Consider the following 59118-nt stretch of genomic DNA (forward strand, 5'->3'; position numbering starts at 1 on the left):
ATGTCTCTGGCGGGATTCGAACCTGCAACCTCTCGCTTACAGGGCGAGTATCATACTACTAGACCACAGAGCCATGTATGGTATTATCACAGATTTCCACCCACCAGATACATTCTCTCATACAACTTTCGCCAATGAGCTATGCTCGACGCGATTATGAGATCATGTTCCGAATATGAGCACTGTTTCTATAATTTACAGTATGATTTATATATAATTTACACAGTGCTACGCAACATCATTGATTTACATATACACAATATTATTTAAAAAACCGTTGCGATTTAAAGTTGGAATTTATTCTGACTTGTTAAGCCTCCACTGATTGTGAGGGCGTTTGTTGTATGAGAGAATGTATCTGGTGGGAACTTTCGACAATGAGCTATGCTCGACGCGATTATGAGATCATGTTCCGAATATGAGCACTGTTTCTATAATTTACAGTATGATTTATATATATATATATATATATATATATATATATATATATCACAACCAAACGATATTATTTATGTCTATGTTTTATTGCCTTTAATGTCACTTAATTATTGGTTATGTGTCTGTTTATAATAATGCAATGAAATCAGGACAAAATCTACCAATAACTAGACTTCTTATAGACAAATATTTGCTTAATATATTTGCAACGAGAACGCCATTTGCCGTAGTATTTATGTCAGCATTGAAAAACAGCGTAAATATTAATTTTCTTTCGAAACCGGCAAGTTTCTTATTATAATAACATTTTTTCTATAATACCGGTAGTAACACAATGATCTAACAGCGGAAACATTTAAACCACACGTTCTTATATAAACAAAGGGATAACAAAAAATATAACAAAAATTTCGTCATAGCATGGATAAAATAAATAGAAGGATATGTATCAGCGGTAACATCAACATATTATCCAACGTGCTAGCATTTTTTTCCTGTAGTATTGTTTTGTAAGCATTGTTAGTAAAAATGTAAATGGAACAAGAATTTTTTTTTCAACTATTAAAATGTTTCAGTAAAATTTGTCTATAAATGTTAAAAAGTAAGAACTACAAGAAAAAAGTCAGGCATATGAGATCGAAGAGAAAGCAAGAATGATTAGGATTAAAGTAACTCATCATTAAGATCATTTGTTAAATTATCGTGTTTAAGTGGGCAAGAGTATGAGAAAAGTATAGGAACAAGACCATCTATATGGCTGCAGTCACATGCGCAAATTTGAGTTAGTGTCTACCGACTGACCAACCGACCGACGGTTGAAGATATCAGGATGTCTTGATTTGATTGAGATGTGTTTCTCGATAACAGAACAGTCATAAGATCCATATAGACATTTGCACACAAATGAGATCAAAAGGAAGTTTCCTCTCGACTCAAAAGTCATGAGCTAATCTTCATCTTTAATCATAAACTGATAAAAAAAAAATGTGCATCTAAATTACGTGGCTTTTTGTTACCAGTTCAGCAATTTGCTGTGTGTTTTCAATAAAAATATTAGAAATATTTAGCCGTTTTTCAACAAATGCCTTGATTTTATGGATAGATTCTTCTCTTTTAACGCCTTCAAATCGTACATTGAATAGCGTTTCATTTTAAGGACCTGGCAATCCAGGATCTCAATGCTAGTTTTTGCTTAGTCGATACGCCTTTAAGTTTGTTTTCATACTCAGCGACCTTCTGCTCAAGCTTTGATAGTTTCAATTTCATTCAATCCGACCCAATATAGTTGATTTTTACTAGGCTATCGATCTTAGCTTTTTTTATTTCAAAGTTCTCGCCATAATGCTTCCACATTCATCTCAGCGGGCGTTTTCAATGTCTGTTAGCAATTTTCTCCCTTTTTTCTAAACATAGTGAAAGTTTTTTTTTCTGTTTTCGGAAATCATTGTTAAAAATCAAAATTCAAGATTCAATTTTATTTGCCAATTTAAAATGGAAATAATATGAGTACATTTTCAAAAATTCTAAAATGTAGGTCTATATTAATAAAATTATTACTATAAAAATATTAAAGCGTACTTGAGATATATTATTTAAAACAATGAAATACCACATGGATACAATATTTTAAAAGCAACATATAAGAACATCAAAAATACTATAAACATTACTTTAGACTGGTTCCAATAATTAGTTAAAATGTGCAATAAAAACTGGCGAAAAAAATAAAAGTGCTGACTTTACTAAGCTTAATCTATATATAAATTTACGTAAGGGCAAAATTCGGTAAATCGCGCCTTACTTCTAGAATTTTCACTCGATGGTATGTAAAGTTGGTTCGTACTTTCGGTACTGATTTTAACCGCCTGATGTAACCCTGTTTACTAATTAAATTGAGTTAGATAATTAGTTATTGACGATTAAAACGAATTTAGGTTCAACGATTTGCCCCAAATAGGGGTGTTTTCCGATCGTGGTATACACTGTCTAATGGATGTCCATCTTGAAAAATACCCGCCAAAAAAATGCGAGGATCGGAGGCTTCGCATTTTTCTATCTCCTCCTACGATAATTGTTTTTAATAGCTGAAAACCGGTTGAACAGCTAGAGTACACCATCATAATGTTGAAGACAGGCCGATTTTCTTTAAAAAATACTATTTTGATAGATTTAATATACGATTATACAAATGTATTGATTTGCGATGAATGGAACATCCCAATCTCTCAGTCTGCCAGAGTTTGGTTTAACACAAGTACTGTAGGTAAATTTATGAGCCCTTGGTTTAACACATACGGTAGGTAAATATATGGGCCCTTTGAGAATAAACTTGCAATACTTTGACAATACTGTAAATACCTATTAACTATTTTTCATTTGAATCGAACATTTCTTACTGTGAATGTTCGTACTGTTAGATGTAATATAAAAAAATATATACAAATAAACTTTATTACTGAGACTGTGGATAGGCTCTACTGTTAGATATACAAATAAACTTTATACTGACAGTTCCTTCTCAACGTTTGTATTAATTAATAATTACCAAAAATATAAACGTCGTAGTGGTGTATCGTGACATGTACTTTAATATTTCAATCGATTATGACAGTGACAGTTTTAACAGTATTATACTGAGTATAATACTGTATACGTTTTCATAAGTAAGCGCATATACATTTTCGTGTTTTCATTGACGAGATTGTAATAGTAACTTCAGTAACTATTACAGTACTTATTTATTATACGACACAAGACAATTGTATCTGACAGGTACGTACATTATTCTAAAAAATAAGTCTAGATAGATCCCTTAGGCGTCATAAATCACAGGCCAACAAATCAGTACTCATGACAGAAATTCGACCCAGTTTGGTTCACACAAATGTTTACAGGAATTTCAACACCACAACCGATGATTTGCCCTAAATATTTAGGTAGACTACAGTTTAATTAGTATTTAGAGGTATATTATTTATAGGCCTATAAAACATGAACAAAATATTTCGTTACTCAGTGGATAAAGAATATATTTAAAAATTGTTCCTCTTTGTACCTATCCGCTTTCCCATCCCTCAACCCTAATGTTACATAGCGAGGAGGCTTCGCATTTTCCTATCTCCTCCTACGATAATTGTTTTTAATAGCTGAAAACCGGTTGAACAGCTAGAGTACACCATCATAATGTTGAAGACAGGCCGATTTTCTTTAAAAAATACTATTTTGATAGATTGCTAGAGTACACCATCATAATGTTGAAGACAGGCCGATTTTCTTTAAAAAATACTATTTTGATAGATTTAATATACGATTATACAAATGTATTGATTTGCGATGAATGGAACATCCCAATCTCTCAGTCTGCCAGAGTTTGGTTTAACACAAGTACTGTAGGTAAATTTATGAGCCCTTGGTTTAACACATACGGTAGGTAAATATATGGGCCCTTTGAGAATAAACTTGCAATAGGTTCGGAAAATGTTAAAAACCAATTTCTATTATTTGAATCGGTAAACAGTTTCCATTTATTATACATTGATAATGAAACATGAAATATTCCTATTTATGTCCCTCGAGGTTCATTAAAATTTATATTTAGTAGTCCCACGGACTTCATCTTAGCCACTCCCCCGAGTGCTAAGGCCAAATTTATGATACCCTACTTTCTATGTAAGTTTATGTGCTTATAAATTAAGACTCACGTAAACAGCTTGATTACATCATTTTACAGACAAACGAAACTTTTTTAAACCTACTGTTTCAATAACTGAGTATAATACTGTATACGTTTTCATAAGTAAGCGCATATACATTTTCGTGTTTTCATTGACGAGATTGTAATAGTAACTTCAGTAACTATTACAGTACTTATTTATTATACGACACAAGACAATTGTATCTGACAGGTACGTACATTATTCTAAAAAATAAGTCTAGATAGATCCCTTAGGCGTCATAAATCACAGGCCAACAAATCAGTACTCATGACAGAAATTCGACCCAGTTTGGTTCACACAAATGTTTACAGGAATTTCAACACCACAACCGATGATTTGCCCTAAATATTTAGGTAGACTACAGTTTAATTTTTCACTGAATAGGAGCTTGCATTTCCGATTTCCATTTCGCAGAATGTCTAGGTCTATTTATTTAGTTTGGTTCTTATAATATATAAATACAATCAACTTTATTACTGCGGTTCCATCACCACCACCACGTGCCGCCCAATTCCCGTACATACATTTCCATTTCTCCCTAATTTCTTTAATCCACATAAATTAATTGTCCTTTATGGAATCCAGTATTGGTTTTGTTGTCTCTATTTCTGAATACCCCAATTAGGGGGACACTTCCGTTTTTGTTTAGTGTCCCAAAAAAGTCCCCGTCCGTGGATTCTACTGTATTCGAGAACCATCTGTGAGCACCCCTAGATGGTACGCGAGCGAAGCGAGCGTGCCATCTAGTTGTTTCAATTGACATTATTCAGCGTTATACAACCTGGTCGAGTAAGGATCTTTTATATCTCTCGGTTCTACATCTGATATATCTATATAGACCGGCTTCAGAATGAGCTAGGTTTTCAAAATTTATTTTCTATGAAATATTTTTCAGGCAAGTACGTTTCAGGCAATTTTAAGCGTTTACAAAATTGCCATGAGTGCGCATACTTTTGCGCGCGCACTGCGCGTTAAATGTTGTTGCGCACTCTTTTTGCCCGATTTCTGTTTTCTTGACTTACTTTTCAACTCGAAATTACGTTATACGAGCACGTCAAAAGTGACAGGCTACGCACGTGTAAATTAAAAAAATATAAATGTTTTTAAACATTTCAACATTTTTAAACATGTTCAGTAATTTCGGTCAGTATAGTTCACTATGTCGGTCGGTCGGTCTGTCGGTCTGTCGGTCTGTCTGTCGGTCCGGTATCACTATGCATTGTAGCACGCGACTTAATGGCTGTTGGCCTTGTTTTAGTAAAATGGGGCTATTTTGGCGGCCATTTTGATTTATCATCCCAACCCACCCCAAGATGCGCGTTTACCTGAACTTTTCTGTTCATACACATGATAAAGGCCCAAGAAAACATTGTGTCATTAATGTCCTCTCCGGGTGGCACCTAGCTCATTCTGAAGCCGGTCTAATACAGATCATTTATTTCGGAACGCATTTTAATAATTACTATAATAGACTATTCCAGATTTGAGAAAAATGAAATGCTGTAGGCCTAGGTATTTCGTGTTAAAAGCGTGTTTTAGGGTAATTTTGGGGTGCTGAATTCAAATATGCTGTTTAAGTCAGTATTCAAATCAATTTTCTGTCAAGGAAGAAAGTTTATAATACTGTCTTTTGTATTATTCAAATACTGAATTAGTCTTTATATCCGTCCTAAATCCCCAAGGCTTAAATTACAGCCTATGATGGCGTGTTACTGTTGTATACGGTACTGTGTTTTTGCTAGTGCAGAGATTAGGACCTAGTTGAGACGGGGTCATTTGGTTATGTTGTTTGAATAATAATACTGTATTGCTATACTTAGTGTATACTGTATTGATAAAGGACTTAGAATCAGTTGATGTTGCTAAAAGCACGGGTGCTGCCCAAATTTTCAATGATTGATGTTAAATTATCGTTTTCTCATATTTAGATATTTAGTGAATCTCTATCCGACGTGACAGCGACATTGTATGCAAGATAATCAGGATTAAAGGTTTATTTTGTTTTTCTCAACCAAGTTTGTCCTGTTTGTTTGTATCATACTTGCGATCGATTTCGTTAGTGGCGCTCTATAGTTTTTAGAAATTACGAACTCTACAAACAGATTTTTGGCTTATAATAACAACAATCCTTTTTTTTTTCAAATCTTAGGAAAATGAAAGAAGAACTTTATTACAAAAAAACTACAGTTAAACATGTCAATGATTTCTTTTTGATCATCCAATAAACAATGTTTGCATAAACGTTAAACTTACGTTTATTATTTTTGAGCTTTCGAGCATTTTGCTTCGTCCCTGGTATGATCATCGTCGGTACACAACAGATACAGTATGGCTGTTACGGTTGAGTAATTCTTAACGGTAAATCAAATTACTGTAGACCTACTGCAGCTTAGTATAAAATACATACAATATTAATCTGACCAAAACGCTAATTAATTATACAAATATCATGCATTAAAAATATATTATATATTTCTAAAGAATGATCAAATCTATAAAGAAAGAATGTGTTTTAAATATTTTTATGACATTTTTTGGGGAACTTTCTAAACTGGTTTTAGCAAAATGTCCTATGTTTTAACATTAGCGCAAAATCAAAAAGTGCCCTTCCAGTTTTACAGTTTTATAACACGCGACACTAATGCATTCGAGTCACAAATGGATACGTTTTATCAATTTGTTGGTATTTTGTTATTTTTATTCACGGGCCGATTTGATTGTTCGGCCCGGTGTATCTTTCCATTCGACATCATTATACCTTTGTTTGGCATGTTTAAAAATTGTATTGGCAAAATGCCCCAGCAAGAATTAGTAACACTGATTACAAATGGAATTCAGTAAACATTTGTTAAAGATAACATTATTTGAAATTGTTGTTGCCTTGGCGATATGCTTAAAAACTACAACACTATGAAATGATTAGCTCGCAACAGCTTCTATTTGTTAGCTAAATTTTATTACATATGCTTAATATGGCTAATGTTGCTAAACTAAGCTATGGCAACCTTTTGGAATTTGATAGCCGTGAGACAGCCAGGTATAAATGTAGTCGAAAATCGGTTTTTGACGTTCAAAGTGAATTTGTTCCCACATCCAGGCAGTTAAAATCTATCAACTCAAGCCCACCAATGCAAACATCAAGGCGATGGAGGAGTGCCTCTGATGCATTTTTTCCGCAAGCCAGGTCTGGTAATGTCAGCCTACGAAAACTCTCTCTTTACTTTGGAAAAGATGTGCCGACATCAATGTGGTGGCGTTTTAAATTGGAAACCAAAAGTGAGAAAAAAGAAAAAGACATTACTATTGAGGAGGTACAGACATATCAAATTGAACCAACAATAACATTTAATTGCTCTGCCGTTGAGAGAATAATTGAGGAATCGTTACATGTTCATCTGGATGGTGAAGAATACAACCCTAAAACAGCTGGTGGATTGGTGAAAACACTGACGAACATAATTCAGTATCGTGTTAAATGTGAAAAGTTCGATAGGTATCGATTGATTGTACAAGTCTACCTAGGTCATCCACGTGAACACAATCTTGTCATTTCTAGTTCTTTTCTTATTGATAGTGAAAGAGACAGGTTTAGTAGGGCTGTTTTCTCCTCGCCAAGAATATTTGCTGTAGGTGTCGTATTTGGAGTGTACTTGGATTAAACATTTAACAGGTGTGTGGCAGAATAGACAAACTTTTAAAAACGCTTGTGCTTGTGCTTGTGGTGCTGCAACCTTCCCGGACCCCGAAAAAAGAAACGATATAAGTGTTGTACCGATTGAATACGTTACTGTCTTTCGCCAGAAAATACGACAACTCATTTCCGACTGAGAAGATGTGGCGGGGGGAAGCTTTAAATATGCCTTCTTAGTAAATCTGTATAAATGTTGTATCCAAGATAATACGACGTGGTCTTAGGTTATCCAATGGTATGTAGAGACCGTACAAGTTTCTAAAAATGTAAATAAAGCTAACTTTTAAATTTAAAGGCAACTACAATTAATTGTCAAATTTCAAAATTTACTTTTTCATCTTACAAAGGTTCTGAATTTAAACAATTAACGTTTAATCATAAAGACGTGCCTCATTTGTTTATATTATCATTATGCCAAACTTACTATCTCAAAAAATAGCCATAATTGGCAAAAAGTAATTGAGTATTGTATTATAGTATTGTCACGTGATTAGTCACGTTAGTTGGTAGAGTATACATTAATCATCATTTTAACAGTTAGGTGACAGACGTAAGCTTTAAAATAGGTCGGTGGTATTTGTTTTGCGCAAACTATAATCCAAATAAGACGTTTATTTGATAATTTGAAGTTAATTCTCAACAAGAATTGTTTCTATCATCAGTTTAATTGGGAATTTTTATTTATACGCACATACATTTCTAGAACTAATTATCGTGTAGGCCTACTTTGATTGATCGAGTTTTAATCATATTTAGCCATCAATTTATATTTTCTCATTTTCTCATTGTTAGGGGATACATTTATATTACTATTATATTATTATCACTTTACCATAGTATTGTACTGTATATATTATATTGGTTGTAGACTAGACCAAAGTTCAGTAACCAGGTTGTTAGTAATTGTACCTATGAGACTGCTCATAACTCAAGTTGTCAGAGACACTTGTTTGATATTCCATATAAGGAAATTGTTACAACAACTTCATACTAAGATGATGATGTCATTTGAATTTCATCTTAAAACCAATTTCATCATCTTTAAGTTATTTGATGAGATCATTATGATCACCCCACATATCCTGCATAAGAATATAAATAGTGGTACATTAACCATATTTAATCAGTCCTAATACGAATACTGACATAGCTAAACTAAATGCTGCTAAAGTCTATTGTTGAAGTATCTAGAAGTCTGTTTGACTGTTTTGAACAACTGAAGTAAAGCTTTATATCAGCCTTGGGCTCAGCTATATTTGTAAGTCTTGAATTTCTTTATGTATTTTGATTGTGTGTTACCACCATCTTATACTTTGATAATTATTTTATATTGTTAATTAATCTTTATGTTTATAATCCTTTTAATTGATTTTGTTATCTTTTGCTTTTCTGTTTGAAGAATAAAACGTGGATTAGAGTATAAAACTTATCCATTGTATTGCCTATCTTCTGTTTGTGCCTTGCATGTAACATCATTTATAATAAAATACTATGTTATTTTTGCATTGCCTGTAACGGGGTCATCCATAGATATTAGCCTACAAATTCATAATTGTAATGTATACTGATCATATTATATTAGAAATAATAAACAATAAAGAACCAATGATTGGACTTTGAGACCAGTTACTCTGTAGTCGAAAACGGTTTACTTTAAACAAGCATGCTGATATGGTTTGATATCTATTCATTGCAAAATGTAAAACATAATATAGCCAAAGAATACGGCAACTTTCACGGTCAACAACAAATATAATTTTGTCTCTGTAATCCAAATTACATGAATAATCAAGGGAAAATGATAGCTTGGCATTACATAACTTCGCTAAATAAGTTAATATCGAAATGTATGTTAACGTGATTATAATCTAGTGGCCTACTACTCACTAAGCATGATTTTTAAAAATCATACGAAGGGCGCTAACGTCGTGAGAAAAGGATATCGGGGTTAGTTGTTATACACAGTGTTCTATTGTTTTTGTTACTAAATGAGCTAAATACATTGTTTTATTGCAAATTCAAGAATAATCTATTGGTTATACAAAAATCGATTATATTAATCGCTATAGACTGTATGACACAACAATGATAACTTTAACAACTTAGACCACGTGCTATCATTTGTATATTTACTTTTATAGAATAATGACCTCTGTAAGTGTTGGTAATGACCATCATCAAGTGTTTTATAGGTTACAGTTATTCGCACAGCGGCTTTAGCCAGCTAAAACCCCAGAGGACATAATCAATAAAAAGCTTTATCATCGCGAAGTTATATAATTATCTAAGGCTTACATTTTCAGACTTTTATTAACTCGACTAATTTTATAGGTCCAAGCTGGTCCAAAAACACGTCAGGGAAAAGAAAGTCTATGAGGGCTCATGGTTGAACAATTTTGTATTCTCGCCCTTTGATTTGGTTAACGCGAATCAACAGACTGCGGAAGAATTTTCTCACGTGTGCCATTGTCTCTCCTGAAGACGGCATGTCCTGGCATATCCAAAACAACACTTTTTTTATTTAATAGACTTGTAATATCATATTTGATTGAATGTTAAAATGTTGATATACAAAATATATTACTAAAACTATATAAAATATATAGGTTCATACAATTGCCTACTGAGAGCGCAATTTATTTACTTCGTTCGTGCCTAAAAACGATTATTTTCGGCGATGTTTTGGACCCTATATTTCGAAAACTATAAATCAGATTTTCATTATTCTTTTAATATTGATACAAAATATTAACATACAATGTATGCTATTAACTTTTAATGTTGCATCGTAATGCCTAGGTAGTAGGCCTATTATACTAGTATAGTGTGTGGGCCGGGCCATTAGGGAGTTAATGCTTCTACCCTGGAATATGTACATATACTCATGATATACTGCAGTTTAGTTTATAATTATATTTTTGTTCTGTACAGTAGGCCAGACTATATATTTACGTTACACAAAATGTTTACTACTGATTGTTAAATAAAAGTAATTTATATAATAAATCATTATATCTGATGAAGAAAGAACACTGATTAAACATTTTAGTTAAAGAGTCGAGCGGTGTTTTTGTAAGAAATATTTCTTGTTTAACTTCAGATCATCTCTTGGTTTTCTTTCTTTTTATTTTTTGTCTTCATACTCATCCAACGGCGAGCAAAAACTAGCCAAGTACAGGATGAGATAAACTATTAAAGTTATAGTTCGTCGTGCTTATAAACTAAGTCTCATTTGAGTCTTAGGAAGTGGAGTTGAACAGGATTGAACCCTGGACCTTTGGATTGGAAGGCAAGCATGTTAACCACCAAGCTACAGCTTCACTTCACTTTATTTATTTACTTCACATAAAAAAAAACAATAATTCAAAGATAACAGAACAAAATTTGAAAAGAAAGGATTTAAAATCTATATATAAATTTACGTAAGGGCAAAATTCGGTAAATCGCGCGTAATTTCTAGAATGTTTACTCGATGGTATATAAAGTTGGTTCGTACTTTCGGTACTGATTTTAACCACCTGATGTTACCCTGTTTACTAATTAAATTGAGTTCGGTAATTAGTTATTGACGATTAAAACGAATTTAGGTTCAACGATTTGCCCCAAATAGGGGTGTTTTCCGATCGTGGTATACACTGTCTAATGTATATCCATCTTGAAAAATACCCGCAGACAATAATACGAGGATGCTTCGCATTTTCCTATCTCCTCCTACGATAATTGTTTTTAATGGCTGAAAACCGGTTGAACAGCTCGAGTACAGCATCATAATGTTGAAGACAGGCCGATTTTCTTTAAAAAATACTATTTTGATATATTTAATATACGTTTATACAAATGTATTGATTTGAAATGAATGGAACATTCCAATCTCTGTTCCACAAGTGTCTATTCCTTCAGGTGTCGTAAAGGCAAGTACTGTATACTCATAACAGAAATTCGATCCATTTTTTTTTTCAATCTGTGCTGCGGATAATGAGCTAGCGTTTTCAGTCGCCGTATATTATGTACAAATCTTTATGTTGCAGTTAAACCACCCACGTGACATCATCACCCTTCCCTCACTACACTGGCATGAGTAGCGTTGTAAAGCCAGTAGAGGAGGATAGGCCTACGATGCATCACATGTCCTAAACGCAGAACAACTTTGGTGGGTAGGGTAGGAACAAACTTAAATATGAATTGGCTCTAAGAAACAATTGAAAACCATTAGGCCTACTAATTAAGTTGAGTTAGATAATTTAATATTTATTGACGATTAAATCGAATTTATGATTTGCCACGAATAGAGGTGGTTTTCACAAATTGTTTTACATTATAAAAACATATACACGTCGTAGTGATGTATCGTTACATGTACTATTTCAATTGACTAGGACGGTGATAGTTTCAACAAAGTATTACATCGCAATGTTTTACTGTGTTTAGTGGCATATTATTTGTAAAACATGAAAACAATTAATATTTTGTTACTACATGGATAAAGACTATATTTAAAAATTGTTCCTCTTGGCACCCATCCTCTTTCCTATCCCTCAACCCTAATGTTACATACAAAACCTTGGTCTCATTTTGTGACAAGTTTCTCTTTCGGAAGTAATTCCCAGGGTGCTAATTTTAGTTCACTACATAAATCACAGTGTCTATTTATTCGTTCCTGTAAAACGACATGTATTATTGTCTTGCGGTACGTACATTTGAAATCGCCAGTTTTTTAACGCTGAAATTATTATGTATTCGAGAACCATCTGTGGGCACGACCTAGATGGTACGCGAGCGAAGCGAGCGTACCATCTAGTAATATAAAATATCGCATAAAAAATATCGGTAATCCCTTTTTCTAGGATATAAAAATTACTGATTTGAATTGATGATTGTTGATTGTTGAAAGATGATTGATAAAGCAATCTCATCGTGGGACACCTATGTTCGTGTTGATTGTATATCCTGTTTCTTTTCACTTTTCTTTCTTTTCACACTTTCACATTATCTACAGGATGCTTTATTATGTGAAGTTAATCTGGTTAGAAAGTCTTTCAGCATTCCCATTGGTATAATTTCTTTCTAATTTACCTGTATCAAATGGACTTGAAAATAAAATGGCAATGCTTTATAATTATATATACTTTATTTATCCATCACACAAGCGAAAGCTGCAAACGGTTTTGTCATAATCTTACAGTGCTATTTCACGGTTTAAATGTCTCCTATTTCTGTTTGTGAAAAAGACCACTGTCACAATTGGTCCCTTCCTACTGAGCCAGTTATGTAGGCCATTATTTCAAGGACAGTTATAATGCTTGAGCTGCACTGCACAACAATATTTTGTTCCTTTGTGTGAAGTGACGGGCCGTATTACTCTACCGAATGTTAGTCCTAATTATTTTAATTTATATATAGATAACAAATTACAATAAATTGGTAAATCTATGTTTTGTACAGCATCATTTTGAAAATGTTTAATATGTTCTTTGTATTATATAAAGTTGAAAATAATTCACTAAGACCGAATGAACTTGCCACGACTAAGGGGTTAGCATGGTTGATCCATGATTCTCTCACTGACAGTGTCCGAAAGCTCGCCCCGACGGGGCCCACGTTGCTTCTACACCAGAAGCATGAAGAAAACTAATAAAAACAAACATTCAGTGAAACAGAACAGTTGCAAATTAAATTTCTTCCCGATAAGCTTATCAAGCAGGCTCTTGGAAATTGGCTTCTACTAGCGCTATTGGAGAGACCGATATTGGGATATTATTTTTGACCACATCATGCCTATCAGGTCGAATTCATAATTTTTAGAAATAAAAGAATGAAGAGTGTGACTAATGGTAGTCTAATTACTATGTAACGTTTATGTAAACTGCACCTTAGATTCATTAGACTATACACGCCAATCTAATGACAATTTATTGTAATAATTTAAGGGCATCACTGAATAATAGTTACAATTAAAAAAATAAGGGAAAGTCGGTTGCATCTTTATTGTGATTATTATTAATAATTATTCTTCTTTTATTCTAATATCGCAAATACATATATTTCTTTTTAAGATATTCACTAAAGCAGGTAAAGTGACATGTTAATTTTGTTTTCTTATTTTCTCTGCATAATCCCATCATTAAAAGCGGAAATAATTATATATGCAATATTGTTCATTGATGTTTATATGTCTCCTCGAGGGATGCATTCACCATCATAATCCACCTCGATTTCCACCTCATTTTCACAGTTATATTTTAAGAGATTACATCTTGAAGGGTAACTGTTATTGTCTGTACCACAAACTGGTTCCAACTCCAAAGGAGGACATGTGATCGTACATTTGGTAGGCTTGACGCATGCACCCTCATGCAATATACTTAATTTTAGATTATCGCATCGATTGATATTTTCCAGGACACAAACTGACGGATACGTTTTTCCATCATTTGCGCAAACTGGTTCAAAAAGGAGCTTACATGTGGGGTTAGCACATGAATCTTCTGTTGTCATCTGAGACTTTTTAGGAGTAGGAAGTGGTTCCGTACCATTTGGTTCTGGGGTGACTGTAATGTTGACAGTTGTACATGGACCCTCATATTCAATATCTAGGGTAGAATTGTCGGAAGTACACGCAACTTTTAGAAGCTTGCACTTGTTTTCATACGTATTTTCGTCTGTCCCACAGACGTAACTAATATCTTCTTCGCATTCATCTTCTGGACAGTACCTAAAACCTTCAAGATTGTCTGTTGGGGGCTCAGGACTTTCACATAAGCCATAATAACTAATCTCAACTGATTGTTCAGTATTTCCTGTGCATTTACTAGCTTCAAAGACGCACGGACTTGGATAGCCTTTTCCATCAGTGGCACATATGGGTTCATACGTCAACGGACATACCTCTGCACAGCTTTCTTTTGTTGTTTGCAACTGAACTGGCGGGATTGGTTCAGTTACTACGTTAACTCGGTTGTCAATGCGACCATTTTCCCCCTCCGCCTGGATACGTGTTTTGGACCTAAATCTTTTGGTAGTTCTGGGTTGATTGGTTACGATTGCTGGGACTCTAGGTGGAGAATAGAAAAACGTCTTGGCATGACCTGTGAAGATAAGATAGTAATGGTAATAGTAGTTTGTCTTACACTCGACAAAATTCGAATAAACATATACCATATTAAGTGGAGTTGCCTAATGGTCACCACAAATGGTCGTATATGCCTATACTTGGGTTTTAGTTGCGATGTTTTGTCTGGGAGATTATGTAATTGAGTATGTTGTTTGAATTGATTTTGACAATCCATCTAGTATATACATGTTCAGGTATATCATATCTTTTCCAATTATGTCTTTAGTTATATTGTACAGCTAGTTAGTTTATTGTGAATAATCTAATATCGATGAATTCAAGTTAACATTAAAAATTGTTTCGGTTTGTACACCTAATCATTGGGGATCATGAAGAAAAAACTTAAGTAATCATATTCAATAGAGGCCTACTAAAAAAATTTTCCCGATAAAATCATTACTTTTCCCAAATTGAACTTCCTAGAGTGTAAGCGAAAGTGATTGGCGATCGTAAGTTTATATATTTTATTTATACTGAAATCCAATAAGCGTGTGGGTTTATTGTGATTCATATTTGTTTCCCATTAGGCTTTAAAGATTGTACAAATGAAAAAGACCATTTGGGATTTCTCCTCCATGACGCATATCACTAATAAAACGAACATTTCCATTGTTATTCTTATTTATGGAATTGATATTGTATTTACATTATGCTATTCGTTTTATATAATATACAGTAGATAGATAGATAGAGATGTAATTTATATTTCACAACGCCTGATTCAAATACAACAAGAATGATTTTTGTTTTTTTTAATTATCAAAATATATCTAAAATGAAGTTTGATTATAAAATGATTCATTTCAATGATATAATTGGATCGAGACATAGATGCCTTTTATGCTCTGTATTTTCAAGGTTTGAACAATTCGACAACCTATAGCCAAATTATGTATGTCGTCAAACCTTTTTAATATAAATAAGAATAATTTGAATTGAATACTGGCCAATTCCTGATAATGTCAATTCCTTAGAGTAAAGGTTCACAGACATGAGTCAAACATATGGATATGATAATTCACCACGCATGCACTTTTCATTATCATTATTTTTTTCATTATTTTTCCCGGGATTAAAACGAAAGATTGATGAATTAGTCAATTCTGCATTACACGGTTTTATTGAGAATTATGTGTAAACAATAAATAAACGCATATACATATGTATATCTACTTTTAAGAGGATTGTCCCCCTGAAAAAATAATTCTCAACACAATTTTTGTTGAATATTTTAATTTAACATAATATTAATCCACTTCTAACAAAAATTGGGTAAAAAAATATATTTACCTGAAAAACTGTAATTTAAAACAAACTGGCTGCTGCCAGCCAATGGGTTATTTGTTGATTTAAAACAATTTTTTTTTGTGATTTTATAGGCCTAAAGTGAAAACTTTGATTTTATTAATCTTAATTGTTTAAGTTTCTTCCAAGGTTTGAAGTATCACCCACTACTCATATTTAAATTAAACCGAATCTAGTTTATACTGATTGATTGATCGCTATGCTCGGTAAACTCTGGTAGTGGTTAGTGTTTTTCAAAGACTGTTATTATAAATATTATCTCTTTGGAGAATATACTGTAAGCTCTGTCTAACTTTATGTGACAACAAAATGTGATATGGAGACGATGACATCATATCACTACCATATTTGGGTATATCACTACCATATTTGGGTATATCACTACCATATTTGGGCACATCACACTTTGTTGTCAAATTAGTTTGACAGTGTAGACAGAGCTTTAGATGAGAGCGTATCTATTTGATTTGATCTGCGCGTGCGCGTGCATACATTGCAAACAGTGTTGTTCCGTCGGACAACACCGACCATGTAATTCTTTGTTACTCTCTGTAGACGTTTGCATGTCGATCTAAAGGTACGGGTTCTTATCTCCGTCGGGTGGCTTAGAAATGTATTTATTTATTTATAAAGAACATATGGATAACATTATCTTTATATATAATGTTCTAAAAACTAGTCTGTGGTAAGATAATAATTAATAAATACTGTATAACAATACATTAAAGTTTAAACATTTTAAAATATGTTTTGACTTAAAGAATAACTAATAGCATGCAATAAAAATGTGCTTAATTAAATAATTTCAATATAAAATAAAGTCATAATATTGCTATACTTTATTTTTAGAAGATATGTATTTCTAGCATACAGTTATGTTTAAATATACTGTACGTGGCATTAAACAAATTTTAATTAGGCATATATAGCCTACGTTATGTTTCTAATTGTTTTTTGTCTCAGGTTTTCTAATTTTATTTCATATTTACGTTATTACAGTAATTATATCAGTGTTATTGATGGTTCACAGTGTTTATCTTATTGATATAATAATTATATATATTTATTAATTAATTAATTAATTAATTTAATTATAATTGTGTGTATATTTTTTCTGCATCGTATATTGTCTTACCTTCGGTGCAAGTGACTCTACTAATATCTTCAAACGATCTTGCTGCTTTAAATTCACAATAATCTTCATATATTATACCATTACTTGCGCACACGTTTCTAATCCTTGTACAGTGGCGTTGCCTTTTAAAGTAGTATACAGTCTGGATATCTTCGTTGCTTATGCTGTTTTTTCGGAAAGCTCTCATATTTGCAGGTTTTCCGTCTTTATCATAAACAATAATGAGATACGTATTTTATCGTAAAGTATAGAAAAAAAAGATCGTGTATTTTCAATAATTCTGAATTAACACATTGAATTATTTATGATCTATTCATTCCAAGCCTAAATTTGAGAGACGTAACAAGCGCCTTCCTTGAGTGCATGTTGATCGTTCGATTGTTACAAAAGGATAGTACATCGAGAATCAAACCTTATTTAACTACAAAGTTATCAATAGACTAAGGTAGCTTACCTCTATACATTGCAACCATCTCTTCAGAACTGTCTGCAGTGACAGAAATACAATATATTGTCATGGAAACGAATAAATATAAACACTCCATTTTCATGTTTCAGCCGGCAAACTTTATTTACATTAAGTTTATGATACTATTAAGTATGAATGGCAAGATGAGTACTCTTTTGCTTATAAGAAATTCTGTATTGTGTTTGTTGTGTTGACACTACCCCAGAAACGTCGATGAGTCTGTGGCATGCTGAGTCAGAGTCTAGGCACACAGCCATGTGGTTTCCTGTAGGCGATAAACGTATCAACACAATTAATATTTTTCAGATCTAAACACCAAGTATGACCGACTTGCTTGCTAACGTTTTATTATGATTATTCCCAAAGTGTGCATAAACACTATGTCGGTCGGTCGGTCGGTATGTCGGTCTGTCGGTCTGTCGGTCTGTCGGTCTGTCTGTCGGTCCGGTATCACTATGCGTTTTATCGCTTTCTGACCTTATCTTGATATCAGTTTAATTCACAGTATATTCCTTATGGCCAGGAATCGATGTGGTTATGTTTTCACGGTGCGCACTAAAAAATTACGCGGTCTACGCACGATTTAACGAAATCACGTTTGTAATCATATCTTCAAAACCATGAATCACAATTAAATAAAATTTGGTACTCATCAATTTCAGGGCATAAATCATCATATGGCAATACAATTACATGCGTAGCGCATGTAACGCATGCGTACGCGCACTTACAATTTTCAAAATTTATTTTCGATGAAATAAGAGTACGTTTCAGGCAATTTTAAGTGTTTACAAAATTGCCATGAGTGCGCAGATTTTTTTGAAAACTAGGACTAGTGTCTCTAAGCATCAGAAATGTCAAATACCTTGAAGATTGACTGTCGGGATTCTGGTATCATGGAGAAAACAGACTGACAACCATTAAAAGGTTCGTTTATCAAAAACCTTGGTTATTACCAAACCAATATTATTTTTAATATGCATTTTCGGTGTGGTTTTAATGGCTTGAAAGCCTTGTTTTATGTTTATAAAATTAAAGATGATCTTTCACCAAATTACATTAGGCCTACTTTTCCTTATTGGCAGATGCATTTGGCTTCACTTTCTTTTTTTTTACGAACATGTAAAGCGATAGGCAATGACAAAGCAGATTGGTAAGAAGGTTTTGGACAACATTATGGCCAACTCATTGTTAAACTTATTTTAGTACGTTTTAATAAAGCATGAAGAGATGGTTATGTAAGCTATATCAACACATTTTTGTAATTGTCGAAATAATTGTGTTTTTTTTTAATTCCAAGACCTTGATTCTCTGTATAAGAAATACTCTCTGGTATTCCCATTTCTTTTAGCAAAATCCCTAATTCCCTAAACTACTTACATAAAAACAATGGCATTCTATTTCTACAATTTTTATGCTGATCCTTTGCCAATAACAAGCAATTTCTTGAGATTATCATTATTGAACTCATTATTATCAGGCCTATACGTGACTATCTATAATGCGTGCGTTTATAATGATTTTATATAATTCTTCACGTTCGTGTGTCTTGTTCAATTTATATGGACGATTATTTCAATGTTCACAGATATACTGTAAAATATTTCCATTGTCATTTTAAAGATGTTGCTTTTTAGCCTAAATATAAAAGTGGGTAAAAGTTACTATCTCAAGAAAGAAACAACAAAGTGGACAGTTTACAAAACAGAGATTAAAAAGTGATATAATCCAAAACAATAATAGTACATTTGCGATTGTTTACAATAATGGTAAATGTACGAGAAAGAATAAACAGAGAGAATAAAACAGCTAAGCCAAGGATTATTTGTACCGATTCAAATTTGAGATTGTCTTTAATAGGATGGGTAATCAAATATAGGCCTACTTCCAATAACGAATTTGAATTATTATCAAATATTTAAAATTCATGACACATTGCAACAACAAATTCACACACACACCCACTTATTAGCTCGTTATCTTTTCATAGGTAAATTATGAAAAATATAATGAATGGGTCAACGTGGGTTATGAACTAACTAATGCTACGTACACTTCTATCAGCTCTACCTCCAATAGGATATATGTCCGGTACACATGAAATAATGTGTTTTAGAGCTTGATATTTAAAAAATGGAATTTAAAATAAAAAACATATCGCCTTTGTTGTTTTGGCTAAAGAGCTAGCATTCATAATGTATTATTACATGCATTTAAAGAAAATTTTCCCCTGAATTTTGTGTTTCTGTTTTATGACATTTTAATGTCACATAAAAGTTATTCACCTTAACCTAAAATTTGATCAAAACTATTTACCTAAACAAGGCCAACAGCCATTAAGTCGCGTGCTACAATGCCTAACGATACCGGACCGACAGACAGACCGACAGACAGACCGACCGACATAGTGAACTATAGTCGCGTCCACGCGACTAAAAAGGCATAATTTTGACGAATTTTTTAACCTCTTCATCAAAAACGTGCGCAAATTATCCAATTCGACGTGCTCGTATGACGTAATTTTAAGTCGAAATTGTTTATAATTATTAGAAAAGGCTACAAAAACATAAATCACGCGAAAAAAGCATGTATTTAACGCTACGTGCGCACCACGCGCGTAAAAATTTGCGCGCGTATGGGAATTTTTGACATGCTCAAAATGACAAGAAACGCGTAGAAAGTTGATTAAAAATGAATTTTGCGCATTTTAAAATTTTAAATGCGCGTGCGCGCGTAACTTTGTGGTTTTGTGACTCATGGCAATTTTGTAAACGCTTAAAATTGCCTGAAACGTACTCTTATTTCATCGAAAATAAATTTTGAAAATTTTAAGCGCGCGTACGCATGCGTTACATGCGCTACGCACGTAATTGTATTGCCATATGATGATTTATGCCCTGAAATTTATGAGTACCAAATTTTATTTAATTGTGATTCATGGTTGTGAAGATATGATTACAAACGTGATTTCGTTAAATCGTGCGTAGACCGCGTAATTTCTTATTGCGCACCGTGAAAACATAACCACATCGATTCCTTGCCATAAGGAATATACTGTGAAAAATTGACTTAGCTAGATTAAACTGATATCAAGATAAGGTCAGAAAGCGATAAAACGCATAGTGATACCGGACCGACAGACCGACAGACCGACAGACCGACCGACCGACATAGTGAACTATAGAGTCGCTTCCACGCGACTAAAAACTATAGATTAAAACCAAAAATTGTCAAATTGGCTGGAAGTCAATGGGTTTTGGGTTGAATTTAATCATTTATTTTGTCTTTTTATAAGTGGAATATTATTTTTATTTTTCTACCTAAGTGATTAACTTAACTTGATTAAAACTGCAAAATGACCTATTTAAAATCTTCATGTTTTTGGGAGAGAATGTTTTTTTAGAACAAATACCTATTAATTATTGTTCAATGACATCTTTGAAATTCTGTTATGACTGGCAACAATATCGATTGTACCAAAGAGAAGCCATATGACGTGCTTATGCACATCCTTTCTTGAAATGTTGAAATGTCACTCTAAAACTGCTTGTTTATATTCTCTCTTCTGATGGCTGGGTTATAGTGCTATGACATATTAAGCTTCAACTGGCAAGTACGTGTAAGATACAGTAATACTAATACACAACACAAATGTGAATAACCGTATTTAATCAGTAAATACTAATAAAATCACCTTTGTATTCTTTTTCAACGTATGTATGGACATGTTTGAACCTGTGTTGTGGTATATAAACACAACTATCTAATTTGTCATGATTTTAATACAGATTAAATTATTTCCTTTATTCTACATTCTACAGACAGTTTTCAGATGTCATCTTAGAACCTGATATTTCCAAATTTAATTCGTCAATTCAACCTTATTTTTGGTTGGTCGGTAACAGGTCGTCAGAGTCACATTTGATGCCGGTCAATAGTCATTTATATTCAGTCAAGTAATTCATCGTAAGAAAGTCAGTATGCTGACAGAGTCAAACAGTTAAACAACCAATTCATTGTCAGTTAGTCAATTCATATTATCAGTTTACCGTCAGTTGAATATCCGTTGTAAGTTTTCAGTTTATCAGTTTATAGGTCAGTCCTTTCACAGTGAGTCAAGCTATTTAGTCTTGCGGTCAGTTATGACAGTCATAGAAAACTTAATATTCAAAACAAACAACAATCAATTTACCTATATGTTTTTGTACAGTTTTATAACAAGGCTAAAACATTGTTTTAACTAAAAAGTATATGATTGTTTTATCAATTTCTAAAATTCAAATTATTGAAGATAATTGATTGTAAAAACACCAAGCTGATGTATGCGTAATATCTAAACCAAAATATGCATAATTTAGTATTTATTCTATATATTTAAATAAATTTAATGCGTAATTGGTAAAATACTGTTTAGATAACTTATTTCTTATTTATAAATGAATTGTGTATCTTTAACATTAGCAAATTATTCAAAATATTGTAGATATGTTATGGATTTGATGATTTGAGTTTTTTATTTTGAGTTAATGCATTTAATGTATAAGATAATACAATCGCCCATTACCAACTATCAATGCCGCTTCCTTTGTAGCGTTTACTGATATGAAAATATTACAAATTTGGTTAAATGGAAGCACAATAAAATCATTCGTCTAATCGGACTGTGTATTTGCGGTTGACAATGTAAAGTTTAACCTTTGGTACACATTGTTTAACTTCAACGTCAACCAGTGTATTATCTCGTAAACTACACGCCTTCTTATCTAGTGCACACAAACTATCGTATATCTTCTTATCGGAGCCGCAAACTGGTTTGTATCCGTCTTCTGCGCAACGCATATCCTCACAGGGGTCGTCTTTAACTCTCAGTCGACCAACCATTGTGTCACCCGTCGGTTCAATCTTACACTCTCCTTCGTAGTCAATTTGCAAAAAGGGATTTTTATACAGACACGCCATCGATTCGATGATACAAGGGGATGGATAAGTCACACCATCAATACCACACACAGGGCTGTATTCAATTGGACAACCTTCCACGCACTGTACATCGCTGTTCGGATCATGCCGTGGACCTGGGCCGGGTAGAGGTGTAGTGTATATAGGTGGTACTGGGGTTGTCGAGACGATACAACTTCCACCATACCATACTGTTAAATCGATGTCTTTCTGACATGCTACTGCGCGTAACACGCACGCACTCGGGTATGTGACGTCATCAGTGCCACAGACGGGATCGTATTCTAATGAGCATGTCTCGTCACATGGCGAAACCGTCAGTGGTGCTGTTGGTTGAGGATTTACTCTCGGTGCGCTTGTTGGTGGTCTTACTACAGTTGGTCTTTCTATTACTGGTCTTTCTATCGACGGACGTCTTGTAACTCGTGTAATTCTTCCTCTTGTTGATCGTACTAAAATAAAGAAAGAAACTTTACATTATTTTGCTTTGTTACAAAACATAAGCCCATGTTGTACATTTGTAGCAAATTCAAAATCAAATAATAAAGTAAGGAATTAAGTTAAACTTTTACTCAGATGGAATGTTTGTATATCTAAGTTTCGTTGTTCTGGCCAATTTTTTAAACATGTTTTACCTGTCAACATAGGTATATATGGACGCTGTGTTGGCTGAGGAATTGGTCGTGGTTGAGGTCGTGGTTGAGGCTGGGGCCGTGGTTGAGGCTCTGGTCGTGGTTGAGGCTGGGGTCGTGGTTGGGGTCGCGGTTTAGGTTTAGTCCTCCGCCGAATACCTCCGATAACTTCGGTTGCTGGTGGTACATATATTCTTGTGACGCGCGGAATATTTGTTACACGTGGTCGTACAAGGTCGAGATCTGTATTGATCACAGCTATGTTTCCCTGAACCACTCCGTCTTCTTCATCAGACTCATCAGAGTTCATGATTGGTCTTGGCTGGGAGTTGATATAACCTCTTTGACGACCGTTACTGCGTAAATTTTGAGTCGTCCCACATGGTCCTTTTGATGCGACTGTTACTCCAGAGTTGCACTTAGTGGTTGTCAATTGGCACACAGACGAGTATGTTACTCCGTCTGTACCACACACTTGTCTCCCCGCCTCGCAATAATGTGTCAGATGACATTCTATAATATTAAAGTGAATGTTTACGTTATTTTGGATAAATGTTGGATAAATCATTACAAGCCCGCCCTATGAAACATAACCGTAATCATATCAGTATGCATCCGGTGTATCAAAAAACAACTACTGTACATACTTGTAAAATGACATAATAATAAATGATTTATTACTTAATATTGTTATTTAAGGTAATGTTGACAGGTAATTATTTATGAAGTTTATAATACTATCCACACACATACACACACGAAGATCCATTTATGCAATCTAGATTAGTTTTGTAATAATTCATTCATCTCTGTTAATGTATTATATGTATTTTATTTTTGTGGTAATGAAAGGGTAACGATGATAATGATCAAAAATAAGAAGCATATCTATGTTAACTTACGTGTAATGTACGGAGGACAACTTTCCTTAAGATAAATGAACTTAGATTCATTGTTGATACATTTACTTCGTTTAAATTCACACCCATTTCTGTATGTTCGTAAGTCGGAACCACAAACTGGTTTGTACTTGTTTCTACACTGAGTTGGACATCTATATTGTACGTTTGTATATGTCGCGACTACTTCTTCACCGTCATTATCATTGTACCTTCGTGGACTAAAGTACCTTGTATACCCTGTGCAAAAAAAGGAAAACATTTTTTTTTAAATAGCGTAAAAATAAAAAATAAAAATTAGAAATAAAAATAGATTGTTTTCACCATTGTATTGAGAAACTTGAAAGTATGTGATGATGTAATTAATTTTCTTGCAAATCAAATACATTAAGTAATATATTACATAATATCATATATACATCATTTTAATTATCCACACCATATCATCATCATCATCGTCATTAAGTTATGTATAAATTGTTTATCATCACCACAATGTTCTCGAACTAAAATTATGGTCTATATAATATCATCCCTTTTTTCGTAACAACACTGCCATCATTCCACAAACGTGTTTCCACGAATAATGATGAACAGTCTCCTCACGATTGACCTTTTTATAAACGCTTAAGTTTAACCAACTTTAGAAGTTGTGTTATGGGTATACCGTTACTTCGAAGATTATGTAGTGACGTTTAAGCAGAAGGAAGCGGATAATTTCCACCTTGTTAACTTATTTAGTGAATAAATTCACAAACTGCTATGCCGTATGGTTTCAAAATCGTAACAACATTTCAAACGTAACTCTGACTTGCTCAATTGAATTAGCTAGGACTTTACTAAAATAATAAATAGAAGACTATTAAATATATACAGATTATCTTTAGATATTGAAGGATTTAAGCTAAAGAGAAAGCCCATCAATCATATTCTATAAAACTGTACAATTTGTCTTTAAATAGTCAACTAGATGTTGTTCTCATATTTGACAGACAACAATATAATTATTTTAATTCTTATGCAAGGTATTTTGTTTAAATATGTATGTAATCATATTTTAAATCAAGTTAGAACGTGTCAAAATGTATCTTATAGCAATACTTTATAGCAATAATGTTTGTCAACTAAATTCTATTTATAGTGTAGACCAACAACCATGGGAAGTACAGGTTAATCTTAATCTATGCAATAAAATTGAAAAACAAAAAAACCCATTTGGAAAAACTACAATCATCTTTAGACACATTTCAAACAATCTGAGTTAATTCAAACTGGACTGTTATGGAAGAAACTAATCGTTCGGGGTTCAAGAATCTTCTTTATGGAAATATATCTTCTTTTTTTTTTACCATACGACAAATTTCACAGAAAACTCTATCAAACACATAGCTACTTGAAATGATAACTATTCCTTGTAATGATTTTAATCATTACAAGGAATACTTAAAAGTATTCATAATACAAAACTAACAATAATACAATTATAATGCTTTTTTACCAATGATAATATTAATAGAAATAATAATTATAATTATGCATAAGAGTGTTGTATTTTAATGATCTATATTATTATTTTATAATAAAATCAGATTGCAATTCAATATGTTTTAGGCCTACTATTAGTTTTATTTTAAATAATACATATGAATACATTTTAATTTGTGTCGCAAAGTAAGCATCATATTCATACGTACGCAACAAGTTTCCTCTTATTAAAATGAAAAATGAACAAGCAATACAATACAATAATACAGTATGTTGTTTGCAATAGTTGTCAAAATAAAACATTTGTTCTAGGTGTATACGATGATCACTAATTTTTTACTTGTAAAAATAATTGTCTGGAATAATAGCGTATACAGTAAGTGGCCGTGTTAAAATGAAAGAAAAAACGATTAATATAGCATATCAGTTAATAGTTAATGTACATACCATTATATTGGGCCTCGATGGTCTTTAGACTAAGAAGGCAACAAACAAGAAACAATAGGCTGGAGCAAACTTTGTACTGCATCACTTCCAAGGTGATTCGTTGTAAATATGGCAAAAAGTCAATAACCAGTTAATCGATTGATGTTTATTATTGTCAAAAAATATTATCAGGCTAACTTCCTTCGTACATGATGTATATAATATTCTAGAAGAAACTCTGTTTAGCTACTAAACGCATTTGATAAATTACAACTTATATAGCGGAGACTCGTAGTCGAACTTCTTGTTTAGTTGGCACAATAAAAACTTATGATAAACATAATGTCCCTTGTTACCCCCATACGTGTGTGTACATTTTCAGATGCATAGAAACACGCTTATTTTGTAAACGAACACTTCTCGCGGGAATTCTTCTCACATAAGAAAAATAATGACGTCTGATGTATGACACAAACCTAATGTGATAGATTCCCATGTAAATAAATCAGATTATTTAAATTACTCACTTACAAAATGTGATGAGATGAAGGAAAGGGAGGGGGTTCTGTCTATTTTGACTTAATTGATGTTCAAAAATAAATGCCAAAGGTCATCAAAGACAAAGGGAATAATATATATTTGTTTAATATCACATTAAACGATGATGTCACATTTATATACGCTATCATCAGTAAACGAATATTCGTTAAAATAATAATAATACTACTGAATTTATTGAATTTTGTATTATTTTTTGGTGATAGTGGTCCTATGATCAGGTGACTAACATGTGACGTGTACAGATGAACGATAATTACCGAAAGCGTTTACTACCAAATTGTTCTAAAAGTAGCCTATACTTAAGGTTAAATAGAGAGTGCAAATGTGTGAAAAGGATAGCCTACAAAATCTTCGGCACTATCGACTATTCTATGCCTGTTTATAAATATATAATATACAAGTTATTGTTTTATTGTATAACATTTGTTCATTTGTATTATGTAACTATAGCCTGAATAGTAACACCTTTGGGTATGAGGAGGTGTACATCTAGAAATTCAGTTATTTAAATTAAAATATTGTTAGTTGATAATTAGTTTTGTTAGTACCAGTGTGTGTCCTTCCTTATTTCATTCTGTACATAGGTATATACTTACAGAACATGCCTATTGATTTTCAGGTAAATTGATATAGTGTTTGTCACAAAAGCTTATCTTCCGTACGATATATATTAAATAGCACGCATTCTGTCTTCTTTTAACATGGACATGTTCTTTGATATGGACCAAAACATTAGTCGACTGGTCAAGCGGTTAAGCTTACTACATGGGTTAAGGCAGAGGTGCGGCAAATCGGTACAGCTTCAAGACACTCCTCGATCATTATTCTGGTCAATCTTAATTTTAGAAAGGTCATTGTTGCAATGCCGGAGTTGTTTGTATGAAAACATTATTTAAACATAATTGTTAACCCCAGCAAGATTTTAACAATGTAAAGCTAATACCTAAAGCAAAACAATTTATCTTTCAACATGCTCCGAGTCAGTGGATATATTTTGCCAAGTACTTCACTCAGTTTCTGAGTGCTTTCATTTGTTTGTTTGTTTGTTAGCAGGATTACTCAAAAAATAATTACAAGATCTTTATAAAAATTAATATGCTACATTTTGAAATGAAACCAAGCAATCTGCTTGCTTTAAAACATATAAAATTAACTTGTGTATGACACGACAACAAACTATTTACATATACACCTAGAAATTTAAATTCTGTAACTTCAGGAATATTGTCTTATTCTATGGTATAATCCCAGTTAACTATCTCTTTACATCTTGTAACATGCATTACTGCGCATTTGACAGGATTTAAGGGAAGTTTGTTTACATTTGCCCATTTAGCAATTAAATCTAAATCCTTTTGAAGCAATTTACAATCATTATTGTTATAAATAGGACGTGATAATGTGTGATCATCAGCAAATTGAAAAAGTGAAGAAGAAATATTATTTACAATATCACTTACGTAAATAAAAAATAAAAGAGGGCCCAAAACTGAGCCTTGTTGTACCCTGAAGTAACATTTACCCACTCTGACTTTTCTCCTCTGTAAATAACCCTTTGGCGTCTATTTGAAAGAAAATCTGTAATCCATGCATTAGTGTTTCCACCAATGCCACAGTTATTAAGTTTCTTAATTAATCTTTTATGAGACACCTTATCAAATGCAGACGAAAAATCAAGAAAAATAATATCAATATGTTTACAGCCTTTAAGTTCTAAGCTCTGTGCCCATGAATGAAAAACCTTTGAAAGTAAAAGTTCAGTACTATACATTTGTCTAAACCCAAACTGATTTTCTGAAAGGATATTATTATATTCTAGATATTCCCTTAAGCGATAACAAAGCAATTTCTCAATAATCTTACAAATTATGGGAGTTAAAGACACTGGGCGATAGCTTTTCATTTCGTCTTTGAGTTTTACATTTCTTTTGAAAATAGGTACAACATTTGCATCCTTCCATTGTCTTGGTAAAATACCTTTTTGTACAGTTAAATTAAAGAATGTACATAAAACATTAGCCAATTGTGCCTTACATGACTTTAGGAATCTTGGAAGCAAGCAATCAGGTCCTGGTGATTTGGATAGGTACAATTAACTGTGAGAGGGCATAAAATACCTCAGGCATCACAAATGGTTCACATTCAAAGTTGGTAAGACAATCTATTGTATCCAAATCACAATGCTGATCATTATCTATGCAAAAGTTGTTTACAAATTGTGTGTTGAAAAGATTAGCCAACACCTTAGCATCACCATTGTGTTATTTATCTTAAAGCTAATAACATCTGAGTCATTTTTTATAGACCTTATATACGCCCAGAATTGTTTTATATCAGTTGTAGCTTTGTTTGAAATATTTACAACATAATCCCGATGGCTACAATATATTGACTTTTTGAATTCCCTGCTACAAGATTTGAATTTAGTTATGCTTTCTTCAATTCCTACTTGTTTAGCCATTTTGTACAACTTTCTTTTCTTTGTACAAAGCTTTTTGATATCTGGAGTTATCCAGGGAAAAGATTTCGATTTTTTACATTTCTTAGTTGGTACAGATTTTTATATTGCAAAATTGATATTACTGGAAATACTTTCCCATATTTCACTAATATCATTAAATTGAAAACAATTCTCCCAATTAAAATTATCTAATATAGTGTGCATTTTTGAAAAATCAGCTTTTTTAAGAGCATATACCGTTTTAGTTATGTCCTTAGCACGTTTATACGACACTTTAACAGAGATCTCAACTGCTTCATGATCACATGATTCAAAATTATAAATTTTACGACATTTTTCAATCAGTAGTGGATTAGAAACAAATACTAAATCTAAGAAATGTCCTTTACTATCACGTGTAATATACGATGGTTGTTTTAAGACTTGAACTAACCCAGCAGAATCTGTTGCATCTAAAAAAACATTCGCTAGGCTAGTTAAACCACTACTTTTATCTACCTGTATATCATTCCATTCAATATGTATATTAAAATCATCAATAAGCGAAACCCATTTGTACTGAGTCATTTTTCTTTGTACTTTTTCTAAATTGGTATATAAAGCATTTGTGTATTGAATATTGGAAAAACTATCTGCTTGATAAACGCTAACTTTATTTTAATTGTATAGGTGTATTTTAAATTGTGTTACACAGAAATACTAAATAATTAAATTTTTTATATAATCTGTATATTTTATATTAATTTTAACTTGTATTAAGTTGTATGTTACAGGGGTTGCGGACACAAATGTGTTATGGCGCTCTGTTGCTGTCGCAACCCCTGGACCGCTTGTTGTCGAATAAAGAAATGAAATGAAAATGAAAAAAATGGTGGTCTGTAATATACACCTAATAAGAATTTTCCCAATACCAGTGTAACACTCTAACCACAATAACTCAAGTATATTATCATTTAGTTCATGACACTCAGATGGTTGTAATGATGTTTTTACAGCAATAAGTACTCCCCCACCATGTGAGTTTCTATCCTTTCTAAAAACTATATAATCGTTATTAAATATTTGACTATCATAAATGGAATTGTCAAGCCATGTTTCTGTCATAGATATAATATCATAAAATGAAGAATTAAATCGAGAATTTATATCATGCAACTTATATTTAACACTTCTTACATTGCAATAGAATATGTTTAGCTTGTTTTTACTATCAGAACCTAATTTTGAATCTATCTTAAAATCACTTTGGTTTACATTATTACTTAAACTATTATCATAAGTACATTCAGCATTAATAATTGGTTGTCAAGCATTAACATTGAATATATTTACATTTCTTTCTTGATCATTTAACACCATTAAGTTTGTGTCGGCTATATCTTCTTTGCCAATAACTCAATTTCGCATGTCTTGAACTTGGCATAGCTTTGCTTTATGTCCACTCTGCTTGCATTTCCAGCAGGTAACTGGACCTCCATGCCGACACCCTCTATGTGTATGGCCACTTTCGCTACAGTAGTGACATCGAACATTCGCTGATTTTGTGCGCTCTTGTCTCTTTACTGGGAAGAGAATAGACACTACTTTATTGATACGCTTTATCAGTGTAGATGTTCCATATTTGTTAAGGTGGAGACCATGGCGTGTAAATTTGGAAGCATCATATCCTTGCTCGGAAGAGAATGCCAGAGTGTGGTCTATAAAACAATTTCCATAAACTGATTTCAGAATCTTATTTGCTTCTAGCACTCTCATATTTATTTCTGGATCATCCAAACGCGGGCAAATACTTCAAACATAGATGTTACCAGATGTTTTATGCCTCAAACGAACCATAAGATCACTGAAATCCTCCTTTAACTGATCTAATTTAAAGTTCAGCTCACTGCAATCATTTGTGCCAACGTGCAATATGACATTGTGTACTTTGTCCAAATCCATTTGATCCAAAGTATCAGAAACCTGAGTTGTGATAGCACCGCGTAGTGTCTTCACTGCTGTGTCACACAGACCCTTAGTCTTGACTAATTTCAGCATTGAGTCGCCAATTATTAGATTTCTTTTATTCTGTATGGTAATATCAGACTGTAATTTTTCAGCTGCATGATTTTTTTCAGAACCTAAGGCTGGAGACTCAAATAACTAATTCTGTAAAGGATTAAAAGAGTTGTGTAGTGCAGTAGGCTGTGGGTTTGACTTACACATTACAGAATTGCTAATGGGATGAGAAGCTGTATGAAACTCCTTTTCTGTTGTTAATAAAGCTTGAAGGCCGGTAATCTGAGTTTCCAAAGAGGCATTTCGCTCACATAGCTCCTTAAAAGATGATGCAAGCTGAACGAAATTAGAGTTAACATCTTGGTACTCTTGCAACTTCCTTTTAGATTCAGCAATTTTGTCCTCACAGCTTTTAATCTTGTTCTTCAGTAATGGGGTTTGATCTCAACTTATCGGTGCCTGTATACCAATATCAAATGTTCTATTTTTTGTATTCTGAGTTACAGAATCGCAGTATTTTGGCGAAACATTTCCTCTTGATGGTCTGGAATTCTTTTTACACCTTGGCGTTGAAGTAATTGGGTGTAGAAAATATTGAAATCCAGTATCCGATGTGATATCTTCGCATTAAGGACTCACAAAAACTTGATTCTTCCATAGTCTTAGTAAAAGTCGCTGAGGCTAGGCTCAAACTCAGGTTAACCATTGTTTCAATTGTGTTTTAAAAAGCTAACAGATCAATAAAGGAAGTACAATAAACAGCTTGGTGAAAGGTAATCAAGCTACTTTGCTGGCCTAGTAAAAGTATCATAAAACTACGAAAAACCACCCTAAAATACCTTAGATAGTCAAAATAACTGCCATAATCCTGTTCAGTATAAATTCAGCTTTACAAAGATATAAATATTTAGTTTCCTTGATCATTGTCTTCTGTATGTTAATCGATAATTAAGAGCAAATTTGATCCCTTGTTACACAGTCTAATACACCACCACCAGATAGATATGTGGTCAGACCACTTTTTGAGTATACTTTTCAGACCTGATAGTGTTAAAAGATAGGACAGAATTTTTCAAAAGCCGGCGAGCAGTCTTAAAGTATCAAGTAAACTGAAATTGCATTTTCTCGAGAACTACTTGTCCAAAAAACTTCATTTTTGTACAAGAGGCAAGATTTATAATTTGTGATTTGTAATTTTCAAACATAATTTGATTTAATATGCACGTTTTTTGATGCGAGTAGTTTAAAAACCTATTTCTTTTCAAATTCACTCGTTTGATTTTCGCGTTGCTGTTCTATCGTTAGTCAACTGAAGCTATTGTTAATTGAAAGGCTTGTTACATAACCATTACGCCAAACTCACATACACATGCTTGTAGTGAAATTAGCGTAAATCACAAACAGCATTAAGACACACACATATATATATATATATATATTAATTTGTTACCGGAGAAATCTTATGTAGGAGAATTTTACAGTAGGCGGAGGTATGCACTCTTAGAGTGCCTTTCTAGTTTATAAAGTATTTGCACGTATTTCAGGATTTGACTTTGACACATATGATTTGTAATGCTTAGCTAGTTTTTATTTATTTAATAATTAATGATATTAAGAAAGTTTTATATAAGTTCAGTTTCTCTCGATCCAATAAGGCCGCATAACTATTTAGTCAGTAAGAAACTAATTTAATTATGTCATGTATGGTAAAATCCATCTTAAAGGGGAAATATTAACTTTGAAATGTGAACGGTATTTGACACCAGATTACACCAGTATTGCGTATCTGAGTATTGAAGACGTTAAGAGACCAATATCGGTATAACAAGATTATTATTTATTATTATAATGTATTGAGAAAATTGAAATTATAGAAATTAATAATAAATTAATATTTTAATTAAAATATCAGTCTACAGTATCAGACTCATTTAAATGCTGTATTATTTGAAGTAATGTTATGTTAATAACTTTTTTGTTTTTAACACTTTTATTTTTCACTAAATTCACAGAAATATAAAAATGTAAAACACATGTGTTTTTACAATGTTAAGATATCTTTTAAAGCATAACATATTGATCATATTGGCACATATCCTCGTATAGAAAACAAAATAATGTATGTTTATCACAAAATAAAAGAATAATAGTTCAACAGTAATATAAAATATATTAGTATCTTAACATCTTTAACATGTGTCAACATTAACTGTTTAGGCTAATTTTGATTTCTAAAGAAACACATTCAAAATGGTTGTTTAATGCACAATGTAGGCCTACATTTGCCATTTTTGTTTAATAAAACGTTAGAATAACTTACATTATACGAGAAATGTGAACGGCGAAGATTTCAATTATGTGATAACAAAAGACATAATATTTTTATTATCAGAGAAAAATAGTCCCAAAAAACCAGCTTAGACTCTGACCCTGAAAATATATTTGTATCCAGAATTTATCCAATTATTATCAGCTAATTTGTCATAGTTTAGTGCCACAACAACTGTTCAGATTATGATGCAGAGTAAAATTGTGTATCTATCAACAATAACAAATTTCGTCACGCTACATGCTGAGTAATTTTGGCAGACGGAAAAAAAGTTTAGTAATTTGTGAAAATGATGATCACGAGCCAAGTATTTCATTTGTTCTCAAACGTGCTTTTTAGCCTACACTACATCTAGGCAATATCATTGTTTGAAAAACATTTACGAAGCGTAAATATAGCACAATTATAGATAGATAGATAGATAGATAGATAGATAGATAGATAGATAGATAGATAGATAGATAGATAGATAGATAGATATTTATGTATGTAACTTGAATGAATTAAGCTACATTCGCGTTTCCATTTAACGAAATGAAAGATGGCACCGTTTTGTTAAAAAAAGAGTTCAATTGATTTCAGTGAATGTAGCTTTATAAGTAAAATATTTATAATTATTCTACGAAATTTAGTTAGTATTACAGTATATATTACCATTGTCAACTCACCGGAGATTCATGAATTCGGTGTGTTTACAATGAAATATCTTGATAATGAAATGACAGGGTCTACCAGGGTCGTTAACTTCTTAATAGAAGTTGTCAACATTGAATTAGCATCGGTATAATCAGTCAAGAAAAGAAATCAATACTTAACTATAATTCAGACATCTAATCCTTTGAGATGAAATAAAATAACATGTATAAATGAATCATGAACAGATTTGGACACTCGATCTTGCCTCTGTAGAAATGTATAATAAATACTAATATTGTTATAACAGTAGGCCTAACTTAATTCTATAATAATGATAATTCTCAAACTAAATTCGAGTGTTTTTAACTTTTCTAAAAAGTTGACCTTTGATATTAAACATACATGTGTCAAGTTTTCATTGACAATTGTTTGTTGGTTTCAAATTTATCAGTCATACCATCATAAACATCGCGCGGTAACTTACGATGTGCAACTCTGGTGTCATGCTGACTCTTTATACGGGTTTAGAGAAATAAATAACATAATTTCTATTTTGGAAAAAAAGTAAACAGAGAGAGTCTTTCTATATTAAATAGTTCAACTTATACAGTCATGCATTCAGACTTATAATTCTCTGACAGAATTAAACTGTGCGTTATCAGATCGACTTAATCAGAGAATGGAAATCACAGACCTTGTATTTTACCGAGAGTACCCGATGAATCTAATTGGAAAATAATCTAGCGGGCGGTTCCATGTGCTTTCGCGTGTCTACCTTAATATGCAATAAGATGAATTTTAAAGTTAATCCTGCTCTGTTTTCCTATACAAATGAACAAAGCATTATGGAACAGAATTAATATGAACAAATGGAAATTGAGTAATCTCCGTCTTCCATGATTTAGACATATCCAAGCACGCATTCAGATCTGTCAAGATAAAATTTCGATTGCATTATTTTGTCCCTGCAGAGCATGCGCATCTGCAGCTCATTTGAGAATTAAGAGGTGTAACTCAAGTATACTTAGCCTAACATAAATTGCACTTCAAAGCCGCCACAGACTTTCCACTTTGTCTAGACATCGAGTTTTCGTTATTTCCGTTTCATAATGATTCGATCTCATTCTATCGTTCATTTATTCAATGTTATTTGTAATCAGCATTTTTTTGTCTGTCGACTGTTCAATGTATCTGTTTGAATGCAGTTTACCCTCAGCAGCATGCTGTCATAATTGAAACTAGGTACATCTATTCGAGAATATAAATATTAATCTTAACATTATTTATAACTTCTTATTCATTTATTTATTTTTGTCACCACTTCCCTTAAGCGGCCACCTCCCTTAACGGCCGTACTTTTAAAAACCCGTTTGTTCTTCCTATCTAATTATCGCATTTGGTACATCCCGTAAACGGCTACGGCCACTTTTTTTTTAAATTAAAATTTGTTTTTTGCATGATAAATTACCTCGCGTAAGCGACCAATTCGTATTCATTTTTATGTCAGTTATTGTGCTTTATATATTAGCTTTATTCGAAGCGGTTTTAAAAACATTTTTAGATGAGATGAGAAAACGACACAGATTTTGACCGACATTTTCATATGATAAAAGCTTTTAAAAAATGCGCATTAAACGTCAATACGCACTCTTTCTTCCCGATTTCTGTTTTACAACCTTTCTTTAATAATATCATCATATTTAATTATCAACTCGAAATTACGTTATACGAGCACGTCAAAAGTGACAGGCTACGCACGTGTAAGTTAACAAAATGGTGAAAATATGCTACATTGTTAAATTAATATACTGTAGATCGTTAGAATGCTCAGGAACACCTATTTTTCATTTCATTTTCTTGAAGTGTATGTATCATATGTATGATTTATTATGGAATTAAGAGAACAAAAGTGGATTAAGTCATCATTGATTGCATAGTAAATTTCTTTTTTATAATTTCGACAATCAAACAAATTAGGTTTGACAGTGAATCATCTTTTTATATATTGAAAGATGTCATCATAGTAAAAAATTATAATTCATTGCGGTATTTAATAATCTATCTGCACGAAAGTGGTTACTGTCGTAAATACACGGGGGAATCTTTCTACAACTTTTAGTCAGTTGTGTATGGCTCAGTGGTACCGAGATCGAGTCTCACCGTTGGGAAACGAAACTAAATAAGCTTAGATACATATAACAGTTTCCTCAACAATGTGTGCTGTTTCCAGGATGGTCGATTGTGTTTTATTTTCTTATCCGTGTAAACTGTCATGTCCCAAGTAATTTGAATGTTTTTCTTCTCTGTGACTGCTAATGGCTGATGATCATACCATTTGTCAGTACATTCGATTCCGCCAGTGTACCCGCAATCATCATCGTCACCTTGTCATCAGGCTTTCTATACTCTCTCTGGGCGAGCATCTTGAATCCACTGATAATAATTATGTTTTACAGTTTTAGTACAGTCTCCACACAATCTACATAACGGTGTTTCTGAGCTATACTGTATTTTATCGCATTCGTTCTTCTGTCTTCTTCTTCAATAAAAAAAAAACATTCATAAGCCATCTCCAAGAAACTCCATGTAGGGATTTCTCTTTCCAGTCCTTGGTTTTCGCCTCTTGCCACCTCTTTTTCATTAATTTTTCATCAACAATTCTCCTTTAAAGCAAATTGCAGCATCCGCTGTAGTATGTTTACTCTACTCTACAGCTCACTATGTCGGTCGGTTGGTCGGATGGTTGGTCGGTTGGCAAACACTAACTCAAATTTAAGCACGCGATAGCAGCCATGTATATGGCCTTGTTTATTGAAGTTAACATTCACAATAATATAGTTTTTAATTTAAATTTATCCGTACAACTGAAAATAGAAATGAAATAAAAGTGGATTGAGACTACAAAGGGAAACAATTAGACAATTTCTATACAAAATAAATTCTAAACAAAATAGAAAATTAAAATAAGAATAAAACCATATATAATAATAATATATAATATAAATAAATAAATAATACATATGCAATTTAATGTTGTAACGTAACGCGATAAGTAGACTGCTGTTCGGGTCACTTTTGATATTCAATCTTTGGCTCTGTTAGTATTTAATCATTATTATACTTTATTTATTAAAAACACTCTCACATTCGTTGCAAAAAGTCAGATCATACATGTCTCAACAGATTTGTGTGTATTGCATGCACATACTTATTGGTACAAAGATGATAACCATATTAGGAAGAATCCAATTCAGAGTAGATGAGTATAAAACAAAGTTATATTCTTTGCCAACTAAAATTCCCCAAACAATTTTAGAATTGGACTTCTATTGCTAACAATCACCGGAAACACTATTGAAAATCTTATATAAAATCGAACTGTTGATCAACAACTACAATCTATTGGTATCTGCTTCAAATAACATCGTTAGGTAGCCTATAATTGCGGTAAGGTAGTTTTTCATTTTTATTTAATCTTATATTTTACTGATATTAGATCAGTTATTGATTATGCATATCCTGGTTCACTGGCTTAAATAACAACGTGCAGTTAGGTTCATGCTACTGGAGTCCCGGGGCCCGGGCTTTCCTGTGGACCGATTGCTGGGGATTAGCAGGAGGTACCTCACTAAACTAAAGTCAGAGAGAGACACCGTCTAAATCACGTTATTCCCCACAAATACAACCGCAGACACAGCAAATCTTTCTCAACACCTTTCACTCGAACTAACAGATCTGGAAATGTCATCGTCAACTTAGGACTATCACATGAATGGTGATTCGATCGGTGCCTCTTACATGATTGTCCTGCCTGTTTAATTAATCTTTCCACGTTTGTAATTTTTTTGGAGAGATGAGCAATTGTATTTTTTTACATTATTTTGTTATTGTAAATAAAAAGTCAGAATAATTTTAAAGATCAATTAGTTTGTTGCCTCTTCAATCTTTTGATGTAGGCCTATTATTGAAGAGATGAGCAATTGTATTTCTCATATTTATTATCGTAGATTGCATTGGACCTACTGATATTTTTTATTTTACTTTGTTGTCGAAAGAAAAAATTTGAATATTGGATATTTTTGTTGTCAAACGTTGCTTTGGAGCAATTTACCTTTAAAAGCAGCATATTTTCAATACTGTCTAGTATCATACGAAAATACTGTGATAACATGTATCCCAAATGTCTCGTATAAAAATAACCTAACCTTACATAATACAAGCATCAAGCATGTGGTACACAACATGCTTATTATGGACTTTTTCTTGATACTGAGCAAATATTAGTGTTAAAACATTATAATTATTTTACTTTCAGTCCAGAAGATGAAACTACTGGTATACGTGTTAGTGTTTGCGTGTATTTGTACACACGTCCGTGCTCAAATTTGGTCTAACAGGTGGTTTCGACGTAAGTTTTTCCTTCTTTCATTTTGTGAAAATTGATTATGCTTTAGTTTAAATTTAACTATTTTAATTACAAATAATAATAGATAGAAAATAGAATATCATCCAACTTCAAACAGTGTCAATTCAATTTGTATTCAGGTTCAAGTTGGTTTGACAACTCATGGAATACTGGTATGCAACCACTCAATTCCTGGTCTACAGTACCAAATGACGGATGGTTTAATAACAATTGGAATGCACAACCAGTTGGATGGTCAGACAGTTGGCGTACTGGTACCATACCCACGGGTTGGACAGGTACTCGTGATAGCTGGTATCAATGGTATAGTTGGTACAGCTGGAACTCATGGCAAGGTGCACCACGTGGTGGCTTACCTTTTTCAAGAACGGCCCTTATTCAAGGAACTTCACCGGAAAATTCAATTAATAATGGTCCACGTCGACCAAATATACCCCGTCAAAACAGACCAGAAACTGCACCAACGCAAAACAACCCAGAAACTAGGCCTACACTTACCATCCCAACTACTCGCACCAGAAATCAAAGGGGTGAAAGCGGGAGACAAAGGTCATCGTACCGTAACAAGCGAAATATTGATAACATTCCTTCGATAGCCAATGTGATCGATAAGTTTGCGCGTGAACCAACTGCTCCTGTTGACGTCTGTCCAAGCACATACACACCACTCTGTGGTAACGACAACCATACTTACAGCAATGCATGTGAGTTGATAAAGGCTGCTTCAACTAATGCTTGTCTTGATTTTGCTTATGAAGGTGAATGTAACAGTCAGAGTAAGTTATAGTTGAAGTTTTTTAATAATCTAGATGAAGAATGGTTAACTAATAGGTTAAAGGATAAAAAATATCTAATACAAATCATTATGCCATTGTTATTATTATTTTCATTTATGTATTATCAACATTTTTGTAGAAGAATTAACATGTTTTGATTGTCAAGAGGAAGACGCCCAACTCGATATAATTACCAATATGGTTTCACCAGACATCGAATGGTTGACCTACAGTATGGTAGTCTGTGGAACTGATGGAAACACCTACAGTTCACTTTGTCATCTGTGTAAAAGCAAATGCTTAAATCATAGCGAAAAACTTCGACCAAAACATAGAGGGCACTGTGGCGCTCCGTTTGTGTTCAACTAATCGGCGGCGGCAGCAAGGTACACGTTCTATACTTGGTATTAATCATTTTGTTGACATTCGAAAATGAGACTTAATGTGCTTATCATCATTATATAAGATTTATTGAGTAATAATATTATCTATTATTAAAAAATAATACAGTTAAAAGGATTGACATACGTAAATCTTTCTTATTTGTGTCATAATATGTACCGTAAAGTTCATTTTTTAAAGATGTACCGTATTGTCCACAAAAGCATAAACAAATAAAGATTAATAAAATCAGACTTTGAATAGATCATTTTGCAGTTTTATTAAAGTTATTCACTTCTGTAGGAAAAGAATCAACAAAAATAATTAATTCACTTATAAAAAGACAAAAGAAACGGTTAATTTTAACCAAAAATCATTTTGTCTGACAATTTAGGTATGTTTTGCTTGCTAAAACAAAATTATAAATAAATACTGCAATTGATAAAGTTAAATTGAAAAAAGAAATGTTAAAAGAAAAAACTATTTGAAAAATAACCATTACAAACATAAAAATTATTAAAACAAGGATTATTCTAACTGAAACAAAGTTATGTAAACACATGTGTGCCCAATGCAATGTTAAAAATTATGGCTGTAGGAAATTTGCTCAAGACGACTGTATGGAGACTAAAATGAGCACATGTATCCGGGTTTGAGATGAAGTTGTTTTATTCACAGTCTCATTCAATTCTAAAATATAACATACATCAAACTGATCAAATAAAAGAACATAATCATGTCATTACTACATTTCGTTAACATGTTAAACTTGTCTATTCTTATCGAAACTTACTACTTTGCCAGATACAGACACTCAGAATAGCCAATACAAGCTGGTTTGCAACAGTAATCACAATGACTTCTTTCATAGCCTAAACGAACAACATACAGTACTATTTATTATGACTCCATAAGTTACTCAAAAAGGTGAAATCACTCAAGCGTGACCAGTAAATTTACAACAGATTAACACATATAAAGTTAAGCAACAATTCTTGCAATCTTAATGAAAATACATTCTGATGATTTATGGAAAATACTGTAGTCTGTATCATGATAACACAATCTTAACTCAGTTTTAGCTATGTATAATAACTCATCTGGTTTGTCCTATTCAAACTCTACAACTACAAGATGATGGCGTCCATCATTACCACGTTGTTTAGACTAACCAAGCAATTATATTTAACACAATCTATATATAAATTTACGTAAGGGCAAAATTCGGTAAATCGCGCCTTACTTTTAGAATTTTTACTCGATGGTATATAAAGTTGGTTCGTACTTTCGGTACGGATTTTAACCACCTGATGTAACCCTGTTTACTAATTAAATTAAGTTAGATAATTAGTTATTGACGATTAAAACGAATTTAGGTTCAACGATTTGCCCCAAATAGGGGTGTTTTCCGATCGTCGTATACACTGTCTAATGGATGTCCATCTTGAAAAATACCCGCCACAAAAATGCGAGGAGGCTTCGCATTTTCCTATCTCCTCCTACGATAATTGTTTTTAATAGCTGAAAATCGGTTGAACAGCTCGAGTACAGTATCATAATGTTGAAGACAGGCCGATTTTCTTTAAAAAATACTATTTTGATAGATTTAATATACGTTTATGCAAATGTATTGATTTGAATGAATGGAACATTCCAATCTCTGTTCCACAAGTGTCTATTCCCTCAGGCGTCGTAAAGGCAAGTACTGTATACTTATAACAGAAATTCGATCCATTTTTTTTTTCAATCTGTGCTGCAGAGGTTGGATATAGATTTTTTTTAACGGATAATGAGCTAGCGTTTTCAGTCGCCGTATATTATGTACAAATCTTTATTATTGCAGTTAAACCACCCATGTGACATCATCACCCTTCCCTCACTGGCATGAGTAGCGTTGTAAAGCCAGTAGAGGATAGGCCTACGGTGCATCACATGCCCTAAACGCAGAACAACTTTGGTGGGTAGGGTTAGGAACCAACTTAAGTATGAATTGGCTCTAAGAAACAATTGAAAACCATTAGGCCTACTAATTAAGTTGAGTTAGATAATTTAATATTTATTGACGATTAAATCGAATTTATGATTTGCCACGAATAGGGGTGGTTTTCACAAATTGATATACATTATATAAACATATTATAAACGTCGTAGTGATGTATCGTTACATGTACTATACTATTTATTTCAATCGACTAGGACGGTGATAGTTTCAACAAAATATTACATCGCAATGTTTTACTGTGTTTAGTGGTATATTATTTGTAAAACATGAAAACAATTAATATTTCGTTACTACATGGATAAAGAATATATTAAAAAATTGTTCCTCTTTGCACCCATCCTCTTTCCCATCCCTCAACCCTAATGTTACATACAAAACACAAATTAAGTGTTTAAATTTGACTTAAACAATTGGTCTCATTTTGTGACAAGTTTCTCTTTCGGAAGTAATTCCCAGGGTGCTAATTTTAGTTCAGTACATAAATCACAGTGTCTATTTATTCGTTCCTGTAAACGACATGTATTATTGCCCTGCAGTACGTACATTTGAAATCGCCAGTTTTTTAACGCTGAAATTATTATGTATTCGAGAACCATCTGTGGGCACGACCTAGATGGTACGCTCGCTTCGCTCGCGTACCATCTAGTTACTAATAATTATGATAAACATCATTGAATAATTTCAGATTCATACATTGAGTGAATTAAACAAACTTATGTCTTTCAACAATGACCAAACATTTATTTCTACTTGCTTTTAACTAATGTTTCTTAGTAATTAACTGCAACACACTCACAGTAGCGTTTTCGACGCTCATCTGCCTCAAATCCGTTGGCGGCGCCATTTAAAATTAAACTAAATCTTACAATGGCCATTTATTGTGTAAAGTACGGAAGCAAATGATATAGATTGTTTAAATTAACTGAATAAATATATATCGATATATTCTACTTGACGCAATGCTCCCGGATATCGCTTCAGGCTCGGCATGCGCAGCAATCAAAGTCAAATTACACACTAAATGTTATTCTTTCATTTATCTTGTCTGACATGTCAATGTCGAGCTAATGTTCTATCACCGGTCATTCAATAAATTGACGTCAAAATTATCTGTTTTTGTCCCATTTAAAGTGGAGCTCCACCCAGAAAATTACTATTTTTCATACATTTCAACTATTATTTAAAAATATCATCCCTCATACTTCATATTTTTTTGAAATTTTGTTTAATGATTACGATTTTCTTGAAAAACACGCCTTTTTGCGTTTTTTTTTTTTGGGGGGGGGGGGATACCTTGTAATTTCCTATTCTGTTACATGCAAAAGGGGGGTATATTTGAAAAGTCCTTAATAATTAATTTCTTCACTAAAAAAAAAAATTTTAAATGTAATTTTATTTAATTTTTCCAGATCTTTTTATTTCTGGTATTTTTATCGCGTATACATTGCGCAATTTTGCGTAAATATATACTTTCCCCCGTTCGGGTCCGATTGGGCTTTTTATTTTGCTAGGGAGTATGATCACGTGACATTTTTCACAATAACACTACTGCAGCTGGCGATGTGTTATTTTATTGTCGCGATGTTATTTTTGACGGGCGAAATATATATTAAAACATTCTGAATGTGACCCTATCATGTTTCACATTTTAAAAATTTAAATTATCTGTTTTTGTCCCATTTAAACTGGAGCTCCACCCAGAAAATTACTATTTTTCATACATTTCAACTATTATTTAAACATATCATTCCTCATACTTCATATTTTTTTGAAATTTTGTTTAATGATTACGATTTTCTTGAAAAACACGCCTTTTTGCGTTTTTTTTTGGGGGGGGGGGGGGGGATACCTTGTAATTTCCTATTCTGTTACATGCAAAAGGGGGGTATATTTGAAAAGTCCTTAATAATTAATTTCTTCACTAAAAAAGAAATTTAAAATGTAATTTTAATTAATTTTTCCAGATCTTTTTATTTCTGGTATTTTTATCGCGTATACATTCCGCAATTTTGCGTAAATATATACTTACCCCCGTTCGGGTCCGATTGGGCTTTTTATTTTGCTAGGGAGTATGATCACGTGACATTTTTCACAATCACACTACTGCAGCTGCTGGCGATCTGTTATTTTATTGTCGCGATGTTATTTTTGACGGGCGAAATATATATTAAAACATTCTGAATGTGACCCTATCATGTTTCACATTTTAATAATGTGATTATGAGACTATTACTAAAATGTCAAATTTAACGAGATTTGAGAAAGACGTGGCTATATATTCAATAAAGCTAGGCCTAGTCTTAATAGAGTGTTAGGTATGTACCGATGCTGCTTGGCCTGTAGCTAGGCTGATAGCAGTGAAGTTTGTTCTGCTGACACCCAACCTCGGCCTACCCATGGGCCATGATAGGGTGCCTCAATAGTTGCTTTTCAGTCAGGCCTAAGCTTCCACATCGCTTTACTAGTCTTGTTCTGTATAGGATTTTGTGCTTCACAATTCTTGTGAATGTGCGAGAAAACCCAGGAACGATAAATGGGGCGAAACGACCAAGCATTTCCAAACCCATGAATGCATAGGCCTAGGCCTTGACAAAAATTAAAGGCTAGCTAGGCTGAGCAGACGGCTTAGCTAGGCCTAGGCCTAGCTTAAAGTTATTATGCTGTTTTTGTACAGTGCAAATAATGAGGTTACATGTACATTATACTGACATTTTTATCGAAAATATTACTTAGGCCTAAACAAATTGTATTAATTGTGTGTATAAAATTTATTCCCCATTTGTCGACACATAATTTACCAAAGGAGAGACATTTCACCAATGAGTTCACCGGCGACTAAAACGCGTCAGTCGCTAAGTGTAACGCGTTTCGCGACGTATTGTAAACTAATAACCCCTAAGTTACTGAAAAAGTGTAATGTATTAAAAAACACTATTTTCTGACCGATTTTTTAGAAATGGGTTTTTGGAAAATATTTCCGTATTTTCCCTGTTTTTTTTTATGTAATCACTTTCAATTAAACATACTTAAACATAATATAAGCTGAGAAAGTCTGAGTGTAGCTCCACTTTAAATGTTTCGGTTGTGACGTCACTAGCAACAATGGAATACAAATAAGGACACGCTGTGAATTACTTCATTGTTTTGTCGGTTACGCATTACACAGTGCTGACGTACTAAAACAATTATTGGATCGTAGCACTGGCAGAACACGCCGCTGAATTTTAACACGTTTTAATTCATTGCGTATTCCACTTAAATACTACTTTAACTCATTAAATCTCACATAACACTCAATTACTTCGTATTACAATACTGTGAAACATGTTACATTAGTTTATTCAAATATTTTTGTATTTAACATAATAAAGTACATAACATTGTAATTGACAATGTATAAGTAAAAAATATATAAGAAATGTTATTTTGTATTATTTCCACCTGTATTTACATAAAAAACAAAAGAAACTGTTAATTTTTTTTAAAAGTAACTTGAAGCATTGTATAAGCAATACTTTTAAATTTAATAAACATTGTTTATGAAATAGTATTGTTCTATATGATAAACTACTAGTATATACTGTATATGCTTTACTGTTTCCTGGAAATAGAATATGATATACTACCGTATTATTATTATTATTATTATTAATATCATTATAAAAATAATTTCATTTTTAAAGGTGCGATGAAATCAAGAAAAAATAGAAATAATGTAAATTTAACAATTACAAGAACATTTTCAAAAAATTAAAAACAAAAAGACTGGAAACAAATTTGTTAACGGTAATGAAGATAGAATTATTCATAAAATATTTCATAGAATACTTTGTGTATCATTGATATTATTAATAAATGTAGATTGGCTCTATTCCACGGCGGTAAAATTACTCAGCATTCCCCACGATAATCTAAATCTAAATCAGGATTTGCCGTACATGCAAGTGCATTTAATACGCATAGGCTTGGATATGTCACGCCATCTGTCCCACAGACTGGGTCAAACTCCAGAGGGCATGATTCTCTGCATAATTCTGTTGTTGTCGTCGCATTTGTTGGAAGATCGTAACTTTCTGTTGTGACTGAAATTTCGAACATGGTCGTCTCTGGAACATCTGATTAAAAACAAACAGGTTCATTCATTCAATATGGAACGTTTATATATTCACTTTATTGCCGTCTGCAATAATATAACTAAGTCAGGTTAAACATTTCTGTTGGTGTAAGTTCAAGTAAAAACATCAAAACAATTTCCACGAAATTGTTCACGCATATTATATTTTTTAAACTTGCAAATGATGAACATACATTAATGAATAAATTAATGTTTATCTTTTTATTTTTAAAATACATGCGCAGGGACAGGATTTATTCATATCTAATATTTTGAATACGCCGAAAACGCCAAAGTATTCAACTAACCTGTATACACTTCTGGTGTCGTCCTGGGTTTTACACCCTCTATCTGGGTAGTTTGTGGTATGTCTGTAGTAGGCTGTACCTCGGTGCTAGTTTCTTCTTCTTCGCTTTCATCTGAGCATGGGTTTTTATCAACAATTGTTAGTCCTTTGTTTAGTATGTTTAGCTGTTTAAGTTCACACAGCGTGTATGTCTTGCCGTCAGAACAGCACACTTCGATTGGTTTAACTTGTCTTTTTCTACATTCTGACAACAGAAATAATAATATTATAATTACTTTTTTGACGATTTGTTTAAAATTTTTTTTAGTTTCTTATATTTTAATTATACATCCAACAACCATTGGCAAATTACAGAATGTTATAATAAAAATAGTAGTTAATTTTATTCAAAACGACTAAACTAAACAAAAAAGCCGTCTTACGTTGTCTAGTAGGGCATCTGTGATTTGAATCAATTAGAAATAATGACTCATCACTCATTCCTTTAAAATCACGAAGTGAGTAAGTCCTTAAATTTGAAGCGCAAATTCTTTTAATTCGTTTGTGTCCATGTTTTCTGTTTTCACCTCTTTCATCGTCGTCTTCTTCACTGTCATCTGACAAACAAAAACAATATTACTTATATGATCTAAACTGTATATTGTAAATCAATTTTAATCGAAATACCCATTCAGTTAATATAGCAGGTATATTGAAAAAGAGGAAATATAGGCCTACTCGTTAATACTATATTGAAAATAAGTAGGAAACCCGCATAAGTATTTTTATATATCTAGATATTAAGAACATAAAATAAAATTTCGATTGCAATTTCTTTTTGATATTGATTAACTTAGACCATAGTAATAAAAACTCGAGTTTTCGAAAGGTACCATTTTTCTTGAAATTTCTTTTGGATAATTAAAGTATGAAAAAGTCGTTTTCTTTTTGACAATTAACCAACAGTGTCTAAGCATACTTAAAGTGTTGATATGTACAGATACTACGGTGCGTTAATACCAATAAGCATCAGCATTTTGATAATCCGGGCAGATAAACAATAATGACAACATCCTTAACTTAAAACAGAGACTCTCAATGCCAGAAACAATGGGTTAAAATGAAATTAAATAAGCCTGGCTTCATGTGCGAGGTCATTTGAAACATAGATTTCGACATGAAATAAAATTAATAATAAATACATTCATGCAATAATTCTTTATCTATTATTAGCCCTTATATTGTATTACAAATTAAGTAAGCCTCATAAATTATTGACAAACCTGCTTTTGAAAATTGTACTATGGTAGAAAGGCAGAATAACAAGATCAGCGCATGTATAACGACGTCCATTTTCTATAGGAATGTTTATAAAGTGAATTTTAATGACTGTTCCCTGTTCCGCAGGACATGACTGTTTCCCTTATAAACGGATAAGGATTGTCTTATCAACGTGTATAAACCGGGCATTGATAATCTCCTGTATATTTTGATATGGAAGTTATCATCATATTGATCGTGCATCATAATACGATCGATTGTTGTGATTATATATAAGCTATTTTTTATCTTAATACTTAACTATAATACTGAGAAATTAAACTACTTAAGATAGTAAAGTACGTTACAAACGTGAAGAGGATAATACACAAACGTAGCTGATAAGCGTACACGAATGTATACATAAAGAAACCTACTTTGTAAGTTTGTAAATAAAACTGCAGAAATTCCGACTTTTTACAACTAAGCATCACACTTTATGTCTATTCTGTATCTAACTATAACTATATAATACCACATATTTGAAGGAACATAACACAACTTGAAATTACATAAAATGTCTTAATTTGGCATAATTATTAAATGTTCTGTGAGTGACTCAAACGTCCTAAACAATAGTTGGTCTAGAATTAAAGGAAATGAGACAAATATTACATAGGCACAGAAATGTGCTATATTTCAGATCAGTCGTCGTAATGGTCAAGATAGGCTTTTAGTCTGTTTTCCAGTCGTCGTAATTGGCCAATATAGGTTTTTAGTCTGTTTTCCAGTCGTCGTAATTTGTGAACCATTTTGATTCATTAGATTTAGGCCTAACGATCGTAAAGTTGAACTCACAATTTTTAGAGAATTTTATTTTATTTTTAATTAAAAAAACAACATATAATCCAAGACAATGGTTCAGTGCCCTGTGGAGTGCTAAGACTATCGATTTGGGTCTCCATACTACACTTTGAACATATACAAGTAAAAATAAAAAATACATATAGGATATTAAATTGAACAAGGCCATATACATAGCTGCAGTCGCGTGTTCAAGTTTGTGTTTACCGACCAACCGACCGACCAACCGACAAACCAACCGACCGACATAGTGAGCTGTAGAGTTAAAAATATCATAGTGTCAAAACCGAACAATCATAACAAATATTAAAAACATATATCATTTACAGTTAAAATGGTTCATGTGTATAATTATATTAAAGATGCCTGCTAGTCTACAAGATCGGAGAGCTGTCACAAATGTGTTAAAACTAAATAAAGAATGTTCCCTAATATAATTAAGAAAATATTGCCATGCACGGGAAAAATTAGTATACAATGAATATTTAAAAGAATTTGTTTTGCCATGTTTGTGTTTAATGATGTATTGTCCCTTTGACCAATTCCAACAAAATTTTAAAAAAAAAACGATTTCGAAAAAAGTGGGTCATTTTGACGTATCATAATAGTTATTAACTTTCACCAAAAATTAGTCGAAAAAAAAAATCATTTAACTGAAATACAGACGTTTTTTTGTTCAAAAAATAACTTTGACTTCCAGTCAAAGTTTTCGATCAAAACATATCTCATAATGCAACGCGCTTGTTTGGCTACTCTGTAAACATAATCATAAAATTTCCTCGCGATCACCTTCTCAACCGTGACGAGTTGTAAACAATCTTAATTAGCATCATGCATAATGCATACTCGTGGTTTGAAATCTTTGTTTACTTTCGCTCGCGACGATTTTCCAGACGAAATGTAATCAAATTAATTTACCTGTTAATTACGTAAACTTGTTTTTAGCTCGAATTTTCGACTTAAAGTGAATAACTTTATTATTACTTTGATATGGCCAATTTAAATTTAGAATATTTTGACCTTCATTTTTTGTGTTTCAACGAAAAATACATCTTTAAAGAAAACTGATTCAGTATATCTTGGATTAAAATCAACCAAATCATGAATAAATATAAACAGATAAGAAAATACACTCTCTGGTCGATAGATGGTGGTATATGTAAATGTTCGAGCTGCTTCTCAAAATCCACAAAGTTTTGTGATCATTCGAAGAGGTGTGTTTATAATAATAGTCTGTTCTTATATAGCGCATATAAGCAGGCTCTCAATGCGCTTAATGCTATTAATATGCAGGACCCCTAGTATATCTAACACGTGAGGTATATCAAACATTTACTGTTTTATTCGAAACGTGATTGAAATACATTTTTGAAGTAACCCTCAACCCAGTCTTCATCTTATAGACCTATGTATTATGTAACTATTATATTAGGCTTATGATATAAGGGTCGCGTCATCACGAAAGGAGCCTTGTGTCGCAAAAGCTATATTGCTATAATTAGCTTTGAAAGTTGGAATAGTCAATTTTGACTGAAAATAATTTTTTTTTTTTTTACATATTCGACATATTCAACTATTATAGTTTACTTTTCCTTAATTATTAAAACTTAATTTTGTTCCAAAATACATAAATTTTGACGTTTTTATAGACAATGTTGTAAGGTTTTGTGTGGAATTCTGACGATTTCAGTCGTAAACGGCCAAAAATCTACCCTATTTTTCAATCGAATGTTCTCGGCTTTCCAACATTAGAAACCCGTCACAACTGGTATGGTTTTAAAGCTTGAAACGTCATCTTTCAGAATATCATGAATAAACATTTGTATTTGCAATCATAGTCCAATCACAATCACTTTTATAAAGGCTTCGGCCTTAGATACAGCCAAACAAAAGGGACTAATCGCGTCCTCTGATTGGTCAATCACATGTGAGCATGCGTAGACGTATTGTTTACTTCCTTGGTAAGCTGTTCGCACGAGGTTTACAGTGTGCTACATTATTGTCCTACTTTCGTGTTATAATTTACAATCTTTTAATAAACTATACTATAATTCTTTTGCATCATTCGAATTAGTAGTTTGATATAATTAATAGAAATGTCTAATTCTGATAATGAACGATCGGAAAAAGTCATAGCTGACGCTTTAAATGCTGGCCTTCTTGCTAATGCTGACGATGCGGCCCGGCCCCTGTTCAGCGACTAGGCCTACATACATTCAGGATTTTTTTACTCGGTGAGGGGCTAAAGAAAATGGGGTAAGTGAAGATGATGATGAGGATACTAAAGACTGGATGGGGATAGACGAAGATTCTTACGGCGAGGATAGTTATTGAAAACGAATAAGAATGTGTAAGAATTTGTATAGGCCTAATCATGATCTAGAGTAGAAGTGAGTTATGTTAACAGATTGTGTGCTCAAAATAATCCATTAATCAACATAATTATGCATTTTTAATTGTTGATTTTATATATGAAGATGATAATAAAATTGAAAGAAATTAAAGTGTAATCTTTATTCGTATTCATTCTTTAAGTGTGTAAAATTTCATGTAGATCCATTAATAATAACTAATGGTATCCAAGGAGAATGTGTTGTGGATATTGAATAGAACCAATGTAATGGTCCACTGAACTTCAAAGGCTGTTTTCTAATTGTTGATAATCTATTGAATTCGGAAGTGCTTTGTTGAAATCGGGTCATATCTTAATTGCCTTGAAAGAAATATAAAGCAAGTTACATATTTTTGGAAAGCTTAAAGAATGGAGATTAATATTATAATAATAATAAAAAAATTTTAATTTCAACACAAGGCTCCTTTTGTGGTGACACGAATTAAATTTCATTTAATGATTGTTAAAAACCTTCAAACAATTATTATCAAATACATAATATTCAAGTTACCACATAAAAGCGGTGACATGTATATGTAACATGTATTAACTACAATTATCAATTTATCTTATTTTCCTGTTTAAAAAAAAAATAAATAACATAGATTAGTAAAACCTATATATATTAAGCAGCAAAAAATATAACAATTTATTTGTGTCAGGAAAGATTTTGAAACAGTATGAAGTATATAATCTTACTCGTAACTCTGTTGGCTGGAACTGCTAATTCAGAAAGTTTGTAACAATCTTTTATCTTACTGTATTGTTTTAAGCTAATTAAAACATTTAGTATGATTGTATGTCATATCTTTATGTTGTTTATATTATTTTAATGCAATGTGTGCTGGACTCTGTATTTTATGGCTACAAAGATTAGATACATTGTATGGGTAGTATCAGGGAAGAGTGAATGGTAGTATTAACTTTGTTTAAGTGATATTAATTAATAATGAAGTAACATTACCCTTTATATAGTACCTTTACAATGATCAAAAAGTAAAAATAACCAGATATGATTCCAATAATTCAATCTGTAACTGGATATAGATTGATTACATATCATATCACACGTAATAACTATCGTTAAGTTTGTCAGAATGACACCATCTGTGAGAATGGAGCAAGTTGTGTAGGAGCACTGCGAAGTACAATATATACTTGCCAGTGTACATTTGAGTGGCAAGGAATAAACTGCAATGAACCTTTAATACAGTTCAATATTCGAAGTAAGTACATTTTATTAACATTATTTAAATACTTTACAGTTTTAATAAATAATGTTATCTATTTTTTTTTTAATATGCCTTTTCAATGATACATAATAGTTATACACTTTGACACAAAATTAAATCGCGAAAATATATATACCAAAATACTGTAATTTAAGGCAAAACATAATTGATTTTTGGCTAAATATATCTGTTTACTTCTTATAAGTGAAATCAATATCTGAGTTTTTCTATCTAATTAAATAACTTTATCACAAATTCAAAATGGCCTATTTAAAATCTGATTTTAATAATCTTCTTGCGCTGTTCATGTTTTCGGAGACAATACATTTTTAATCATTGCTGTACCATTCTATTCCGCACTTTTAACATTTACATTTATTTATAGGTGATGGTTTTTGCGGATACAATCAATATGAAGACCAAGGTGTTATAGAAAGTCCAAACTTTAACAACTCTGATACGTACGAAAACAATCTGGAATGTTACTACCTTGTTCGTGTCCACAATGCTCAACAAATTACATTTACAATAGAATCTTTTGAAACAGAAGTAAGTGGCTTACCCTTTTAATAATATAATATACAAGTTGTTGTATTACCGACGAATTACCAAGATGTAACATGTTTCAAGTTCATGATCAGAGGCGTAGGCCGGTTGCTTTCTGGGTTGGGGCGATGGGGGGGGGGGAGATGTGAACACAGTAAATGTGAAACTACGCCCCTGATTCTTAGGCCTACCCCTAAAGGTCACGTCATGTCAGTGCAGCCAATATGTAAGGCGCTCTCTTATCTGTCCACACGTCAGTGGCTATGTTAACTAGCACACCGGAGCAACCTCCTACTCTTCCCGAAAGATTACTAGGCTTTGTTACACTAGATTCTCGTACGGTATTAATGATAATAGTTTGCTACATCTATTTCTGTTTCACATGACTTACTGTACATATTTCCTGGAACTTGAAAAACACCTTTTAACTCATAAAATAACTACAATTACAATCAAGACACTAAGAACTTAAATGTTTTATCATTATATCAATTGTAGATTAATAAAGATTATCTGGAGTATGGGCAAGGATATTCCAAGAGCAGTGATTATTATTTTCTGGAGGGTAATATTTCTTCCGCTACCACCTTTACTATCAATGGAAGCTACGCGTGGTTTTACTTTTTTACTGACTTCAATATGCAGAGAGGCGGGTTCTTCATCACGTATATAGCAGGTAAAATGGTCACTATTAATATAAAATGTTGTATTAAAGATGTCGATGTAGGCCTACATTTTGATCTTATTAATGATGGGATAGTGATTTGTCAGCAATTAATATCAAAATATACATCTTATTGATATTACAGATTATAACGAGGACAGCTATGGTATAATGTAAGCCTGGCCTATAGTATTGAAAGAATGCATTTATGAGTTATCTGGTATAAATAATTTTAAGAGGTGAAAATATGACTTTTCATCTTTCCCGAATGAAATTATTTGTACCATAGCACGAATATAAAAACATTTATTATTTGTGTTTAGTATGTTCATCGTCACTCGCGACAGGGAGATCGATCTTATTATCTAATTATTATCTTATTATCGTGGAGGTCACCAGTAGTTCCGGGTCTTCAACCGGTTAAGAGTGATTCACCACGCTCTCGCTGGAGTATGCGCAAAGTAGCGTTGTTATGGTGTCGTGTCGTTATGGGGGTTGGGCTGTCCGGCTTCATCCGGGAAAATAAGGTGATTGATAGGGAACATACTTTTTACCATGTGATCCACAATCTTCCAATCAAATAACAGGAGCTCTTTAAGTAGTAAACCAATACTAATTGTTAATATATACTGTATCATGACTATTTTGTAATATTTACTTAACATTTTTTGAAAACCTGGACAGTTATTTTAACTCCCGTCACGCCATCATTGGCCTAATAGTTTAAATTTATCAATCTCGATCTAACTAAAACTTATTATTTAATTTCACAAGACTGTAAATAAACCACAAAATGACTTTTCAGATATAAATGAATGTGGATCCAATCCATGTGAAGCTGGTGAAATATGCACTGATGGAAATGGAACGTACACGTGTACATGTCCAGAAGGCACCCAAAGACCTGGATGTACACGTAAGTGCTCAACCACAGATTCTAATATGCAGTACTTATTTTATAGTTTCGCATGCGCTTGCACACGGTTAGGCTGATTGTATTGTAAAAATTGTCTAGTTAACAGTAGGCCTAATTATTAAATCGAAGCTATAAACCTCCCGAAAAGAAAGGAGGAGCTTTTTAAACACCGAGTCAAAGCAGGGAGTTGTAAAATAAGTCCCTGGTCAAAGTTACGCTTACTACAGTTTCTCTTGTTGCCAAAATCGGAATCCGACACCAATTTAAAAATAGCTTATCATTAATTTTACTGTTAATATTAATGTGCGTATACATATTATATCAGTGACGTCAGTAACTGATTAAATGCATAATTATTTTAGCCTGTACAAGTGAAGGATGTCATAATAGATTGCGATTGAAGTGTGCAAGTGATGGAAGAACTTATCGAAACAGATGTTACCTGAATCACGCCGCCTGTCTTGATCCTACTATCAGGATAATATCACGTGGACCATGTAGAAGCTTTGGTAAAACGACAGGCAGATAGATAATCATTTTCCTCTGGAGTTATATAACAAACTGACATTTTAAATAAACACAACAAAATTCTATTTTAATACCATTGAATCAGAGACATATATTAAATAATTGTGCATCATTCCCATGTTTACGATATCATGCAAAGGGTAGAGAAAAGAAATGTAGCGCCCTCTTAAAGATGTGTTGTCCCCCAAAAACATGAAACATGAAGATTAATTAATTCAGACTTTGAATATTTTATTTTGTAGTTTTAATAAAGGTAATCACTTCCATAGAAAAAAAACGAAAAATATAATGTGTTCACTTGTAAAATAACAAAATAAATGGTTCAATTCAATCAAAAATCTATTAGTAGCAAATTTGACAATTTTTTGCTTTAAACTACATTTTTTTCAGGTAAATACATTTTTTTTCTCGATCCAATTTTTTGTCAAAATGGGTACGTAACTATTATGTTACATTAAAATGGAGTAGGCCTATTCAACAAAAATTTGTTTTAAGAATTATTTTTTCAGGGCGACAATACATCTTTACGTTAAAAAACATATACAAACTGCATTTACTTCTCTTGCCAGATGCTAATTTTAATGGAGTATGCCATTCTAAAATCAAGATAATTTAATAATCGTTAAAGATAATAAGACATATGTTCAAAAATACTTTTCTTTCTCTAGGTACATTTGAAGTAATAGGAGGCCCTCGCATTTGTTTGGGAATAGAAGACAGTAGTAGTAGTGAAAGTTTTGAAAGAACAATTTGTCCACCCACTCAAGGTAATTCGGACTATGAAAATGCCTTTATCTGCAAATAATTTCATAATTAAATTATTTGTACCATTGCATTATTTGTTTGATAACACACTTAATATGATAACAGGCGAAACATATTCTAAGGCCTAGCTATGACTACATGGGCTTGGTTAGACTACATAGGCCTAGTTAGACTACATAAGCCTAGCTAGACTACATAGGCCTCACTAGACTACATAGGCCTAGTTAGACTACATAGGCCTCACTAGACTACATAGGCCTAGTGCACCTGGCAACTGAAACTGATCTGATGCAAATTCTGTTTCTAGTTCTTTTATAATTTTTCCCATTGATTAATAACAAAAATTATACGATCTGAAGCTAATTTTAAAGTGCATACATATCGCTCGATAAAAACGGTTCTAATTTAATAGTATTTTAACAAGAAAAATAGATGACGCCGCACAATATGTTTTTTAAATGAAAAAATAGTAGGCCTATCACACAATACAATGCGTCTAATACTACCGTCAATTGAACGCCATGTGATCCAGTGACAAGCGTCTAACAGTCAAATGACAAGAAATATTTAGGTGATGTGTTATATATTTTATTATCATATTACCTAATGTTTGTTGAGATATCTATATTAGTCTATTTAGAAGATTTATTTCAGATTTGACTCAACAACGTTAAACACTGCCTTTTTATGTTAGATAATTATTACTTATGAAGCATCCATTCATTGTTTCTTATTGACATTGCTATTTTTATTATTGTTGCTATTGTTATTATCATTGTAGCACCGACGAGTGAAGCAACAACTGTGAATGATATGCCTACTACCACAGCAACTGAAGCAACAACTGTGAATGATATGCCTACTACCACAGCAACTGCTGCCATTGTATGTCAAAATGAGTGCCCTCTTTCATTTGAGCCCTTGTGTGGCGGTAATGGTGTTAAAAACACAACTTTTCCAAATATATGTGTATTGGAAGCTATAAAGTGCAACAATGACCCAGAATTAACTGTTATACACGAAGGTGAATGTATAGTTTAACGCTGACAACATATTACTGTATGATTTTTATTCATTTCTATGTGTGCCTATTATAGGAATATATCAATGAACATTTTTGTTTAATTAACGTTAAAATATTAAATCAAGTATAAATTTATTCAACCATATCAAAATAATAAATTCTAAACATGTGTACAAAAATATTGGCGAGGGCGATTATAAGAGAGAAGCTCGTTTTGCGGTCACCACCCATGGTGCTGAGACACTACATAACATAGTGATACTATTATTATAAACTCGATTATATTTCTTTTGAAATGAAAATAATTAATTGTTATTAAAATAGTCTATTTTAGGTAATCTCAACAATAACTTATTTACTGACACTTTAATAAAATCTATATAGTATACAGTTTTTCTTTTGAATAAAACTAAATAATATTCTCAATATTTCTATTTTTTAAATATAATAATACCACATTTATATAGCGCCCTTTTCGTGAGTAATCATGCTCAAGGACGCTTTACATAGTACTAAATGGTAAATAAAAATAATCAGTAAATATAGGCCTACCATAACCAACCAACCATCCCAACCTCGCTTCGCTCGCGTACCATCTAGGTCGTGCCCACAGATGGTTCTCGAATACACAGTAATTTCAGGGTAAAAAATCTGCCGATTTCAAATGCACGTACCGCAGGACTATAATAATACATTGTCGTTTACAGAAACGAATAAGTAGACACAATGATTTATGTAGTCAAACAAAATTAGCACCCTGGGAATTACTTCCGAAAGAGAAACTTACCACAAAATAAGTCCAAATTGTTTATTCATTTAAAGAAACCCAATTAGGGTTGAGGGATTGGAAAGAGGATAGGTACAAAGAAGAACAATTTTTAAATATATTCTTTATCCACATCAGTAACGAAATATTGTTTTCATTTTTTATAGGCCTATAAATAATATACCACTAACGGTGACTAAATATAGTAAAACATTTGCGATTTAATACTTTGTTAAAACTGTCACTGTCATAGTCGATTGAAATAGTAAAGTACATGTAACGATACACCACTACGACGTTTATATTTTTTGTAATTATTAATTAATGCAAACGTTGAGAAGCAACTGTCAGTAATAAAGTTTATTTGTATATTACGTGTGTATATATCTAACAGTAGAGCCTACCCATAATCACAGTAATAAAGTAAATACTAACAGTATTCACAGTAAGAAATGTTTGTATATATCTTTTTACATCTAACAGTATTCACAGTAAGAAATGTTCGATTCAAATGACAACCAAAAATGGTTAATAGGTAGGTATTTGCAGTACTGTATTGTCAAAGTATTGCAAGTTTATTCTCCAAGGGCTCATAAATTTACCTACTTGTGTTAAACAAAACTGGCAGACTGAGAGATTGGAATGTTCCATTCATCGCAAATCAATACATTTGTAAAAACGTAAATTAAATCTATCAAAATAGTATTTTTTAAAGAAAATCGGCCTGTCTTCAACATTATGATACTGTACTCGAGCAGTTCAACCGGTTTTCAGCTATTAAAAACAATTATCGTAGGAGGAGATAGGAAAATGCGAAGCGTCCTCGTATTATTGTGTGCGGGTATTTTTCAAGTTGGACATCCATTAGACAGTGTATACCACGATCGAAAAACACCCCTATTTGGGGCAAATCGTTGAACCTAAATTCGTTTTAATTGTCAATAACTAATTATCTAACTCAATTTAATTAGTAAACAGGGTTACATCAGGTGGTTAAAATCAGTACCGAAAGTACGAACCAACTTTATATACCATCGAGTAAAAATTCTAGAAGTAAGGCGCGATTTACCGAATTTTGCCCTTACGTAAATCTATATATAGATTATTACCCCGGTCATTATTTGGATGGTTGGTTATGGTAGGCCTACATTTACTGATTATTTTTATTTCTCTCATAGGCATGTTAAGTAGAAGTAAGTAGACTAAACTATACCTGGACATGTATATCAACCCATCGTGATTTCATAATTTGATTAAGAAATATAAGTCACCGGAACAAGACGTTCGTTCATTTGAATTGTTAACAAAGTTAAGGTCAACTGGGATAAACCACCAAGGTCATACATTATGTAAAACATAACAATATGATAATATTACAACAACGTACTTGACATTGAAACTGAACGCTGAATTTAAATGTAACGTTTAAAAACATAAACTACGAATGAAACTACTGTATAATAAGAAGGAATGTACTCGGTTTATTGACATTTTATAAACTTTCGAATAATAGTTTTCGCTTAGGGTCATCGCTTAGGGTCATCGCTTAGGGTCATCGCAAAACTACAGAACTATGCCTGATTTTAAGTAGACGATTTAGTATTATAAATGATTTGTTATAGTTTTTAAAAATGCATTTTAAATATTTAACACTTTTTTTATTTGGACACTGACACTCATTGTAATGTTGGGGTTATTAATGAATATGCCGTGCTTGTATTTTTTCTTCTGTCTGAATTCATGTTCTGTCTTTGACTGAAGAAGGTGTCATGTGTAATGAACATGCTGTCTTGCCATAAATAAAATGAATTACATAATTCTTATTTTTCGTGAATAATAGAGATTATCCACCACCTACAGTATACCTAGTCAAAGTCAATTTTGAAGGTTTATATCAACGTCACTATTAACAAGGTCATATACAT

The 59118-nt window shown here is 32.5% G+C and overlaps 4 protein-coding genes across 5 annotated transcripts; 2 read left to right on the forward strand and 2 right to left on the reverse strand.

The window, feature by feature from the left end:
* The first annotated feature begins 8658 nt into the window (after positions 1–8658).
* Positions 8659–40097, forward strand: LOC140058708 (uncharacterized). 2 transcript variants are annotated; one of them, XM_072104425.1, is made up of 4 exons: positions 8659–9103; positions 38567–38659; positions 38797–39453; positions 39593–40097. In XM_072104425.1, the coding sequence occupies exons 2-4, from the start codon at positions 38575–38577 to the stop codon at positions 39820–39822; spliced, it is 972 nt and encodes a 323-aa protein (XP_071960526.1). In that variant the 5' UTR covers positions 8659–9103; positions 38567–38574; the 3' UTR covers positions 39823–40097. The 2 variants fall into 2 exon arrangements, with proteins under 2 accessions (XP_071960526.1, XP_071960525.1); XM_072104424.1 differs by lacking the exon at positions 8659–9103 and adding an exon at positions 37594–37698.
* Positions 12635–26568, reverse strand: LOC140058145 (agrin-like). Its single transcript, XM_072103701.1, has 7 exons — positions 26288–26568; positions 24359–24595; positions 23460–23969; positions 22512–23276; positions 17851–17883; positions 17397–17600; positions 12635–14930 (listed from the first exon to the last, which is right to left on the reverse strand). Exons 1-7 carry the CDS (start codon positions 26367–26369, stop codon positions 14011–14013), a joined length of 2751 nt encoding a protein of 916 aa, XP_071959802.1. The 5' UTR covers positions 26370–26568; the 3' UTR covers positions 12635–14010.
* Positions 40098–45262: 5165 nt separating the features above from the next.
* LOC140058674 (uncharacterized) lies at positions 45263–47633 on the reverse strand. Its single transcript, XM_072104373.1, has 4 exons — positions 47520–47633; positions 46680–46853; positions 46259–46501; positions 45263–45951 (listed from the first exon to the last, which is right to left on the reverse strand). The coding sequence occupies exons 1-4, from the start codon at positions 47587–47589 to the stop codon at positions 45728–45730; spliced, it is 711 nt and encodes a 236-aa protein (XP_071960474.1). The 5' UTR covers positions 47590–47633; the 3' UTR covers positions 45263–45727.
* Positions 47634–53034: 5401 nt separating this feature from the next.
* Positions 53035–56992, forward strand: LOC140059145 (tomoregulin-1-like). The gene is made up of 5 exons (XM_072104985.1): positions 53035–53206; positions 54000–54110; positions 54473–54619; positions 55307–55405; positions 56185–56992. Exons 1-5 carry the CDS (start codon positions 53170–53172, stop codon positions 56442–56444), a joined length of 654 nt encoding a protein of 217 aa, XP_071961086.1. The 5' UTR covers positions 53035–53169; the 3' UTR covers positions 56445–56992.
* The last annotated feature ends 2126 nt before the right edge of the window (positions 56993–59118 follow it).

Source organism: Antedon mediterranea, chromosome 9, assembly GCF_964355755.1.
Source record: "Antedon mediterranea chromosome 9, ecAntMedi1.1, whole genome shotgun sequence".
Lineage (NCBI taxonomy): Eukaryota > Metazoa > Echinodermata > Crinoidea > Comatulida > Antedonidae > Antedon > Antedon mediterranea.

What these genes read in the sequence shown, in the direction of transcription:
- LOC140058145 (XM_072103701.1), bottom strand. Translation starts at nt 26,369, where the DNA reads ATGCAGTACAAAGTTTGCTCCAGCCTATTGTTTCTTGTTTGTTGCCTT. An exon ending in ATATATACCTATGTTGACAG is followed by an intron (nt 23,277 to 23,459) that starts GTAAAACATGTT and finishes TCTTTATTTTAG; the next exon opens with TACGATCAACAAGAGGAAGA. An exon ending in GATGGTTGCAATGTATAGAG is followed by an intron (nt 17,601 to 17,850) that starts GTAAGCTACCTT and finishes TTTATGATAAAG; the next exon opens with ACGGAAAACCTGCAAATATG.
- LOC140058708 (XM_072104425.1), top strand. Translation starts at nt 38,575, where the DNA reads ATGAAACTACTGGTATACGTGTTAGTGTTTGCGTGTATTTGTACACAC. An exon ending in GTCTAACAGGTGGTTTCGAC is followed by an intron (nt 38,660 to 38,796) that starts GTAAGTTTTTCC and finishes ATTTGTATTCAG; the next exon opens with GTTCAAGTTGGTTTGACAAC. An exon ending in AGGTGAATGTAACAGTCAGA is followed by an intron (nt 39,454 to 39,592) that starts GTAAGTTATAGT and finishes ACATTTTTGTAG; the next exon opens with AAGAATTAACATGTTTTGAT.
- LOC140058674 (XM_072104373.1), bottom strand. Translation starts at nt 47,589, where the DNA reads ATGGACGTCGTTATACATGCGCTGATCTTGTTATTCTGCCTTTCTACC. An exon ending in CAGATGCCCTACTAGACAAC is followed by an intron (nt 46,502 to 46,679) that starts GTAAGACGGCTT and finishes TTCTGTTGTCAG; the next exon opens with AATGTAGAAAAAGACAAGTT. An exon ending in GACACCAGAAGTGTATACAG is followed by an intron (nt 45,952 to 46,258) that starts GTTAGTTGAATA and finishes GTTTTTAATCAG; the next exon opens with ATGTTCCAGAGACGACCATG.
- LOC140059145 (XM_072104985.1), top strand. Translation starts at nt 53,170, where the DNA reads ATGCAGAGAGGCGGGTTCTTCATCACGTATATAGCAG. An exon ending in TGGACCATGTAGAAGCTTTG is followed by an intron (nt 54,620 to 55,306) that starts GTAAAACGACAG and finishes TTCTTTCTCTAG; the next exon opens with GTACATTTGAAGTAATAGGA. An exon ending in AATTTGTCCACCCACTCAAG is followed by an intron (nt 55,406 to 56,184) that starts GTAATTCGGACT and finishes TTATCATTGTAG; the next exon opens with CACCGACGAGTGAAGCAACA.